Source organism: Bufo gargarizans, chromosome 3 (assembly GCF_014858855.1).
Source record: "Bufo gargarizans isolate SCDJY-AF-19 chromosome 3, ASM1485885v1, whole genome shotgun sequence".
In the NCBI taxonomy this organism is placed as follows: domain Eukaryota; kingdom Metazoa; phylum Chordata; class Amphibia; order Anura; family Bufonidae; genus Bufo; species Bufo gargarizans.
The window spans coordinates 589,475,266-589,547,354 of record NC_058082.1 but is presented as its reverse complement, the minus strand read 5'-3'; the positions used below and the strand labels follow the sequence as shown (position 1 = coordinate 589,547,354).

Below are 72,089 nucleotides of genomic sequence, written 5' to 3'. Positions count from 1 at the left end.
TGTCACCTTGTCTCCCAAAAAATGAATAAAAATGATCATAAAGTGGAGTTTACATAGAAGCAGTATCAAGTGAAGCTGCGGCTTGCTCTGCCAAAAAGCGTTATCAATGGAAAAATACTAAAGTTCTGCGTGTCAGCATATGGCGAGACACTACATTTTTTTTTAAAGGTTTCTTATTTTCTAAAAGTAGTAAATATAATAAAAACTGGTGTCGCTGCAGTCTTTTTTCACATTTAAACCCCACATCCCACAAAGAAAAAAAGCAACCGAAAAATAAATGTATGACTCTCAGAAGGCAGGGATGGCCTGCTTTAGTTGTAATCTTTCTAACCCTTCCTCATCAGATTGTTATATTGAAATGACATTGAATTAGCAGCCATTGATCCTCATCTATGCCTTGTGAGGGAAGGGCATCCACAGGGGCACCACACGCAGAATACACGCTACCACAAATTGGTGGCTGCATTTTGCTGATGAAGTTGCCGATCCCATTTTCTTATTTGTTTTATTGTACTTCCCATAACCAACAGTCTAGCCCCACTAGTAACTCACTCAGTAGGTGTGCACACCCTTTTAAAGGGGTTATCCATATAATGACCCCCCAATGCCTAAGCACCTCACATAGGTTATTCTTACCCCGGCACCCGCGTTGCTCCTGATCCCCGCCATCATTGCATCTCCCCATTGCGCGGATCAAAACATGTGGTGGCGGGGGGTGTTGATAAGCCAATACCAGGCCGTGCTGGGGAAGAGTCATTCCAGAATGGCGGGGAACGCTAGTTAGGCACATCCCTGATGTTATCTGCTGTTGGTCCCTGTTTCGATCCGCACAGCGTGGAGATGCATCAGCGGCCGTGCAGGCATCAGGAGCGATGCTGGTGCCAGGGAGCGCGGTAAGTATAACCTACAGGTGAAATTCGAAAAATTAGAATACCGTGCTAAAGTTAATTTATTTCAATAATGCAACTTAAAATTTGAATATTGTGAAAAGGTTCAATATTCTAGGCTCAAAGTGTCACACTCTAGTCAGCTAATTAATCCATACCCCCTGAGCAAAGGGGACCTGAGATTGTGACTTTGGGGTTTCATAAACTGTAAGCCATAATAATCCAAATTATAGCAAATAAAGGCTTGAAATATCTCGCTTTGCATGTAATGAGTCTATCCTATATGTTAGTTTCACCTTTTAAGTTTGCTTACTGAAATAAGTGAACTTTGCACAATATTCTAATTTTTCGAGGTTCACCTGTATATGAGGGGCCTGGACTTTAAGGGGGGGGGGGGGGTCATTACAGGGGTTGGATAACCCCTTTAACGTACATGGAGAAAAAGGAAGCATGTGATATGCAGCCGCTGCACTAAAATCACCAGCTAGGAAACAAATATGACACTTAAATGGAAAAAGCAAAACCCTGCACAAAGCAATTTTCTGAGTACAAACATCAAGATTAACGCCTATCCTCGTATTCGTCCCCCTCCTTGGTGTTTTTGTTACATTATAACCTGGAATTTAGATGGATTTCCATCTGGTTTGTACCGTCTGTCCTCCAGCATAGCTTTAGCCGTATGTCATTGTTCTTTTTACAGTTCTGAACTTACCAACTTCATCAAGTATTTCCGAGCTCGAAATAGTGGGACTTTGTCTGGTTTATCGCATGAGGATATAATCTGCAGTGTGACAGAATACATACTGGACTACCAGGCCAAGAGCCCTCCACCTCCAGCCTCTCCAGTAAGAAGAGTTCTGTCACAGACCATCCGAATCATTTAGCACTTTATTTATCCTATTGTCAGATAACATTTTCTGTTCTTTTTTTTCCCCACAGAACACAACTGGACTGAATGTGTCTAATCTAGCATCTGGTATAATCCAGCTTTCTTCACCCCAACCGAAGCAGCCATGGGGAGTGGTCACTGGAGGAGCCAAAATCAAGTGGCAGAATTCTAATGATGTAGAGGTGTGATCTTATCACTAGTTTGTAGATGCTCACACAGAGATGTATGGAGAGGACAGGTTGTGGATTGGAGATTACATGTGGAGAGGTATCAGGAGATTAGGTCAGAGATGTATGGAGAGGACAGGTTGTGGATTGGAGATTACATATGATGAGGTATCAGGAGATTAGGTCAGAGATGTATGGAGAGGACAGGTTGTGGACTGGAGATTACATGTGGAGAGGTATCAGGAGATTAGGTCAGAGATGTATGGAGAGGACAGGTTGTGGACTGGAGATTACATATGATGAGGTATCGGGAGATTAGGTCAGAGATGTATGGAGAGGACAGGTTGTGGACTGGAGATTACATATGATGAGGTATCAGGAGATTAGGTCAGAGATGTATGGAGAGGACAGGTTGTGGACTGGAGATTACATGTGGAGGGGTATCAGGAGATTAGGTCAGAGATGTATGGAAGAGGACAGGTTGTGGACTGGAGATTACATGTGAGGAGGTATCAGGAGATTAGGTCAGAGATGTATGGAGAGGACAGGTTGTGGACTGGAGATTACATGTGAGGAGGTATCAGGAGATTAGGTCAGAGATGTATGGAGAGGACAGGTTGTGGACTGGAGATTACATGTGGAGAGGTATCGGGAGATTAGGTCAGAGATGTATGGAGAGGACAGGTTGTGGACTGATTTGTGTGTCATTGTTAATTTTTTTGGAGTGAATTCTCTGGGCAGTGGGGAGCCTGTGAAGGGATTGGCAGTGGATGGGAGGGGAGGCCGCAGGGGTGGCTGTTGCAGTAGTCTTGAGACAGCCATCTGGGGGCTGATGGATATGATTTACTGACTGCTTATACGGTTGTTTTTTGTACAGTCCTTTGGTGAAGACCCCTGTATAATCTGCCACGATGAGCTGAAACAGTTCCCAGTACACAAGCTGGACTGCGGTCACTACTTCCACAAGCATGTGAGTATTGGGATGGTCTGCATTATGGTCGATCACTGACATTGTCTCCAGGTGTCTGCAGGCACGCGGTGACTACAGCACTTGCTCAGCTTCTGAGCGCATTAGCGCCATGTATGGCGGAGGTCCTTAAGAGATTAAAGGGGTTGTCCAGGGTAAGAAATGCCACCACACATGGGATGTTTGTTATTGTAGATCAGCCCTATTTACTTAAATGGGTTTTCTAGTACTTTGGATATGTGATAAGTCATGTATATCAGATCAGTGGGGGTCTGACAGCTGGTACCCCTACAAGTCCGCTGTTTCAGACAGCCAGTGAATGCCAGAAGCACTAACTTCCATGCGGGGTACTGCATCTTAGGTCCTCTTCAAGTGAATGGAAACTGATCTGTCGGATGACTGATACTACACGGTGGATAAAATGTTGTGCTTACGGCTCTGGCGGTTTCTGACACAGACTGCTGCCAAAACAGCTGATCGGTGGAGGAGCTGGGTTTCTGACCCCACTGATCTGATATTGATGAGGAAAACCCCTTTAAAAGGGGCTGAGCTGTAGTACCAGATACAACCTGTAGGAAAGAGTGGTGCTGTTTCTGGATAAAGGAACCCGGCAGCACGGTGGCTCAGTGGTTAGCACTGGTGCCTTGCAGCGCTGGGGTCCTAGGTTCGAATCCGACCAAGGGCAACATCTGCCTGGAGTTTGTATGTTCTCCCCGTGTTTGCGTGGGTTTCCTCCCACACTCCAAAGACATACTGATAGGGACCTTAGATTGTGAGCCCCATTGGGGACAGTTGGATGATAATGTTTGTAAAGCGCTGCGGAATTAGTAGCGCTATATAAGTGTGTATAATAATAATTTTATAACCCCGGCTCCAGCAGAAGCCAATGCTGGTCACGTGTTCAGTTTTTCAGCGCTGATGTTGCATCTTGATGTCTGTTTTTGCAGTGTATCAAGACCTGGCTCCACACTCAGAGCACCTGTCCAACCTGCCGAGAACACGCTCTCCTACCAGAAGACTTCCCTGTCCTCTCAGGAAGGATGAGAACTGCATGATGCTGATGCTCTCTTTAGACCTGAGTAGCTGTGAGAACGCCACCTGTTCACGCTCTGTTTTTAGCTTATGGCTCCTTTCCTCCCATGTACTTGCCTTGTGCCTTTCTGTTTTCTGTGTCATCGGTCTGCCCAGCTCCTGAGTTCTGATTGCTTTGACCTTGGTTGTCACAACCTGGACTCTGCAGGAATTTGCATATTTAAAGGGGTTTCTGTTTCAATAATTTTTGACCCCCCCAAGCCTCCTATGTATAGATATGGCTATTACATGCTAGTTAATGCTCCCTCTGCTGGCCTTTGAATTGCCTTTCAGAAAATCCCATTAATGTCTACTGCCGGTGAGCAGAGGTCTCTGCTAGTGCGCCGATTCTCATCGGTTGACCGCAAGGCGGCAGGAATGACTCTGTATACAAAGAGAATGGAGACAATGGGAATGAGCTACTGAGCATGTGTGACCATTGGCAATGGGGTGGATGTTATGAAAGGAATCAAAACACCTGGGGGTGCCATAACAAGTATGTAACGGCAGTATCTACACACAAGCACTGGGCTTGCTGCCCGAGTAAATGAAAGTTCAATGTTATTTTACTAAAAAAAAACAAAAACACAGAGCTGCTTTTATTGTGAACTACACAATGGATGGAGCTTAGTTCTGGTTTGTACTTTCGGCACCGTAGCGACGGAACAGCTGATCAGTGGGGGGTGCTGGGTGTCAGACCCCTGCCAATCAGATTTTGATGGCCTGTACTGAGGATGGGCCATAAATATAAAAATCCTGGAGTTATCCCACAAAAAATAGTATGCCTTCAATTGGGCATTTCAAATTATGGATTTTTGCAATACATTTTTATTATTTTAATGTAGCGCCCCCTGCTGTTTATCCTTCTGGTCCACTTTCTCCTGCATTCACTGTTGGATAGACATGCTCAGTAGCTTCCCTGCTTCTTTCCCCTTAACCTCATAGAGTAGCATCTGAAGCAGCTCAGGCACCATTTATTTATCTCTACTTCTAAATCCATAGAAATACATAGCCCTGTCTGAATCTAGACAGCGGAGAAGGAAATTGTGCAGGCTACATGTGGAGACCTGTCGTGCCCAGGATCGCAGAGTAACGATGATCCCATAGTAATGTATGGGTTTGCAGGATGAGTCGCAAAAAAATCCAGCAGTGTTGTATTTCTATGGGATCACCGCTACTCTGCGATTGCTGTTGCTCACTCAGTGTTGCCATACCCTTACATACCGTATGTATCTCTGGGGCTATATGTAAAAGGGAATATTTTCTTGTAGTATTTGCAGTGCTTCCCGGGATATGCAGGTCCTTAATTGTCTCATGTGATCTGCTGCCTGCCCACAGAAAGTTGAGAAAAGGGAGTAAAAAAAAAAGTTTGAACTTTGTGGGATAGGCCCTTTTAAAGGGGTTGTCCGGGCTTTTACTATTGATGACCTATCCTCAGGATAGGTCATCAATAACTGATAGGCAGGGGTTTGACACCTGGCACCCCCGCTGATCAGCTGTATGAGCAGATGGGGCACGCAGTGCACACGTGCCATCTCCAGTCTCTCTTCCTGTTCACCGCTGATGTCTATGGCAAAGACCATAGACTGCAGCAGTGGACAGGAAGGGAGACAGCACTGTGCGCGCCGTCTCCTTATACAGCTGATCGGCTCGGGTGTCAGCCCCCACCAATCTGATATTGATGACCTATCCTGAGAATAGGTCATTAATAGTAAAAGCCTGGAGAACCCGTTTAAGTGCCTCTTGCCCTATAACACCAGCCATTGCACTGTTTTGTTTTATTATAAGCTGTGGCTCCCACTGACGGTCAGCCTGCAGAAGCAGGTCACACTGTGCATTTTATTAGGGCTAGGGATGAGCGAATAGACTTCGGATGAAACATCCAAAGTCGATTCGCATAAAACTTAATTTCAATACTGTACAGAGCACTAGTATTAGAATGTATTAGCTCCGATGAGCCAAAGTTATTACTTCGCGAAATTGTTTATACTGTAAAAAACCATTTCCCGAACTCTGGTTCAGTTACAAGTTGGAATTGAACCAGAGTTCGGGAAATATATTTTTACAGTATAAATCTATTTCTAAAGTTATTATGCGAAGTCTCGCAAGACTTCACGAAGTAATAACTTCGGCTCATCGGAGCCAATACATTCTAATACTGTACGGAGCGCTCGCTCCATACGGTATTGAAACAAAGTTTTATGCAAATCGACTTTGGATGTTTCATCCCAAGTCGATTCGCTCATCCCTAATAAGGCCGCTTGTTTTTTATTATGTCCTCTGTATTTTTTTTATGTTGAGAGCTTTTTCTATTTTGCCTCTTTGCACCTTGTTATAGGGAGTGTTCACATTAAATTCACTGCAAGATGTTAGAGAGTTTGTCTATAGCTTTATTTTTGTAAAAGTTACACTTGATATTTAGCACGGCTTCCGATCTATATTTTCTCAAAACTACGCTGTACACTTATAGCCAAAACTTCCAAACTACCCGCCCAATATGACGTAGGTCCCCCTGGTGACGGCAGATACATGTGGAGGTGTGGACTCCACAACACCTCTGAAGGTGTCCTGTATTATCCAGCACCAGACATTAGCAGCAGATCTTTTAATGGGTCACTAACTTTTCAAAAAACTTTTTGATATACCGTAGAGACATATAAAAAGTTTAGATCTGTGGGGGTCTGAGTGCTGAGACCCCCATTGATCTATAGAATGAGGGGAGAGAAGTACGAGTACAGCGCATTCTTTCTCCTCTGTGCGCGAGACTCGAATTGTATGGCCCCGTCTCGTTCTCATCCCCCTACGTCAAGGAGACTGAGTGCAGTATTCGTGTGCTTTTCTCCCTTCATTTTAGAAATCAGCCCAGCACTCAGACCTCCACCAATCAAAACTTTTCATATGTCTCTGACATATATCAAAAGTTAGTGACCCTTTAAGTCATGTAAGTGTAGTGTGGACTCTGGGATGCTGTGACCCTGTCGACTTGACATCACTTTTTGGCCCTTGTCAAAGTCACTCAGGTCCTTCCACTCATCCTTTACCCATTTTTCCTGTTTCCAAAATATCAACTTCAACAACTAATTGTCCAATTGCTGCCAGTGACGCATTACCAGGAAGGCAGAACACACGAGTGCTATGGGGCCCGACCCTGACCACCACCTGCTTCCCAATGGCTTTTTCCTTCAATTGCCACTAGGGAATGCTTAGTTCAGAGATTGTTATGGCTGCCATTTAATTCTGTGTATATTATATGCACTTAGCTCCCCCTAGTGGTGGCTGCAGACATCCAGTTTTATCATTTATTTAAAGACATTAAGCTGTATGGGGGCACATTTATCAATGTATTCATGCCAGTTGGTGTAAAGACACTAAGGAATATGCTGTTCAGAAGGAGCACCATATTTGAACCACATGTTCCATTTTTTTATGGCATGGAGGTCAGGTAAAGTGGGTAAAGAACAGCTTAATTAAAAAAAAAAAAATAAATGTCAATTTTAAATTTCTCAGAAATCTCATTGGCAAGGACACCTACATTTTTCCATGGGCCCTGTACAGTATCTCACAAAAGTGAAAACATCCCTCACATATTTGTAAATCTTTTATTCTATCTTTTCCTGGGACAAAATTGAAGATCTGACACTTTGATGCAATGTACAGTGGTCGGTGTACAGCTTGTATAATGCCCTCAAAATAACACACAGTCCTTAATGTCTAAACCGCTGGCAACAAAAGTGAGTACACCCCCAAGTGAAAGTGGCCAAAGTGCCAATATTTTGTGTGGCCACCATTATTTCCCAGTACTGCCTTAAGGCTACATGCACACGACAGTGGGGAAAAAACCGGACACACTGACAGTTTTTCATGGCCATGTTGCATCAGTGTGTGCATCCCTTTTCTGGCTGTGTCAGTTTTTAATGTCTGTTTTGCATCAGTTTTTCGTGTCCGTTAAAAACAGACATAAAAAATAGATGAATTTGATTGGCAGTTATTTCTAGACCCACCCTTCTGAGAAAACAGGATTGTAGGCCCCCAGCTAAAATAATGTCCTCCATAGTGTCGTATTTTTTTTTTTTTTTTTTTTTTTTGCTGTCCCCAGTTTTAATAATGTCCCCTATTTAGGCCCCCTGGTAAAATAATGTCCCCCATGGTGTATTTTTTTTATTTATTTTTATCGCCCCCAGTAGGGCTGCACGATATATCGCTAATTAATCGAATCGCGATAATCGGCAAATGCGATATGGCGATTTGGCCGACCCGAAAATGCCGCGATTTATATATGAAGGGGCCCCGCGCACATAACTGGCTTTGTGTGTAAAGTATTTTACTAGTGTGTGAAACAATCTCTCTCCTATTGATAACAGGTCCAGCCTCTGTACTCATTGTCACGATAAATGCACTGCAGCGAGCTGGCCGGCCGGCGCGTGGCTGACGTCACTTAGTAACGCTCCTGCTTCCTGAAGTTGGAGGAGTGTTACTAAGTGACGTCAGTCACGCGCCGACTGGCCAACTCGCTGCAGTGCATTCATAGTGACAGCGAGTACAGAGGCCGGACCTGTTATCAATAGGAGAGAGCTTGTTTCACACAGTAGTAAAATACTTTAGACACAAAGCCAGTTAGGTGCGCAGTTTAGGACACATAGGGCCATGAGGGGGACCAGCATAAGATGCTATATGTGCGTCTTATGCTGGCCCCCCTCATGGCCCTATGTGTCATAAGCACACATCCCCTATAACAGTGCCATCCACAGATCCACCCTATAACAGTGCCATCCACAGATCCACCCTATAACAGTGCCATCCACAGATCCACCCTATAACAGTGCCATCCACAGATCCACCCTATAACAGTGCCATCCACAGATCCACCCTATAACAGTGCCATCCACAGATCCACCCTATAACAGTGCCATCCACAGATCCACCCTATAACAGTGCCATCCACAGATCCACCCTATAACAGTGTCCTCCACAGATCCCCCCACCCAATAACAGTGCGTCCTCCACAGATCCCCCCCCCCCCATAACAGTGCGTCCTCCACAGATCCCCCCCCATAACAGTGCGTCCTCCACAGATCCCCCCCATAACAGTGCGTCCTCCACAGATCCCCCCCATAACAGTGCGTCCTCCACAGATCCCCCCCATAACAGTGCGTCCTCCACAGATCCCCCCCATAACAGTGCGTCACCCACAGATCCCCCCCCATAACTGTGCGTCATCCACAGATCCCCCCCCCATAACTGTGCATCACCCACAGATCCCCCCCCATAACTGTGCATCACCCACAGATCCCCCCCATAACTGTGCATCACCCACAGATCCCCCCCATAACTGTGCATCACCCACAGATCCCCCCATAACTGTGCATCACCCACAGATCCCCCCCCATAACTGTGCATCACCCACAGATCCCCCCCCATAACTGTGCATCACCCACAGATCCCCCCCATAACTGTGCATCACCCACAGATCCCCCCATAACTGTGCATCACCCACAGATCCCCCCCATAACTGTGCATCACCCACAGATCCCCCCCATAACTGTGCATCACCCACAGATCCCCCCCATAACTGTGCATCACCCACAGATCCCCCCCCCCCATAACTGTGCATCACCCACAGATCCCCCCCCCCATAACTGTGCATCACCCACAGATCCCCCCCCATAACTGTGCATCACCCACAGATCCCCCCCCCATAACTGTGCATCACCCACAGATCCCCCCCCCCATAACTGTGCATCACCCACAGATCCCCCCCCCCATAACTGTGCATCACCCACAGATCCCCCCCCCATAACTGTGCATCACCCACAGATCCCCCCCCCATAACTGTGCATCACCCACAGATCCCCCCCCCATAAACTGTGCATCACCCACAGATCCCCCCCCCCATAACTGTGCATCACCCACAGATCCCCCCCCCCATAACTGTGCATCACCCACAGATCCCACCATAGGGCGTCACCACAATCCCCCATAACTGTGCATCACCCACAGATCCCCCCCCCATAACTGTGCATCACCCACAGATCCCCCCCCCCCATAACTGTGCATCACCCACAGATCCCCCCCCCCATAACTGTGCATCACCCACTGATCCTCCCCATAACTGTGCATCACCCACAGATCCCCCCCCCCCCCCCCCCCCCCCACAACTATCTCATACCCAGCCGCGTCAGCGGCTCATATGGGAAAATCCAAGCAAATAGACCTCTAGCACAATTCCCTTTAAAATATCGCATCGCATATCGTTATCGCAGTTTTTAGGGCCCTAATCGCAATCGCACAAAATTCCCATATCGTGCAGCCCTAGCCCCCAACTTTAATGATGCCCCCAATGTAGGGCCCCATCTTAAATCATTTCCCCAATGGTTTAAATAATGCCCCACCCTTATCCACTTGCTCGCACTGCAGCAGTCTCCTCTCTCTTCACTGAACAGGACCTGCCGAAGGTCCTGCGACGTGCGCAATGACATCACTGAGCACTCCCACGTGGTTATGTCACCGTGCATATCGCTTGTCCTGCTCAATGAAGAGACTGCCGCAGTGCGAGCAAGTGGATGAGGTGAGTTTTTTTTTTAACCCCTAAATAGCCATGTAAAGTGTACCCGTTTTTAACGGCCGTTAGACGGGTGCACTCCTGTCAATCGGCTGTTAAAAACTCTCCCATTGATTTCAGTGGGGTCAGTCTGTCCTATTTTTGGACGTACGCTATTCACTGGCCGTTAAAAGAAGGGCCATGTGAATAGCCCCATAGACTTTCATTGGTGCTTAAAATGGCCGTGTGACGGCCGTTACTTAAACAGCTGTCACACGGCCATTATTCGCTGTCATGTGCATGAGGCCTAACTCTCTTGGGCATGGAGGTCTCTAGAACTTCACAGGTGGCCACTGGAATCCTCTGCCCTCCTCCATGACGACATCACAGAGCTGGTGGATGTTAGAGACCTTGTGCTCCTCCACCTTCCATTTAAGGATGCCCCACAGATGCTCAATAGGGTTTAGGTCTGGAGACATGTTTGGCCAGTCTAAGGCCCCTTGCAGACGAGCGTGTCCGGATTAGGTCCAGATACGTCCCGGTGCATTGCAGCAAACCTGCGCGAGTAGGTATGCAATTGCAGTCAGTTTTGATTGCGTTCCGTTCAGTTTTTATTGCGTGGGTGCAATGCGCTTAGCACATGCGTGATAAAAAACTGAATGTGGTACCCAGACCCGAACTTCTTCACAGAAGTTCAGGTTTGGGTTCAAGGTTGTGTAGATTGTATTATTTTCCCTTTATAACATGGTTATAAGCGAAAATAATAGCATTCTGAATACAGAATGCCTAGTACAATAGCGCTGGAGGGGTTAAAACATTTTTTTTTTAACTCCCCTTAATCCATTTGTTCGCGCAGACGGCATCTCTTCTGTCTTCATCTGTGAGGAAAAGGACCTTTGACGTCACTAGGCTCATAACATGATCCATCACCATGGTGATGGATCATGTGACGGACCATGTGATGAGCGTAGTGACGTCATCAAAGGTCCTATTCCTCACAAAAGACAGAAGAGATGCCGGCTGTGCGATCAAGTGGATTAAGGTGAGTTAAATTTTTTAACCCCTCCAGCCCTATTGTACTATGCATTCTGTATTCAGAATGCTATTATTTTCCCTTATAACCATGTTATAAGGGAAAATAATAATGATCGCGTACCCATCCCTGGTGTCTCCTAGGAACCGCACCGCATCTGCACTTGCTTGCGATTTTCATGCAACCCCATTCATTTCTTTGGGGCCAGCGTTACCCCACAAAGAGGAGCATGCTGCGATTTTCACGCAACACACAAGTGATGCGTGAAAATCACCGCTCATGTGCACAGCCCCATAGAAATGAATGGGTCCGGATTCAGTGTGGGTGCAATGCGTTCACCTCACGCATTGCACCCACGTGGAAATCTCGCCCGTGTGAAAGGGGCCTAACACCTTTATCTTCAGTTTCTTTAGCAAGGCAGTGGTGGTCTTGGAGGTGTGTTTGGGGTCTTTATCATGTTGGAATGCTGCCCTGCAGCCCAGTTTCTGAAGGGAGGGGATCATGCTCTGCTTCAGTATGTCGCCGGACATGTAGGTATTCATGGTTCCCTCATTGTAGCTCCCCACAGCCGGCAGCCCCTAAACCAGGACACTCCCTCCACCATGCTTGACTGTAGGCAGGACACACTTGTCTTTGTGCTCCTCACCTGGTGGCCACCGCACACGCCTGACACCATCTGAATCAAATCAGTTTCTCTTGGTCTCATCAGACCACAGGACAGGGTTCCAATAATCCATGTCCTTAGTCTGCTTGTCTTCAGCAAACTGTTTGCTGGCTTCCTTCTGGGAGGACAGCCATGCAGACCAATGTGATGCAGTGTGCAGCGTATGGTCTGAGCACTGACGGGCGGACCCCCCACCTCTGTAACCTCTGCAGCAATGTTGGCAGCACTGATGCAACCTCTGGTGGTGACGCTGAGCACGTGCACTAAACTTTTGGTCGACCATGGCAAGGTCTGTTCTGAGAGGAACCCGTCTTCTTAAACCGCTGTATGGTCTTGGCCACCGCGCTGCAGCTCAGCTTCAGGGTGTTGGCGATCTTCTCACAGCCTCGGCCATCTTTTTTTCAGATCCTCAGAGTTCTTTGCCTTGAAGAACCATGTTGTACTTCCAGTGACCAGTATGAGAGAGTGCGAGAGCGATAACCCGAAATGTAACACACCTGAGACCCTGTAACACTAACGAGTCACATGACACCGGGGAGGGAAAATGGCTAATTGGGTACAATTTGGCCATTTTCACTTAGGGGTGTACTCACTTCTGTTGCCAGCGGTTTAGACATTAAGGACTGTGTGTTGAGTTATTTTGAGGACACACCAAATGTACACTGTTATACAACCTGTGCACCGACTACAGTACATTGTATCAAAGTGTCATCTCTTCAGTGTTGTCCCAGGAAAAGATAGAATAAAAGATTTACAAAAATGTGAGGGGTGGACTGACATTTGTGAGATACTGTGTGTACGCCCATGTTTGCTGCCTAATCTAGCCCATCCTTTGACAGGAGCCATTGTCATGATATGATCAATGCCATTTACTTCACCAGTTAGAAGTGGTTTTAATGTTGTGGTTGATCTGTGTATATCCTATTACAAAAATATGTATTTTTTAAATAAAATAATTTGATTTAAATGGAAATTCTTTAAAAGTTTGTTGTTAAAATGAGTTGGTCACCTAATTGCAGGGAAGAGTGTATAGACCTGATGTAATGCCAATTTTGACCATTTTTCTAACTTTTAGGCAAAATAAAATAGCCCTGGTTTTCTGAAGTTAATGTGAATCCCCCCCCCCCCCCAACTAATGTCCAGAATTCTGTGCTCATTCATTTATGATATTGGTAAAGTTGTCAGACTTGAGCTTTTCTGATACCGAGTTCCCAACACCTCCTGTATAACCATAGTTTAAAGGGGTTCTCTGGCCTATTTCTTTAAAAGGCTCAGAACGGCATAAAATTCACTCCATCGATCCCCAGTTGCGGCTACTCGCCAGGTTCCTGCTGGTCTCTGCTTCCTGGCGTTTCTGAACAGAGGAAATGCCCTCAGCCAATCACTGACCACAGCAGTGACCCGCCTCACCCAGTGATTGGCTGAGCAGCCATTTCCTGTGTGTCAAGAAGCAGAGACCAGCAGTAACCTGGTAAAGACTGGAACAGGAGCACTGGTGGAGTATCACCTCTGCCACTCAAAGGTGTTGTCCCACAAGAAATATTTTGCAGTTTTCAAACCAGCACCTGGATCTGAACCCCCTTTTTTTTTTTTTTTTTTTTTTTTTTTTTATTGTAAGTGGACACTCACACTCAGTTTCAGCCTTCAACTGTTTTCCAAGCTGTAATAGGGAGAGAGCTGCAGCAGAAAGGACACACCTCTGAGCTTCCAGCTTGATATAAATCTAGAAGAGTAATGAATGGTGAGATCTCTGGATCCATGTGAGGTACAGGGCTGGTTCTAGCTTTGTTAGAGATTGTAATGTACTAGATGTCTGATTTTAATTATTTGTGGGAGAACCCCTTTAAACCTGGAGCTGCCACCAGGGCGAGCTTAATGCATAGTTTGTGATTATTCAAAAGGGGGTTATCCAACCCGTCACACGGATTAAAACAGCTGGCGTCGACAGCCAATACCAGGTGGGGACTAGCAGATTTCCAACCTGCCCAGGCATATGGTTACATAGGGCATCCCGCTCCCTAACTCTGTGGTACACCCTTAGAAGCCGCAGCAATGAAGGACATTATACAGTAGTATGGACCAGTTTACATGAGATCTGCACTGGCGCATGCATGAGCTTCAGAGCAGCAAGGATGCCTGAGCCTGGCCCTGTCAGTCTCACGGAAGGGGACAGCGAGAGGTGGAGAAGTGCTCTCAGGGGCTAGGCCAGCCCCTTGCTGCTTCGAGCCCCTTGTTCATATATAACGAAGTAAGAAATTCTCTGCATCAGTAATACAGATTGCAGAGAAAAAGAATCAACCCTACCAGCTGGTATGCCTGATTTAATAGGATTGATGATTGTGAAGGATATCTGTGTAATGCTATTTGAAGAGTAAGTCTGTGTAGTAGCTGCTTGTATTCCCCATATGATGATAATTCTGGAGTATACGTTCATAAAACTAGTGTTCCATTCCTCTATCATTCATGATAGAGATTTATGTATGGTCTGCAGTGAAGGTCCATCTGGGTGTTATCAGTTGTGGGTGGGTAGTTCTTAGGGGCAACTACGCCAAAATTCTGTTGAATTTCTACTGGCAGATGCGTCCTTTCTGTCACCTATTCTTAAAAGGGAACCTGTCACCTCCAAAACACACACAAAACCGACATCATTACCTTACACTAGCCCCCAGTGTGTTCACAATGATGATTTCTCACACTTTTTTTTCATTGGGAGACACAGACCATGGGTATAGCTTAGAAGTATTAGTAGGAGGGACACTATGCAAATATAAAAGAGCTCCTCCTCCTCGGGCTATACCCCCCGGCTCCACCAGGAGGAAGTCAGTCTTTGCTTAGTGTCCGGTGAAGGAGAATGACACTCCTTTTTGTTATTTTCTTTTAGATGGGGACGCAGGTCGGCATGGCGCCTTCCTGGCCCCCCATGGAGTGCCCGCCGCCTGGCTGCCTCCATTACCCCCCCTCCTTTCTCCCTAGGGGGCCGCCTGGGTGAACAAAACTGGGGAATTGTGTGTATCTGTCTGGGGTGCTGGGGCAGGAGGACTCGCATCTGGAGGCACTTTAATACGGGCATCTTCCCTGCTGGGACCGGCTCCCCTTTTTTTTTTCCTCATATGCGGCATGTCTGTTCAGAGCGGCACTGGTATCTGCGCCGCTATCCACCATTCATCAGCAACAACCAGCGGCGGGGGCCTCCTCCGACACCACTGCAGGGGGTACCATCTACTCATTAACCCCCGCTTCGCCGCGTTCAGCGATGGGGGCCGTTTTTACATATAGCAGGCAGTGGAGCGCACACTTTTTTTCGCGCCTCTGACGTGTCCTGGGGGCGGAGCCTAGCGCTTTGCTCCGGCTCCTTCCACCTGCTGTAAAGCTCCTCACGCTGTGTGGCTGCTCCCTGCTCCTTCTCTGGTATTGTTCTCAGTGCCGTTGCCTAGGTGGTAGGAGTTTTCTCTTTTTATGTGGTTGCCATCATGCCAAAACCTAAGGCTACTTTCACACTAGCGTTCGATCGGATCCGTTCTGAACGGATCCGCTCATATTAATGCAGACGGTGGCTCCGTTCAGAACGGATCCGTCTGCATTATAACTTAGAAAAATTTTCTAAGTGTGAAAGTAGCCTGAGCGGATCCGTTCAGACTTTACATTGAAATTAAATGGGGGATGGATCCGCTTGAAGATTGAGCCATATGGTGTCATCTTCAAGCGGATCCGCCCCCATTGACTTACATTGTAAGTCGGAACAGATCTGCTCGCCTCCGCACGGCCAGGCGGACACCCGAACGCTGCTTGCTGGCTGAGCGCTGGCAGGCGGATGCATTCTCAGTGGATCCGCCTCCACTGAGAATGCATTAGGGCCAGACGGCTGCGTTCAGGGCCGCTTGTGAGCCCCTTTAAACGGAGCTCACGAGCGGACACCTGAACGCAGGTGTGAAAGGAGCCTAAGTCTGCTAAGACCTCTTCTCAAACCCCAAAGTACCACTTTGTTTCTGGTACCTGTGTCTCCTGCCCTGCCCCTAGACAGGATCTCCTTTCTCCCCCTGTTCTTGCCCAGCCCCCCCCCCCCCTGTTCTTGCCTCTTTTGGTGTGGTTGCAGCGCCATCACCAAGACCTGGCGGAACAGGATGCGTCTGCTGACACACTGGATTTGGTTCTCCAGATGTCTCAGGCTTCTAAGTTCCTCTGTGAGCCTTCATGGACATCGGTTCCCTCTTTGCCCGCATTTCAGTCCTCTAGGTCATTCAGCGCAGAGAGGTCTGGTTGAAGGTTTGGGACACCGACGCTTCTTCCAAGCGTTCTCTGGCTAACCTTCCCTTTGAAGGTTCCAGACTTTTTGGGGCTCAACTTGATGAGTTTATCTCTGCCGCTACTGGGGGCAAGAGTACTCATCTCCCACAACCTAGGACCAAACGCCCCTTTCAGACCAGGTCTTCCGGTTCCAGTCCTTTCGACGCTTATCTTCTAGCAGGACGTCGTCTGCTTCCTCCGCTGGGGGGGGTCACAAGACTCCCGCAAGAAGCTCTCCTTCAAGCCCCAGCCTTCCTGGTGCCTGAGGGTGCAGTCGGCCCGCCCTGCTGCTCCCGAACAGTCTTCTGCATGAAGGGACTCCCCCACCCCTCGTGGTGGGGGGCCGCCTGCTCTTTTATCAGCAGGTTTGGAGGGCTCATGTTCAGGATGCTTGGGCTCTGGAAATTGTAACATCGGGTTACAAGATAGTTTGCGTCCAGGCCGCCGGAACGTTTTTCCCCTTCTCACGGTCCGGGGGATCCGACCTGAGCCTCGGACCTCCTGAGGGCAGTTTCCTCTCTTCTGGACCGGGGTGTTATTAACCCAGTTCCCCCAGGGGAACAGGGCACAGGTTTCTATTCAAACCTGTTCGTGGTCCCAAAGAAGGAAGGGTTGGTGCGTCCGATCCTGGACCTAAAACTGCTCAACAAGTTTTTGCGGGTGCGGAGGTTTAGAATGGAATCCCTCCGCTCCGTTATTGTTTCTCCTCTTCCAGGGGAGTTCTTCGCGTCCATGGACATCCAGGACGCCTATCTGAATGTCCCGATTGCAGAATCTGACCAACGATTCCTGCGCTTCGCCATAGGTGGTCGAGACTATCAGTTTGTCGCCCTTCCGTTCGGGTAAGCGACCACCCCTCGGGTCTTTACCAAGATCCTGGCACTGCTCATGGCGCTTCTTCGTACCAGGGGCATTCCTTTGCTGCCCTATCTGGATGATATCCTAATAAAGGCCCCCCTCTCTTCCGCAGGCCAAGAACAGCGTCAGAATCACTGTTCAGACTCTGGAACAGTTCGGCTGGCTGATAAATTTCCCAAAGTCCTCTCTCCTTCCGTCCCAGAAGCTCTCCTTCCCGGGGATGATTTTGGACACCTCATCCGCGAGAGTATTCCTGCCAGTCTCCAAGTCCTCCCAGATCCAGGGGGCAGTGTCGCATCTGCTGCACTCCCCGTGCCTCTCCATACGGGAGTGCATGCGGGTCCTGGGTCTTATGGTAGCCTCTTTCGAGGCTGTTCCATATGCCCAGTTTCACACTCGTTTGTTGCAACAGGAGATCCTTTCCCTCTGGGACAAGACCTCTCTGGGTCTGGACGATCGCATCCGCTTGTCTCAGCGGGTTCGGGCAGCTCTCCCTTGGTGGCTGTCCCCAATGAACCTGAGGTCGGGAAGATCCTTCCTCCCGTTCTCCTGGACGATTGTCACCACCGATGGAGAGGAGTAGGGAAAAAAAAATAAAAAATTCACCAAATGGCGCCAACTGCTGATACCATGTAGTCAACGCTATGGTATAGGGTATCTCAAAATATGGCAGAAGAAACACTATTAGATATATTGATTAAAAGCCCCTATGGGGTCACGAGGAGTAACTGATATAAAGAATGTAGAGTAAAAAGGTGAATAACACCGAAACTCACTTCACCAGGGAGGGGTGTAGAGGGATAAAGCACAAGACACCCAATACAGCCGCCTCCCTCGCCTGGTTCGTGTGTAGAGTGGTAGGAAAATACGGCAGTCCACACCAAGGGTCTTCAGGTATAATCCCTTTAATTGATGAATAAATCAGGTCACCACCGATGCCAGTCTCCTGGGTTAGGGCGGCGTTCTCCAGTCTCGCGCGGTTCCAGGGGGTTTGGTCGGCGGCGGCGGAATCTTGCCTTCCGATCAACATTCTGGAGCTGAGGGCGATTTTCCACTCCCTCTCCCATTGGACTCCTCTCCTTGCAGGCCTCCCAGTGAGGATTCAATCTGACAATGCCACGGCTGTGGTTTCATCAACCATCCGGGCGGGACCCGCAGCCGGATGGTGATGCAGGAGGTGACGAGAATTCTGACGTGGGCGGAGTCGCATGTTCCGGTGTTGTCAGCAGTTTACATTCCAGGAGTGGACAACTGGACAGCGGACTTTCTAAGCCGCAACAAGGTGGATCCAGGCGAGTGGTCTCTGATTCCAGATGTATTCGAAGAAATCTTCCACAGATGGGGCCGTCTGGATGTGGACTTGATGGCGTCCAGGCTCAATAACAAGCTCCCGGTGTTCCTGGCTCGCGCCCGGGATCCGAAGGCGTACGGGGTGGACGCGCTGGTGTCTCCATGGCAGGACTTCAGCCTCCTCTGTCTTACCTCTGCTTCCTCTACTACCGAAGGTTCTACGAAAGATCGAGGCGGAAGGGATTCCGACCGTTCTCATCGCCCCAGAGTGGCCTCGCCGCGCATGGTTCTCAGACGTGGCTCGGATGCTGGCGGACGCCCCATGGCCTCTTCCCAACAGAAAGGATCTACTGTCTCAGGGCCCGCTCTTCCACCAGAATTTGCGGTCTCTTCGTTTAACGGCGTGGCTGTTGAAACCGCCATCCTGAAGAAGAGGGGGTTCTTGAATTCAGTGATTAGAACCATGATCAGTGCGAGGAATCCGGTTCCCTCCCCTTCGTTTTTCCATCCCGATGGTGCTGTCGTTGAGTTCCCTGAAAGGTCAGGTTTCGGCGCTGGCCGTCTTTTTTCAGAAGTCCCTTGATCTTTTGGGTCCTGTGAAGTCTTTTCTTCAGGGGGTGGCACATTCGGTTCCCCCTTTGCCTCCTTGGGATCTCAATTTGGTCCTGCGTGCTCTGCAGTCGGCCCCCTTCGAGCCTCTGAGCGAGGTCTCCCTAACTTGTCTCACCTGGAAAGTGGTCTTCCTTCTGGCCATAACTTCCATCAGACGGGTGTCGGAGCTGGCCGCTCTTTCCTGCCAGGAGCCTTTTCTGTTTTTTCACCAGAATAAGGTTGTGCTCCGTCCGGTTCCCTCCTTTTTGCCCAAGGTGGTCTCTCCCTTCCACCTTAACGAGGATCTTGTCCTGCCCTCCTTTTGCCCTTATCCAGGGAATGTAGAGTGCATTCCTTGGGGTTTGCCGGAGGTCGTACGAGCCCTGAAGGTATATCTCGCGGCTACCGCTTCCGTCCGCCGTTCAGATTCCCTCTTTGTGATTCCCGAGGGACCTCGTAAGAGTGTGGCGCGATGGATCTGCTCGGCTATTTCCGCGGCTTATCGCGCTCGTGGTTACCGCTCACTCCACTAGGGCAGTGGGGGCTTCCTGGGCAAGGCGCAATCGTGCCTCTGCGTCTCAGCTGTGTAAGGCAGACACCTGGTCGTCCTTGCATACCTTTACGAAGTTTTATCAGTTGCATTCACTGGCTTCGGCTGATGCTGTCTTTGGCCGCAGGGTTTTACAGGCTGTGGTCCCTGTTTGACAGTTGGACGTTCCTCCTGGCGGTGATATTTTTTCCCACCCCATGGACTGCTTTAGGACATCCCATGGTCTGTGTCCCCCAATGGAAAAAAGTACGAGAAAAAGTTTTTTTGTGAAACTCACCTGTAAAAATTTTTTCTCGACTTTTCTATTGGGGGGGGGGGGGGACACAGCTCCCACCCATTCTGCCTGTTGCACGAGGGGTTTTCAGTTCAGTTTCTGTTTGTGGTTGGACCTCATGGGCTTTGGTCCGATGGCTTCCATTACTTTTTCTTGTATCCTTCTCCTACTGCTTTTGCAACGCCTGAGTTTCTCCTGCTGGAGTCGGGGGGTATAGCCCGAGGAGGAGCTCTTTTGTATTTGCATAATGTCCCTCCTACTAATACCTCTAAGCTATACCCATGGTCTGTGTCCCCCAATGGAAAAGTCAAGAAAAAGATTTTACAGGTGAGTTTCACAAAAAATTTCAGTTTTGTATCGGCTGCTACATACTGTAAAAAAAAAAAAAGCATTTTTAAATCACCCTTCCCACTATCTTCAGAGTCATCTTGAAGTCAAGGAGGCAACGGCCTCCTTGCTTCAAGTAAAAATAAGCCCTCCCCTTACCCGTCCTCTTCACTTTGACATCCTGCCTAGCGGCTGGGATCGCGCAAGTCTCACGCATGTCTGGTGCGCTCCATGTTACTGCGCGATTCCTCTCATGCAGTCAGCCGGCAGCTTTGTTCTCACTGCACATGCGCTAGCCATTTAAAGTGTGCGCGCACCCCCAGCGTTTCTTGGCTGCAGCGTCATCCCTGGCTTCAGGTGCAGGAGAACGAATGCCAGTGGTCACGCTTCGCCCCCGACATCACCAGCATCAGATATTACACTATTTTAGGTACATTACCCAGGGGCACAAATATTATATTACCTCAAAAGAAATGCCGGGCGCGCACACTTGAAATGGCCGGCACATGCGCCGTGAGAACAAAGCTGCCGGAGACTAGATTGCGCAGTAACATGGAGCGCATCGGGCATGCGTGAGAAGAACCAACACATTAAATGTAAAGGAGGTCTCACGTCTGTACCAGGGGGTAAATGCATTAAGGTTCACCAATTTTCTTCTGTAGAAGAGCCATAAATTTTGACGCAAAGAGGGACTTCCCCCTATTTCTCTCTAAGAGACATTTTCCACCCCAAAAATGGGGGGAAATGGCAGTATGTCTTATAAAGTGAATAGTGATAAGCACTTATTAGCACAGTAGGAACTGTGAGTATAGCGCCGGTATTACTCACCGCTCCCTGGTCTTCTCCGAGCACCACGCTGTTCTGGGTCCTGGAAGTGTACAGTGTCAGGACATAGTGCTTAGGCTACTTTCACACTAGCGTTCGTCGGTCCGCTCGTGAGCTCAGTTTGAAGGGGCTCACGAGCGGACCCGAACGCTTCCGTCCAGCCCTGATGCAGTCTGAATGGATGCGGATCCGCTCAGACTGCATCAGTCTGGCGGCGTTCAGCCTCCGCTCCGCTCGCCTCCGCACGGACAGGCGGACAGCTGAACGCTGCTTGCAGCGTTCGGGTGTCCGCCTGGCCGTGCGGATCCGTCCAGACTTACAATGTAAGTCAATGGGGACGGATCCGTTTGAAGATGCCACAATATGGCTCAATCTTCAAGCGGATCCGTCCCCCATTGACTTTACATTGAAAGTCTGGACGGATCCGTCCGAGGCTATTTTCACACTTAGCTTTTATATGCCAAAATAATGCAGACGGATCCGTTCTGAACGGAGCCTCCGTCTGCATTATTATGATTGGATCCGTTCAGAACGGATCCGATCGAACGCTAGTGTGAAAGTAGCCTTACTATGACTGTGCCATGTCAGGTCACAGTGCAGGAAGAGCGCGCCGGATCTCCTGAGTGGCGGTACAGTCTAGAGCAAGAGAGGTTAGTTATTTATTTAAAAAAAAAAAAAAAAAAAAACACACACACACACACACACACACACACACACACACTAAGTCCTCGCCATTGTAACCAAACCATTACTAGGTATAGCGTCACAAATTCAAATCAAAATACCAAAAAACGCTATATTTATTTCCTAAAAATTATTTTATTTAAAATCTAATAAAATCCTACAATAAGTAAAGATAACTGCAAGATCCAGCATAGAATAGAATTGATCTTGTAGTTACCTATACTTGTTGTGGGATTTTTTAATAAAATTATTTTATGGGAATAAATAAAAAAATTTGGGTATTTTGTTTTGGATTTATTTATTTATTCAGTCTCCGAGGTCTGAAGAATTTATATAATTTTTTTTCTTTCTCTAAAACCTCAGTGCGTCTTATCAGTTGCATCTTATACAGCAAAAAACAAGGCATCTCTGATGTAAGGTGGGTGTCAAGGGTTAAACTATAAGACAACCAGGAGTAGAAAAGACATGTTTATTACTACTGTCTGGGGGTATCGCACTGGAACACATGGATTGTGTGTTAATAGTCAGGAGGCAGCAACAAGTCTCTTAATGGTCGGCGGTACTAAGACTGGGATGAAACGTTCTCCATAGTAAGTGCTTCTGATACTGAACGTGGAGCACAGACGTCCAATATCAACCGCTTTGGGGGTCAGTCCATTGGTCTCTGCTTCCAACACACAGCACCGGAGGCAGCGCGGTTATATTCTATATAACTTGAGCGGGAAGTTTTCTGTGATGAGATGATCATCCTGAAGAACCACCACGATATTGACTTCAAACTCTGCAGAGGGCAAAGACATTTCTCAGTCTCATCTCCTTAAATCTGCCATCCTGAATCAACAATGTTTATGTGGGAAATGAGAAAACCTACCTATTTTAAAGTTGGTAGTTTCCAAAGTGGGACAGGTGAACAGCCTGGGAAAAACCATGTAGATGGGAATAGGGAGACCACGGCACACATCTCCCTCTGCTATCTGAATATTCTGTATTTCAGTAGCGTCTCTGGCATAGCCTTCTGCACAACCTTAAAAACACAAGGAAAACATCACTTGAGGCTTTCGTCCATGTTATACTTCTGGCGGATAACAGTTTCATGTTAGTGAAAAGGATTTTATTATTGAAGGCCTGTCCTCCGGAGACAACAATCATATCTGATCAGCTATTCTGATTTAGCTCCGGCCCCAGAGGCTGAGCTGGTGACTGCAGCATGCACTTCAATGGGACCAGCTCCATCCACTACACAAATGGTCAGAGCTGTGTAGCTTCAGTGTCTAAGCTACTTGTGATGAGTTGAGTTGGAGGTTGTTGGGGACCCCCCCCCCCAGATCAGATATTGATGACCTATCCTGAGGCTAGACAATATTAAAATCCTGAAATACTCCTTTAAAGTGGTTTTCCAAATATGTGATCAATGTGTGTCTGAAGTAATATAGTTAAATAAAGGGCAGTTCTTAGAGGGGTTTAACTCACCACAGGTCTCGACTCTGACCAGCTGCAGCTCAATACTTTTGATGGCAACTTCTGACGTCTCAACCAGCAGCTCCCCTGTTAGAGGCTGAGTGATGACACAGTTGGTGGAGTCCAGATGTCCTCTGATGAGAAACCGAGGCAGGGACGCTCTCTGCAAGACACACAGATCACTTTCATTCACATTAGGAATGATAGAGATAGATATATCTAATGGAGTGGCCAGTCAGTCCACACCAAGAACCCATGGCCTGAGGTAATATCATCTCAGGCCAGTTGGGATCATTAGTGGGGAATAAAGCAACCTCAGTGTCTCATTCTGGGGGAGAGCAGGAAGCCTGAGAGGTGTTGTGTGGTCATAGCCAGAAGGTCTGTTGGACTGTAAAGCCTAATTCACACGTCAGATTGTGATCCAAAACCAGGACTGGAGCCGCCACAGACATAAGGGAAAGATCTGCTCCTGTTCTGTTTAGAGCCGCACCTGGCTTTGGCGCTCAATCACTGAAGGTGGCATAAGGCTGAGAAAAGCCTGAATTTGGGGGTGGCCCAGGGAAGCCTGGAGAGAGGCATCATACGGTCACAGTCAGGAGAACTGTTAGACCGTGATCACCCCAATGTGTCGTGTTGGACACAGCCAAGGGGCTGGTGGACCATATGGCTGTGTGAAGCCGAATTCCCGAATATGAACAGTGACCTATAGGCGACTGCGGTGTATTAGTGAGAGCCTAGACGGGCAAGGTTTATTTATTTTTGTGGTGTGATGCAAAACTTTATTGCAGATGAGTATATTTGAAATATTTACAGCTTCTGGCCCAGTACAGATGTGACATGGAGGAGCCCTCTGAAGTGATTGTCCATCACTGGGTTTTATTAATCAAACAAATTAAGAGTTTATTTCTAAATAGTTATTTTTAATAATGTTCACCTCTTTGTGATATGAACAGAGATAAAATTGTAAAATTCTTGTACCCGCAGCCACCACTAGAGGTGATTGTATTCTGCATAAACGTTGATTTTACCAATAAGCTGCGTGCAGTAGGCTTCTCCCTGGTGGCTGCAGACAGGAAAAAGAAAAAAAAAAAAAACCCACACACACAGGCTTTGGAATTTCTGTATTACAATGCACCAACCGATAGAGATTACATGAAATCTGATCTAAAAAAAAAAAAAATGGTACGGAAAATCACTTTAATGTCTCATTCACACATTCAGTGTTTTGGTTCTGATCCAGTGAATAAACGGGGCTCAGTCATCACCTCCTCATCAGATGGAACCGAGTCCTGTGCATAGGCTGTGAATGTCTGAGGGCCCTTTAACCCCTTAGTGACCACCCATACGTGTTTTTACGGCGGTCACTAAGGGGCCTTAGGCTGGGCTGCCGCGTTTTTACGGCGGCCCGGTCTAAGTGCTGCACGGCTCCCCCGTGCAGCGGGGAGCACGGACCCGGCTCTCACATGAGAGCCGGGACCCTGCTCTAACAGCCCGGACCGGCAGGAGTGCCGATCCGGGCTGTTTAACCCTTTACATGCCGGGCGCAATGGCGCCCGCTGCATGTAAAGTGGTGACAGAGGGAGCGGACTCCCTCTGTCTCCCATCAGCACCCCGAAAATAAGATCGCGGGGTGCTGATGTGTTCGGAAGCTTACCTCACTTCCGATCAGGGCCCCGAGCCTGTCTTCAGTTATTTCCAGCAGGCCGTGCCTCTCTGGCGCCACCTGCTGGTCAAGTTTTGAATAGCATCCCTATTGAAATGCTATTGAAATGTAATGCCTTATAGAGATAATGCATTACATTTTAAAAGCAATCAAAATACTGTAATTATAGTCCCCTTGTGGGACTTTTAAGTAGTAAAAAAATAAATAAATACACATTTATTAAATAAAAAAAATTCCATAAAATAAAAAAATATGCTTTTTTTTCATTGAAAATACGCTTTTCAATGAAAAAAATTGCAAAAAGAAAATATCCCCCATATGTTTGGTATTGCCGCGTCCGTAACGACCCGGACTACATAAATATTACATAAATTATCCCCTATGGTGAACGCCGTAAAAAATAAAAATAAAAAAAAGAAAGAATTTCTAATTTATTCTTAGTTTCCACCGAAAAAAAACGTAATAACAAGCGATCAAAAAGCGCCATTTACTCCAAAATGATACCAATGAAAAATACAAGTTGTCCCTCAAAAATCAAGCCCTCACACAACTCCATAGAAAAAGAAAAAAAAAAGTTAGGGGTCTTGTGAAGTGGCAATGCAAAATCATTTTTTTGGTTAATAAAAGGGGTTTTATTGGAAAAAAAAGTAGTAAAACGTTAAAAAAATTATAAGTATTTAGTATCACTGTAATCGTACTGACCCAGAGAATAAAGATATTATGTTATTTGTACCGAAAAATGAACGCCGTAAAATTTATAATGTAAAAACGCAGTGGCAGTATTGCTATTTTCCCCCATCTCCCTCCCAGAAAGAGTTAATAAAAGTTAATCAGAAAGTTATGTGTACCCAAAAATGGTTCCATTAAAAACTACAACTTGTCCCGTAAAAAACAAGCCCTCATAAAGCTATATATACGAAAAAAATAAAAAAGTTATAGCTCTTGGAACGCGACGATGAAAAAAGGAAGAAAAACGCTTGGTCATAAAGGCCCAAACAGGCTTGGTCACTAAGGGGTTAAAGGGAACCTGTCACCGGGATTTTGTGTATAGAGCTGAGGACATGGGTTGCTAGATGGCCGCTAGCACATCCGCAATACCCAGTCCCCATAGCTCTGGGTGCTTTTATTGTATAAAAAAAAAATATAACGATTTGATACATATGCAAATTAACCTGAGATGAGTCAGAGCTTGAGAATGTGACTCTTCTCTGGTCACACAAGTAAGATATGACTTATGCAAATTAACATATGTTTAAAATTGATTTTTTTTTTTACACAATAAAAGCACACAGAACTATGGGGACTGGGTATTGCAGATGTGCTAGCGGTGATCTAGCAACCCATGTCCTCAGCTCTATACCCAAAATCCCGGTGACAGGTTCCCTTTAACCACCTCCAGACCGCCTAACGCACATGTGCGTTCCGGAGGTGGCAGGCTGGCGCACAGTAACGCATATATGCGTCATCTCGCGAGACGCGAGATTTCCTGTGAACGCGCGCACACAGGCGCGCGCGCGCTCACAGGAACGGAAGGTAAGCGAGTGGATCTCCAGCATGCCAGCGGCGATCGTTCGCTGGCAGGCTGGAGATCCGAATTTTTTAATCCCTAACAGGTATATTAGACGCTGTTTTCATAACAGCGTCTAATATACCTCCTACCTGGTCCTCTGGTGGTCCCTTTTGTTAGGATCGACCACCAGAGGACTCAGGTAGGTCAGTACAGTCGCACCAAACACCACACCACACTACACTACACCCCCCACCCAGTCACTTATTAACCCCTGATCACCCCCCTGTCATTGATCACCCCCCTGTCATTGATCACCCCCCTGTCATTGATCACCGCCCTGTCATTGATCACCGCCCTGTCATTGATCACCGCCCTGTCATGCTCCGTTCAGACGTCCGTATGATTTTTACGGATCCACGGATACATGGATCGGATCCGCAAAAAGCATACGGACGTCTGAATGGAGCCTTACAGGGGGTGATCAATGACAGGCGGGTGATCACCCATATACACTCCCTGATCACCCCCCTGTCATTGATAACCCCCCTGTAAGGCTCCATTCAGACGTCCGCATGCGTTTTGTGGATCCGATCCATGTATCCATGGATCCGTAAAAAATCATGCGGATGTCTGAATGGAGCCTTACAGGGGGGGTGATCAGTGACAGGGGGGTGATCACCCTGATCACCCCCTGTCATTGATAACCCCCCTGTAAGGCTCCATTCAGACGTCCGCATGCGTTCTGTGGATCCGATACATGTATCCATGGATCCGTAAAAAATCATGCGGATGTCTGAATGGAGCCTTACAGGGGGGGTGATCAGTGACAGGGGGGTGATCACCCTGATTACCCTGATCACCCTCTGTCATTGATAACCCCCCTGTAAGGCTCCATTCAGACGTCCGCATGCGTTCTGTGGATCCGATACATGTATCCATGGATCCGTAAAAAATCATGCGGATGTCTGAATGGAGCCTTACAGGGGGGGTGATCAGTGACAGGGGGGTGATCACCCTGATTACCCTGATCACCCCCTGTCATTGATAACCCCCCTGTAAGGCTCCATTCAGACGTCCGCATGTGTTTTGTGGATCCGATCCATGTATCCATGGATCCGTAAAAAATTATGCGGATGTCTGAATGGAGCCTTACAGGGGGGGTGATCAATGACAGGGGGGTGATCAGGGAGTCTATATGGGTGATCACCCCCCTGTCATTGATCACCCCCCCTGTAAGGCTCCATTCAGACATCCGCATAATTTTGCCCTCCTAAAAGGAATTTGGGCCCCTTTGCGCATCTAGGCTGCAAAAAAGTGTCACACATGTGGTATCGCCGTACTCAGGAGAAGTTGGGGAATGTGTTTTGGGGTGTCATTTTACATATACCCATGCTGGGTGAGAAAAATATCTTGGTCAAATGCCAACTTTGTATAAAAAAATGGGAAAAGTTGTCTTTTGCCAAGATATTTTTCTCACCCAGCATGGGTATATGTAAAATGACACCCCAAAACACATTGCCCAACTTCTCCTGAGTACGGCGATACCACATGTGTGACACTTTTTTGCAGCCAAGGTGGGCAAAGGGGCACATATTCCAAAGAGCACCTTTCGGATTTCACAGGCCATTTTTTACACATTTTGATTGCAAGGTACTTCTTACACATTTGGGCCCCTAAATTGCCAGGGCAGTATAACTACGCCACAAGTGACCCCATTTTGGAAAGAAGACACCCCAAGGTATTCCGTGAGGGGCACGGCGAGTTCCTAGAATTTTTAATTTTTTGTCACAAGTTAGCGGAAAATGATGATTTTTCTTTTTTTTTTCTTTTTTCCTTACAAAGTCTCATATTCCACTAACTTGCGACAAAAAATAAAAAATTCTAGGAACTCGCCATGCCCCTCACGGAATACCTTGGGGTGTCTTCTTTCCAAAATGGGGTCACTTGTGGCGTAGTTATACTGCCCTGGCAATTTAGGGGCCCAAATGTGTGAGAAGAAGTTTGCAATCAAAATGTGTAAAAAATGCCCTGCAAAATCCGAAAGGTGCTCTTTGGAATATGTGCCCCTTTGCCCACCTTGGCAGCAAAAAAGTGTCACACATCTGGTATCGCCGTACTCAGGAGAAGTTGGGGAATGTGTTTTGGGGTGTCATTTTACATATACCCATGCTGGGTGAGAAAAATATCTTGGTCAAATGCCAACTTTGTATAAAAAAAAAATGGGAAAAGTTGTCTTTTGCCAAGATATTTCTCTCACCCAGCATGGGTATATGTAAAATCACACCCCAAAACACATTCCCCAACTTCTCCTGAGTACGGCGATACCAGATGTGTGACACTTTTTTGATGCCAAGGTGGGCAAAGGGGCACATATTCCAAAGTGCACCTTTCGGATTTCACCGGTCATTTTTTTACACATTTTGATTGCAAAGTTCTTCTCACACATTTGGGCCCCTAAATTGCCAGGGCAGTATAACTACGCCACAAGTGACCCCATTTTGGAAAGAAGACACCCCAAGGTATTCTGTGAGGGGCATGGCGAGTTCCTAGAATTTTTTATTTTTTGTCGCAAGTTAGTGGAATATGAGACTTTGTAAGGAAAAAAGAGAAAAAAAAAAAAATCATCATTTTCCGCTAACTTGTGACAAAAAATAAAAAATTCTAGGAACTCGCCATGCCCCTCACGGAATACCTTGGGGTGTCTTCTTTCCAAAATGGGGTCACTTGTGGCGTAGTTATACTGCCCTGGCAATTTAGGGGCCCAAATGTGTGAGAAGTACCTTGCAATCAAAATGTGTAAAAAATGGCCTGCAAAATCTGAAAGGTGCACTTTGGAATATGTGCCCCTTTGCCCACCTTGGCAGCAAAAAAGTGTGACACATCTGGTATCGCCGTACTCAGGAGAAGTTGGGGAATGTGTTTTGGGGTGCCATTTTACATATAACCATGCTGGGTGAGAAAAATATCTTGGCAAAAGACAACTTTTCCAATTTTTTTATACAAAGTTGGCATTTGACCAAGATATTTTTCTCACCCAGCATGGGTATATGTAAAATGACACCCCAAAACACATTCCCCAACTTCTCCTGAGTACGGCGATACCAGATGTGTGACACTTTTTTGCTGCCAAGGTGGGCAAAGGGGCACATATTCCAAAGTGCACCTTTTGGATTTCACCGGTCATTTTTTTACACATTTTGATTGCAAAGTTCTTCTCACACATTTGGGCCCCTAAATTGCCAGGGCAGTATAACTACGCCACAAGTGACCCCATTTTGGAAAGAAGACACCCCAAGGTATTCCGTGAGGGGCATGGCGAGTTCCTAGAATTTTTTATTTTTTGTCGCAAGTTAGTGGAATATGAGACTTTGTAAGAAAAAAAAATAAAAAAAAAATCATCATCATTTTCCGCTAACTTGTGACAAAAAATAAAAAGTTCTATGAACTCACTATGCCCATCAGCGAATACCTTAGGGTGTCTACTTTCCGAAATGGGGTCATTTGTGGGGGTTTTCTACTGTTTGGGCATTGTAGAACCTCAGGAATCATGACAGGTGCTCAGAAAGTCAGAGCTGTTTCAAAAAGCGGAAATTCACATTTTTGTACCATAGTTTGTAAATGCTATAACTTTTACCCAAACCATTTTTTTTTTTGCCCAAACATTTTTTTTTTATCAAAGACATGTAGAACAATAAATTTGGCGAAAAATTTATATATGGATGTCGTTTTTTTTGCAAAATTTTACAGCTGAAAGTGAAAAATGTCATTTTTTTGCAAAAAAATCGTTACATTTTGATTAATAACAAAAAAAGTAAAAATGTCAGCAGCAATAAAATACCACCAAATGAAAGCTCCATTAGTGAGAAGAAAAGGAGGTAAAATTCATTTGGGTGGTAAGTTGCATGACCGAGCGATAAACGGTGAAAGTAGTGTAGTGCCGAAGTGTAAAAAGTGCTCTGGTCATGAAGGGGGTTTCACCTAGCGGGGCTGAAGTGGTTAAAGGGGTTATCCCATCATAATGATCACTGTTAAATCTGTTAATGATTTGACAGTGATCATTTTTGTAAATATACTTTATTAACAAATCCCCACCAATTAGAATAAAATTCATACCCACTTACCTGATTGTTGTGACTCGGTCTCCCCTGGTTACGACCATTGTTCTTCTCCAAAAGCCGGAAGGTCGCGCTTGCCCAGAAGACGACTCCTTTTCTCCCGGCCGGTCCGCTCGCTGTTCTGAACGCGCACGCTGCCGCGCATGCGCGACAGTGACTTCTTTCAAATCAGAATAGTACAGAGCTGTGAACACGCACGCCGGCTCTGTAGGAATAAGTCACCATTGCGCATGCGCGGCGGCGTGCGCATTCAGTCCAGCGCGCGGCGCGGCCGGGAGAAGACTTCAATCAAGATGAAGCCCGCCCCCAGCCAGAATCCAGGAAGTGAACGCGCGGTGGCAGCAGGTAAGTATGAAAACGCTTAGTGGGATAACCCCTTTAAATCCAAGTTTACCATAATAATCATATTACTCTATTTTCCTGCTCAGCCACTGCAATACTCCGTACCGCTTGTTTTTAATCACAGGAACATGATAGAACTTAGAATTTAAGTGTTTGGCCCCTGTGTATCTCCCAATAACTTGGAAGGTCTGTCCTGTACCGTCCTGCAGGCTCGGGGAATACATTATATTCCTGGCTATGCCAGCCTATGATGAATGAGCATCGACTGGTTCCTTCTCTCCAATATAAGACCATGAGCAGCTGCACTGGAGGAAGCGTTCAGGTGAGCGATGTGCAGCAAAATGCTGGCTATAAACCACTCATGGACCCAGCAAAACACAAACTGGATTTCTAGGTTCAGTCCGGCATAAAATAATGATTTATTAATTTTTTTTAAATAATTTTTATCAAATTACCTGCAGACTGGTAATAATTGCTGCAGTTTTAGGCTACTTTCACACTGGCGTTTCTGGGTCCGCTTGTGAGATCCGTTTCAGGGCTCTCACAAGCGTCCCAAAACGGATCAGTTCAGCCCCAATGCATAAGGATCCACTCAGAATGCATCAATTTGGCTGCTTTTGGTCTCCTTTGAGTTTTTTAGACTGTCAATAAAACGCAGTTTGCAGCGTTTTGGTGACAGTCTGACTATGCAGAGTCAAACGGATCAGTCCCGACTTACAATGTAAGTCAATGGAGACTGATCCGTTTTTCACTTACACAATATGGTGCAATTAAAAACGGATCCGTCCCCCGTTGACTTTCAATGTAAGTCAGGATGGATCCGTTTTGACTTAGATTTTATTTTGAATGAATAATGCAAACGGATCAGTTATTAACGGATACAAGCGTTTGCATTATTGGTGCAGATCAGTCTGTGCAGATACAAGACGGATCCGCACCGAACGCGAGTGTGAAAGCCTTACCCATAACCATATATCCTCACATTAACCTTGCTGTTAAAGGGGTTGTCAGGGATTAGAAAAACATGGCTGCTTTATTCAAAAACAGCCCCACACTGGTCCATGGGTTGTGTCTGGTACTGCAGCTCAACTCCATTTGAACTGAAAGGGGCTGAACGGTAATATCGCACACAACCCAGGGACAGGTGTCCTGGACAACCTCTTTGAAAATATTAGGGCTGTGCATTCCTTAGCTTGACCAGCAGATGGCAGCATTCTTCAGCACTGGTTTTCTATGGTAATTTTACAAAGCAGACCATTAGGGTGGAGGCGCAACGCATCACAAGATCCCCCAGCAAGCAAAGTAGGGGGAGAAACTGAAAATGTGCTAAGCTTAATCAGAGGCGTGTACCTTTTAATACATTTAGTGCCACTGACTAATTCAATGCTCATATTTATTACACTAGCATATGAAATGCCAGTCTTAATAAACCTGCCCCTAAGGGTTCAGCCAAATGCTGCAGATTTTCTCAAATCTCATCCACAGCAGAAATGAACTCGAGGTGTTGAGCTGGAATCTGCAGAATGTCGATTTATGTTGCACCCCGTAAAATGCACAGGGGTGCAGCATATGAATGTTTAAATGTATTGTAGGACATTACCGAGCAGGACAGCCCCTTCGTTTTGGGAGTTTGACGTGCCCTTTATAGCAGAAGAGCTTTCCCACAGATGGACTATCCCAAACATGAGAGGTAAATGAGTGATCAGTGCAGTTGGGCCCCCACCAATGACACACGATTGCAGAGAGCAGTCTAAAAAGTGACAACCACATAAAGAATACAAAATGGAGTGCAGGCGGTGCTGACTAGTGCTGAGCGAAGGAAGCTTCAGATCCGTTATCCGAAGTCGCTGCGTTCAAAACTTCGGAATAATACTGTATGGAGATACGTCTCTGCACAGTATTTGAATGTATGGGCTCCGATGAGCCGAAGTAAGTTATTCACGAAGTCACGCGTGACTTTGTTAAATAACTTCAATAGTTGATTTTTAAAGTGGAAAACCACCTAAAAACTTGTAACCAAACTCGGCTTTGGTTCAGACTAGTACCTCAGCTTAGTGCAGCTCATACATTCTAAGGCCTCATGCACACGACAGTTGTTTTGGTCCACATCAGAGCCGCACTTCAATGGGCCGCATCCGTCCTATTCTTGTCCATTTTGCAGACAAGAATAGGCAGTTATATCAATGCCTGTCCGTGCCATTCCGCAAATTGCGGAGCGCACACGGACGCCATCTGTCGACAACGGTCATGTGCATGAGGCCTAATACTGTACAGAGAAGGATCTCCGTATAGTATTATTTCGGAGTTTTGAATGAAGCATCCGAAGCTTGCTTCACCCAACACTTCTGCTGACACTCTTAATTTTCTTATGCTTTAAAGTGCTGGAGATGCATCCCTCCCACTGATGTGCAGTTAAGGGGTTAAAAAATATTCACTTAAAGCGAAGAATTCTTATATTACTCTGGAGTTATGCTTGTGACCGCTTCTCCCTTTTGCAGTCATTTTTCAGCACCATGGAGCTATCCATAGTCACCCAGGCTTCACATACAGTCAGGTCCATAAATATTGGGACATGGACACAATTCTAACATTTTTGGCTCTATACACCACCGCAATAGATTTAAAATGAAACGAACAGGATGTGCTTTACCTGCAGACTGTCAGCTTTAATTTGAGGGGATTTACATCCAAATCAGGTGAACGGTGCAGGAATTACAGCAGTTTGCATCTGTGCCTCCCACTTGTTAAGGGACAGAATAATAATCATAAATCAAACTTTCACTTTTTAATACTTGGTTGCAAATCCTTTGCAGTCAATTACAGCCTGAAGTCTGGAACGCATAGACATCACCAGACGCTGGGTTTCATCCCTGGTGATGCTCTGCCAGGCCTCTACTGCAACTGTCTTCAGTTCCTGCTTGTTCTTGGGGCATTTTCCCTTCAGTTTTGTCTTCAGCAAGTGAAATGCAGCTCAATCGGATTCAGGTCAGGTGATTGACTTGGCCATTGCATAACATTCCACTTCTTTCCCTTAAAAAACTCTTTGGTTGCTTTTGCAGTATGCTTTGGGTCATTGTCCATCTGCACTGTGAAGCGCCGTCCAATGAGTTCTGAAGCATTTGGCTGAATATGAGCAGATAATATTGCCCGAAACACTTCAGAATTCATCCTGCTGCTTTTGTCAGCAGTCACATCATCAATAAATACAAGAGAACCAGTTCCATTGGCAGCCATACATGCCCACGCCATGACACTACCACCACCATGCTTCACTGATGAGGTGGTATGCTTAGGATCATGAGCAGTTCCTTTCCTTCTCCATACTCTTCTCTTCCCATCACTCTGGTACAAGTTGATCTTGGTCTCATCTGTCCATAGGATGTTGTTCCAGAACTGTGAAGGCTTTTTTAGATGTCGTTTGGCAAACTCTAATCTGGCCTTCCTGTTTTTGAGGCTCACCAATGGTTTACATCTTGTGGTGAACCCTCTGTATTCACTCTGGTGAAGTCTTCTCTTGATTGTTGACTTTGACACACATACACCTACCTCCTGGAGAGTGTTCTTGATCTGGCCAACTGTTGTGAAGGGTGTTTTCTTCACCAGGGAAAGAATTCTTCGGTCATCCACCACAGTTGTTTTCCGTGGTCTTCGGGTCTTTTGGTGTTGCTGAGCTCACCGGTGCGTTCCTTCTTTTAAGAATGTTCCAAACAGTTGTTTTGGCCACGCCTAATGTTTTTGCTATCTCTCTGATGGGTTTGTTGTGTTTTTTCAGCCTAATGATGGCTTGCTTCACTGATAGTGACAGCTCTTTGGATCTCATCTTGAGAGTTGACAGCAACAGATTCCAAATGCAAATAGCAGACTGGAAATGACCTCTGGACCTTTTATCTGCTCATTGTAATTGGGATAATGAGGGAATAACACACACCTGGCCATGGAACAGCTGAGAAGCCAATTGTCCCATTACTTTTGGTCCCTTAACAAGTGGGAGGCACATATGCAAACTGTTGTAATTCCTGCACCGTTCACCTGATTTGGATGTAAATACCCTCAAATTAAAGCTGACAGTCTGCAGGTAAAGCACATCTTGTTTGTTTCATTTCAAATCCATTGTGGTGGTGTATAGAGCCAAAAATGTTAGAATTGTGTCGATGTCCCAATATTTATAGACCTGACTGTACATGGCCTCTCTCCTCCCCTAGGATTTGTAAATCTGACCTATTACAGCATAGACACTGTCCGCTACAAAAAACAGGTAAAAACATTTTTTTCTTACCAGTGTCCTGAGGAATGTCTGCAGGTGCAGTTTTATCATAGGATTGAAAGAGCTAATGTGAGATTTTGAAGGAATTGTCCCTTTACAACAACTCATCACCTCTCCACATGATTTGGTCTGATCAGCAGGGCGTCCTACTGCTGGGGTCTTCGCCGATCACAAGAACAGGGACCTGCGTTTCCCCTTAGAATGGAGTTGCAGACATGCATGCGCATCCGCCACTCCATTTAACTCTATGGGGCCGCCAGAGATAACAGAGTACAAGCGCTCAGTTATTTTTCGGCAGCTCCATAGAGCAGCACTATGCATGTGTGTTCCGTTCAAGGGGGAAAATGTTCTTGTGACTGGTAGGGGCCCCAGCAGTTGAACCCCCGCCGACCACACCTACCCTCCATCCTAAGGATAGGAGATAAGTTGTTGTGTAGGGGATCCACAAAAAAAAAAAGAAAAAAGTTGCACTTACTTCTTTGACATTCTGTAAAGTCTCTGGCGTTATCGTGAAGTTGACCGGGCTCGGCGCCTGCTTTCCCTTCTGTGGCTGAAATACAGCATATAAATGGTGGATTAACAACATGAATGGAAGAAAGAAGCCTGGGATAATCCATGTATTATATGTCAGATTACAGGGGAAAGTCTTTTCTTATTTTATTAGCACACAATATAAAAAGTTCTACATTGTCCTAATGTACTTAGTCTGTTCATCACAACTGCAAGATCACTGCTTGCTCTGAACGAGAAGATCTTATTCACATCCAGGGCTGAAAACCTCACAGTGACATAATACTTCTCACAGCAGAGGTTTTGCTACAAAGTCTGGGCAATCCTCTGGGAGCCAAATACATTAACAACACAAACCGTACTGCTGTCTGTGTTACAATGTGAGAGGTATTACGGTTCCACACCATTCAGACGGTCGTATGAACTGGTGTGGACCCATTCATTTCAATGGGGCCGCAAAAGATGCGGACAGCACACAGTGTGCTGTCCGCAGCCATAGTTCCGCTAAAGGATAGAACATGTCCTATTCTTGTCTGCAATGGGGGGCAAAAGTAGGCATTTTATGTCATGGTTGCGGCCATGTGCGGATCCGCAAAACACTACAGCTGTCTAAAAGAGGCCTTAGATGGATAGATACCCATTCACCGACCACAATAAGATCTTGAAGAAGTTAAACACAAAGTATGTGAAAGTTTTAGACAGTCCCATGAGACATGTGAACGCTGTACAGGTGACTCGGACTACACAAGTATTGTGGGAGCGGGCTGAGAATAGATCGCATTCAGACGCACAGCACCATGACAGGACACGGGCTGCAGGTTTGCTGTCCCTTTAGTTTTTGGTTTTGTGTGAATGTATTTACTCTCATTGTGCATTTTAAGTTCACAAATCCTCCTCCAATTCCACATTCACTTCAGGTCCTTGCTCCCCTAGTGGTAATGTATAGACGGCCATTTAACAGGGTGAAGTATGACATGTCCCCCGGCGTGAGGATGCCTCGGACTCGGCAGAATGTGTTCTTTTCTATTGCTCTCGCAGGACTAGAGGCACACACTATGCCGGCAGTTTTATGAGTACAGCCTGCAAAGTCCTAGAACCACAGCAGCAGACGATGAAGGAGCAGCGAGAGAAGACTCCGTGCCCGGGAAAGTGATTTTGCTCGTACATATTTTAACATCACTGCCAATCATTCACTTTACTGCCCTGGATGAGACAAGCGCACAGCTTGTATGAATCCTGTCCACAGAGCAGTGGGCCGCAACCTGTGGTCCTTAGCAGCTGCAAAACTACAACTCCCATCATGCCCTGACAACCTAATTAACAAATATTTACTTTAGCCTACAAAGATCGGTATCTGGTCACATCTTAAAGGGGCTTTCCAACATCATACAACAGCGCCCTAGCGTCACCAGCGATGCTAGGGAGACTCGTCCCCCCCCCCCCCCTTCCTGACGCCGGATGTTTTCATCTGTGTACAGGGAGGAGAAGCAGCGGCGGTGCGGGGACCAGGAGCGGAGTGAGGTAAGTATATTCAATGTGATGGGCTGGGCCCCTCACATCGACAAGTCTTCCTAGCACTGCTGGTGACGCTAGGGAGGCCGTCACCAGCACATCACATAGCCGTCACCCAGCCTCTATGACAGGAAGCTGCGATCAGCGACAATTGGCTTCCTTTCATAGAGGCTGGGCGACGGCCATGTGATTCTGCACCCAGCCTCCTGTATTTGTATTAAACTTTAATAATTGGTAGCGCAGTGCGCCCTCCTCTCCTCCGCCCCTCTCTCTCCTCATTGGTGGCAGCGGCGACACAGGGGGAGGGAGAGAGTGACTCCTTCTCCCCTGTGCTGCTGAGGGAACATGGCGCGCGCTGATAGCAGCGCGCTCCACGCTCTGTGATACTAGACTGCACAGTAGCACATTTTAGTATCGAAAAATATCAAATCCCGGTACCGGAGGTCGATACCGGACAAAAGTATCGACTGGGTATTGAAAATTCGATACCCGAAACAACCCTAGATTGCAGATTTATTTATTCTATTTCCTGTACAGGATTATGGGGGCGGCCATATTTCCTCAGCTGTTCTCAACGGCATTTAGAAAGCATTAAGAAAACGGCTCTACGGCAGCCGCAAGGTCCATAGACACAATGGTCAGGAGGGGACCTTCTATGGGACAGTTTTCTCGGCATGCTCTGTGACCTGAGCAGAGGACATTGTACAAGGAAAGAACAGATAAGCTCTGACAATCACCTACTGTGAATGGAGGATCCCGTCTTATCTACACAGGCAGGTGGTATCATTACAGGCAGGATTAGAATGACATAAGCGAGTAACTGCAGTAACGTGATCTGTAGAGACCAAGAAGTGGCGCCTATTATTTGGCTTCGGCTCTTTCACACTTGCGTTGTCCGGATCCGTCGTGTACTCCATTTGCTGGAATTACACGCCGGATCACGTCATCCATGCGCGTGGGGCGCCCTGACGTCACTCTGAAGCGCCCCGGGAGCCGCACGGACGGTAAGTATACTGCTCCCCCGCTCCCCACTACACTTTACCATGGCAAACAGGACTTTAGCGTCCCGGCAGCCATGGTAACCATTCAGAAAAAGCTAAATGTCGGATCCGGCAATGCGCCGAAACGACGTTTAGTTTAAGGCCGGATCCGGATTAATGCCTTTCAATGGGCATTTAATGGGCCGGATCCGGCCTTGCGGCAAGTGTTCAGGATTTTTGGCCAGAGCAAAAAGCGCAGCATGCTGCAGTATTTTCTCCGGCCAAAAAAACGTTCCGGTCCTGAACTGAAGACATCCTGATGCATCCTGAACGGATTTCTCTATCAGAATGCATTGGGATAATCCTGATCAGGATTCTTCCGGCATAGAGCCCCGACATCAGAACTCTGTAGGATTTTATGGTTTTTGTTAAGGTGTAGATAGTGACATGGAAAATTAAAAGTATCAAAAATTCTTTAAAAATACGTTAAACATAAAACATGGTTTAAACAATAGGTTATTTTCTGATGACACATTCCCTCTAAGTTACAGCCCTTTTATAAGGATGTGTGGCTCCCTGTTCAGCTATCGGTTGGCATGTTCCCTGCACTCACGAGACCTACCTGGGAATGAATGATGAACTCGCAGTTCTTGGTCAGGTCCTTTGCCAGCAGAGATCTCTTCATATCACAGCGGAGAGTATACTGCAAACAAATACAGCCCATGAAATACCATTTAATTATCAGACCCAATATTACAACACAAACCCCTGCCACAATGCGACAGTCCAGAGTCCAGGCTGCTTAGCTCATAATGGATTATCTAGACTGGATGCAGCTGTAGCAAACTCTCAGCTGTGAGAAGTATTAGGTCTTTGGGGACGCTGTGGTCTCATGCAGTTTTACTCCTCCTATATATGTCCCCTACTTCATGCTACAAACAATAGACAGATCACACAAGGTTTCGCGGCTGGCTATAACCATGGCGCAGCATTGGTCTGCATAGGAGCTGCATACACAAAACAGATATTCTTCATCAACTGTTTTTGAAGAATTTTTCTTTGTTACATACACCGGATACACCCTTGGCACGGCCGATGCCCTCACCTGAATGTTCACAAACACCCCGTGGTACGTCTCGTACAGAACCTTATTGCTCTTCATCACAAGTGGGAACTCAAAAGGGATTTCTGTCTTCCCGCTGGGGAGTTTCCCGGCTTTCACCATTTCCACCGTGTTGCTAATGATTTGGATTGGCTGCAATAAATCAATAAGAATCCTTTCAATGACATTGCTGTAAAATCCCATCCCAGCCAGAGAGGGATCCACCCCTGTACAATCACATGCTAGATTATGGGGGTCACCTCACCTACAAAAATATATAGATAAAATGGAACGAGTGCAGAGGTGGGCTACACAAATGGTGGAGGGTCGGAAGCATAAAACTTATCAGGAGAGACATAAAGGGGTATTCCCATCTTGGACATGTCTGATAGGTGCCGGTCTCACCTTTGGGACCCGCACCTATCCTTAGGCCGGAGCCCACAAAGTGATGGAGGGCGCATTGCGCATGCATGGCTACCCTCCATTCATTTTTATGGGAGTACTGAAAATAGCGATCGGCTATTTACGGAAGTCCCATTGAAATGAATGGGAAGCGAACCCACCGCTCCATTAACGTCTATGGGGCCTACGGAAATGGCAGAGCCAGCGCTGGTCTATTTTCGGCAGTCCCACAGAAATGAATGGAGAGCGGCCACGCATGCCGGTGTGTCGTCAGTCACTTTGCAGGCTCTTTTCTAAGGATAGGTGCGGGGGTCCCAGAGGTGGAGCATTATGCCCCCAATGTCCAAGATGGGACAACACACTTTTACCTGCTCACCCCAGGTCTATAGAAGTGGGCTTGGCGTGGGCGGGGAAGGTGATGGACCGGAAGTCTAAATGTAAGACAGCAAGGACAAGGAACTGTAGCAAGTAGAAAAGATCGGCACTCGACAAGAGCGAACTCCAAATTAGTATAAAAGAAATCCCAGCGGACCACGGCTTCTGCAATCAATATTCTTGATATTTATTGCATAGATAAGTACAGTAAGGACGCGTTTCGGCCCGTCCAGCCTTCGTCCGCAAGCATCTTGCTGACGAAGGCTGGACAGGCTGAAACGCGTCCTTACTGTACTTATCTATGCAATAAATATCAAGAATATTGATTGCAGAAGCCGTGGTCCGCTGGGATTTCTATTACATTTAGAACTGGCGGAGGATCCGCCGAAGTTATGAAGAGGCCGAGTTAAAAATTGGATTTTTTGTACTCACCGTAAAATCCTTTTCTCGTAGTAGGCATTGGGGGACACAGCACCATGGGTATATGTCCAACTACCACTAGGAGGCACCAGACACAAAAAGTGTTGGCTCCTCCCAGGTGGGCTATACCCTCTCCACAGGCACGAGGCTATTCAGTTTGTACCAAAAGCAGTAGGAGAGAGAAGAAAAGCAAGGAACCAACAACTCCCGTACCGGGAAAGATCAAGAGACCAGCCCGGAGAAGCGGAAGAAAAAACATAGGGAGGGATCTGTGTCCCCCAATGCCTACTACGAGAAAAGGATTTTACGGTGAGTACAAAAAATCCAATTTTCTCGTGCATGGCATTGGGGGACACAGCACCATGGGACGTCCCAAAGCAGTCCCTGAGGGAGGGAAAAGAAGAGACGCGCCACCGGTTGGGCATACAGGTGCAGGAGAACCATGTGACCCAACGGGAAAAAACACGAGATGGGCAAGAGGTTCCATAACAAGGAAGAAACCTCAGAAGAAGCAGGGAAGACTGCCAGCACCCCAGGACAAATGACTGGAAGAAAATCCCAAATGCAAGAAGGTGGCAAAAGGAAACAGAGCGCAGCCAAGGGCTGGAGAAAAAATTAGGACAGCACCGCGTGGTGAAACTACCCAACGCTCTACATTGTTCCAGACCCAAAAAAACCTGTGGCCATCCCCTGAAAGGCCAGGGGAGAAAAGAAACAGGGAAGCACTGAAAACCAAACGAGTGGGGGAGCCATAGCAAGGCTCACATGTGAAGGGAGGGGACTCCCCTCACCGCAAGGCCAGGAAAGAAGCTAAGCGCCCCATGTAAAGGTGAAAACCCAAGGCTGCTAGAGGAAACCGCCAACCCTGGAGAAGGAGGGGGTTGTAGGTAAAAAACCAGGAAAAGAACGATAGCTCCTGCGTCCCCAAAAACAGGAGACGAGGCGCAAGCCTCCGAAAACAAGATATCACCGTGAAGCGTAAGACCAGAGGAAACACTGGGCATGTGAAGTAGCATGGAAAAAAGAAGCCAGATACAGGCCAGGCAACCTCGGCAGGACACACTGGACTGAGAGACATGGGAGTAGAAGGAGAGCACTCCAAAAAACCTAAAGAGGAAAGGTCCTACAACAGGAGGAGGTCCCTCCCGAAGGAGACCATACGGTGGAACTGCAAACCGCAGCACTAAACCACTCAATACCAGGTACTTGACGTGGGAGGCTGGAAAAAGAGACACAAATCCCAAGAGGACCTCAAATGAACAGGGACAGGGACTCCAGAAAGGAGTACCCAGTATGGGCTCACAAGGAACCAGAAGCTGAACCACCAGAAGACAACGCAAGCCAGAATATCCAGGAAAGGCGAAAAGAAACCACCATAGGGGAAGGGGCATAGGCCATGGACAACTAGCCGTACCAAGAATATTGACCAGCAAACCTTAAACATTGTCCCAGAGAGGGCAAGTACAGCAGCTCGGGATGTACCACAAAACGACAGACATCCATATGCATAAGGAATGCAGAAGTCGCCATGAAAAAACCGGGGTAGCCTACATAGAAATGTAGAAACCAGCTGCGACCGGCATACAGAAAACTTCCAGGGGGGAGAAAGCACCAGACAGGTGCAGACGACGGCAAGGTCCAAGAGGACTGCCCCTCCGCCATGTAGCACAACTAAGCAGAAAATACAAGGGAATACCGAAAACACCTGGACCCAAAAGGAACTACGGGGCCCTGTCCGATACCAGAGCAAGCAGCTGAAAATTCAGACAGGTGTGTGTGGCGCTCAGAGGTCCTGTCCTTGACCCATCAGGGAGGACGTCCAGCAATGATAAAAGCCGTGGACCCAGAAGGATTCCGTGTGGCGGACATCCAGCGATGACAGAAAACCGCAGCCGCGGCCGATGCCACCAGCTACGTGTCCAAACAAGGTAGAAGATCCAGTGGAGATCCTTGTACTTCACCAGGAATGGGCCGCTCAGCAATTAGGAAACAACGCGAGTACTCCCCTATAACATGGGGTAACGCGGAGCACAGCATACCGTAGTACCGTAAAGAGAAGGCAAGAGCAACTACAGCACGAAGGCCAACAACCACCTGGCCACGGAGTAGGGAGCGTGGTTGAATGAGGACCACCCGCCGGATCAGACAGATCAGTCATATACTGGAGCTACCAGAAGTAGCAGTAGACCGACAAGGTGGGGGTTGGGCTGGCCCACACCTGCCAGACATGGAAACCATGCACACGCTGAACGAAGGGGGCCTGGTGCAGACAGTGCCTTGAGAGGTAGAAGGAGACCAATGAGCGCGACAGTAAAGGAGTGGCAGACGTATGGAAGAACCAAATGGATGGAACCAACATCCGCAGCACAGATTAGAACCCGTGGGCAGAAAACACCCAGTGATACAGAAACTGTCTGAGCTACAGACCGCACCACAGGGCCCAGCGCTTGGGGTACTACAAACACACGCCTAAAATATGGGCAAAGTGGCTGCATGTTGCCAACTAAGGAGAGTGGAAACATAGCCACAGCATCTGGGAATGAGACAGCATACGGAGGGTACAGGTACACAACCTGTAAGGTAGAAATATGGCTGTGTTAGAGGAACTACATTTAAGATCGAAGCAATGTGGCCGCATGGTGCACCCTAGACCCAGAGAGGTGCAACAGCAACCGCGTTAACAATGGAACCCAGTAGGGCCGCACGGTACCACAAAGAACAAGACAGGTGCACACCACAATCAGGTAGGTGCAATGGCAACAGAAACAGGGCCGCATAGCACACCCTAGAAGCCAGACAGGTTGAACGGCTGCAGCATCGGAGACTGTTCAGGGACTCTACCCATGAAGGGAGTAAGATGGCCGTTTGGTGCACACTATGATGAGGTAGGTGCAATGGCCACGGCAATAGGAGGAGGCCTCAATATCTCGTCCTGTAAGGAGAGAAAATGCCACATGGAACACCATAAAGCCGGACAGGAGGAACGGCTACCGCATCCGGAGATGGCTCAGGTACTCCACCTGTTAAGGGATCAAGGCGGCAGGGAACAGACAGGTAACTGAACCGGACAGGGGCAATTCTACGGCAATTGAAAGTGGCCTCTATATTCCGCCCGTAGGGAGAAATGTTGCCGCATGGAACACAACAGAGCCCGCCAGAGGTATCGGCTACAACACCGGTGATGGCGTAGGTACTCTACCTGTGAAGGAAGCAAATTGGCTGGGAACAGACAGGCGCAATTGCAGCGGCAATTAAAGGCAGCCTGTATATCTCGCCAGGAAGGGAGAAATAGTGTCGCATGGAACACCATAGCGCCAAGCCAGGGGAATCGGCTACAGCATCAGGAGATGGTGTAGGTACTCCACCTATGACAGGAGCAAAGTGGCTGGGAACAGACAGGTGCAATTGCAACGGCAATTGAAGCGACCTGTATATCTCACCCGGAAGGGAGAAATAGTGCTGTATGGAACACCATAGAGCCAGCCAGGAGTAATGGCTCCTGTAGGTACACTACCTAAGAAAAGGGGCAAGGCGGCTGTACAATTGCTCTGAACTCACCAACCTACAGGAGGCGATAGCCGAGCTAACCGCTTGCCCAGAACAGGAACTCCCTGTAATGAGGTAGAGTGGCGAACACCAACACCAGGATGGGAACCCCACGGAAACACTCTCAAATGTGTAGAGGATAACCCCTGGTATAGGGGAACCAGGAAGGCTTGTCAGGGACAGCCTATGGCAGTGGTGCAGGAACCCCCCTGTTAAGGAGAAGGCGTACGTATCAGACACCGGGTAGGTGACTCAGTATGCTAAACACGGGGACGGCTGCCTTACCTGTGCGGTTGAATACCTGTGCGGTCAGGGGAGCACCATCCGAAAATCCACTAGAGGGGATACCAACCCTGTTTAGGTAGGAGAGGTTCCTCCGTGCACGTAGTCTTGACCTCCCAGAGGGCTTCTATATGGAGGAAGACCGCCTGATGCTCTGTTCCGAGGGAATCGGTGCAGAGGTGTCCCCAGAGGCAACGGATGGGGTGACAGGAAGGATTCGTCACCAGCCTCAGGCCTGTCCTGGGGGGGATCCGAGGATGCCGAGGAGGGGTGGGACCCCGTTGAGACCACCCGAGGGTGTACTGTGAGCTACCCCTCGCCGAACCCGGGTGCAGGTACCCCTAACTGAGCATGCCCCATCTGCAGGGAGGACCCTGGGAGGGCAGAGGTGGCCGCAATTTGGGTTGGTAGCGTTCCAGCGACACTGCCAGGGAGAGTCGGCCAAGGTTCCCATGGCATTGACACGGAGGGACCCATTCATGGGGAACCTACACAAAAAGATTGTTCAGGGAAAACAATGGGATCTGGGAAGAGGTACTGCACACCAGCAGGGACAGGATGACCACATGGCAGCCATTGTAGACAGCGGACGCACGTGAAAACACGTGGCGACCGAGGAGCTGTTGGGAGAAGAGATGCTCAAAAAGCAGCCAGCAGAGGCTGTCTATCCTGACCCGGACGCAGTGTTCCCCCAAAGAGGTGCAGCAGCAGCTGTTCCCCAAAAAAGAGGTGGTCAGTAGGGCTGCAGGGGACATGAAGCAATCGAGGGGTTAACCACCCCCTCCAACAGAAAAAACATGTTAGCCCAGGAAAGGGTGAGGAGATAGCTCCTCCCGAGGGCCGGGCGGGGCTCAGAAAAGCCCGGGAAGCAAGGGGGAGGGGCCGGGAAGATTGCGGCCTAGCAGGCCCAAAAGCCGGGGCCTCGATTTATGAGGTGGCCGGGAATGGAGCAAGGGGGGCGGGGCGAACCGCGGCCGACAGAGGGCCCACCGAACCATAAAAATAGGTGAGTAGGGTAGGGGGGGAGAAGCGACACCTGGGGATAGGCAGATCAGGGCAAACAGAGCACCTGGGAGCCGGGGACAGGCCATAGAAGATGAGGCCTAGTCCCGGCAGAAGCCGGGGACTAAAGTAGCGGGGAAGCCAGGGAGAGACTGTGGCCAGGGAGGAGAGAAAAGACCAACCGAGGGGGAAAAGAAGGGAGGAAAAAAATGAATATAACCCCCCCAGGAGGGGGAGGGGGTTGGCTAGGAGGAACGAAGAGGCTCCCCAGGACCCCCAGCTAAGGTGGATCCCATCCCCCTGGCCACAGAAGGGAACCTAACCCTGGGGCAGGGACACAGGGACAGGGGAGTATACTCACCATCCGATATACTCACCATCCGATGTCTTCGGGCGCAGCACGGTCACCCCTTCGGCAGACTCAACACGGGAACCGTGGGAATGCCGGCAAGCCACTGCGGATGCAGTCCGTGGGGACTGGGTGACCGGCGATGGTACCGAAGTACGCGCCCGCAGGGGGGGCAACTAAAGTGGAACACGATGGAGCCCCAGCCTGCAGCAGGTATAACGGTGGAAAAAAAAAAAAAACGACCTGCGGAAGAGAGAAAAAAAGAATAAAAATAAACAGCAGAACCTGCAAAAAAGCAGGACAGGTCTGCCTCCTACGGACACTAGACTAAAACTGAATAGCCTCGTGCCTGTGGAGAGGGTATAGCCCACCTGGGAGGAGCCAACACTTTTTGTGTCTGGTGCCTCCTAGTGGTAGTTGGACATATACCCATGGTGCTGTGTCCCCCAATGCCATGCACGAGAAAGAGTAGTTTAGCCTGGGAACAATCTACCGGCAGATGTGGTTGGGAAATCTACAGTCCGTGTAGTTAAATCTGCCTGGGATAAACACACAAATAGTAATAATAGTGCAGACTGGCTGGACCAGGGAGGCTTTCTCTGCTGTCAATCTTCTATGTTTCCCTTAGCGCCCTCTAGTGGTGGCTGCTCATAGACAAAGGGCTACAATGCTGGGGATTTGGAACTCTGTATCAGCATGAGATTTCAAAATCATTTAGATAAAATAGTGTTTAATGGTGGACATTCACTTTATGTACAAAGTCTTAGTTTTTTGGGCAGGGGGTTTGTACGGGACTTAAAATCTGAACTGGTTCCTTTATGAGCAGGAAAATGCACTTCTGAGCACCCTGTGCAGCCAGTCAGCAGTAACAAGTGATTTCAGGCCAGCCTGCATCTCCTGAACCGTAAGCAGTCTGTATTCTGCAGACAGCCTTGACATACAGTGGAGCAAGTTTGTCCCATACTGCCATCAAAGGGGTTCTGTGCCTTGTACCGACTCCTAGACCTCTGAGAGCAGCGCCCTTTGTCAGCAGAATCTAATTCAATACAATAGGACAGCACGCATTGCAGTGAATGGACTCGGGAACCTAAAGGTATCTGTGTCAGAGACGAAAGGAGACAGTGATCAGGAGAGCCATGCTGTGCCCCACTATCTCCACCATAGAGGAGAATGACGTGGTGGTCACACATGCACACTAAGGTCCCTTTCACACGAGCGAGTTTTCCATGCGGGTGTAATGCGTGACGTGAACGCATTGCACCCGCACTGAATCCGGACCCATTCCTTTCAATAGGTCTGTGTACATGAGCGTTGTTTTTCACGCATCAGTTCTGCGTTGCGTGAAAATCGCAGCATGTTCTATATTCTGCTTTTTTCACGCAGCCCTGGCCCCATAGAAGTGAATGGGGCTGCGTGAAAAACGCATTGCATCCGCATGCAAGTGCGGGTGCGATGCGTTTTTCACTGATGGTTGCTAAGAGATGTTGTTTGTAAACGTTCAGTTTTTTATCACGCGCGTGAAAAACGCATTGCACCCGCACGGAAAAAACTGAACAACTAAACGCAATCGTAGACAAAACTGGCTGAACTTGCTTGCAAAATAGTGCGAGTTTCACTGAACGCATCCAGCCCCAATCCGCAACGCCCGTGTGAAACCAGCCTAACACTCCATTCACACAGGCGACTCATGATCGGTAGTAGTCCCAGGATTTTACTCTCATTAATCTAGTTTTCCGTGGATAGTGGAGACACTGTTCATGGGATAAATGATCTCATATACATGTTAGAGGACAGGTGACGGACAACACCATTTTCTAGATAAAACCCCTTTGGTACTGCTCAGAGATTTCTTACATCCCACAACATTCTAACCAATGACAGGTGCTGTAGGTGGTTTTCGATTTTCAGCAACAAGTCTCCGAGCAGTGCCAAAGGGGTTTATGCCCTCTATAAAACTCCTTCGTTCAGTGGTGTCCGAGATCACAGACTTCACCAATGTCATCTTCTCAGGTATCCAGGTTCTAACCATAATGTCCTGCAGTCCTCTTACCTTCACTGAATTATAGAAAGCCTCAAACACGCCGACACTCTTAGCGCTGAGCTGCAGATTGACGGAGCCCTCCATGGTCAGCAAGATCCCTTGATGCTGAACGGTATCTTTGCTCACCACAACTACTACTCCGGATAAGACCTCCTATAGGCAAGAAGAGAATGGCAGGCAACTACATAAATAGCAACTCCTTACAGCAGAACTAGCAGATATACTTAGTTTAAAGGGGTATTCCGAGAACTGTGGCCTTCTTGCAGCTTCGCCTTGGTCATGTGAAGTCATGTTCATCGGTCACATGGCCTAGGCAGAGCTCAGCCCCATTTAGGTGAATGGAGCAGAGCTGCGATACCAAGCACAGCCACTATACAACGTACGGCGCTGTGCTTGGCGAGCTGAGAGAAGGCAGTGACGCTACTGCGAGCACTGCCTTCTCAAACAGTTGAACGTGGGGGTCCCGAGTGTCCAGGGGATAGGTCATCGGTAGAAAAGTCTCAGAAAACCCCTTTGCTCACATTGTCATCTGAGACATTGGTGGCATATCGCTATGATAGCCCCACCAATATCAGGTAGGTGCGGGTCAAACCTCTGGGACCCACACCTACCTCTAGAATGAGGTCGCCAAAGTGAATGAGAGCACACTGCGCATACGCCATGTGTTATCCATTCACTCCTGTGGGAGTTCCGAAATTGCAGAGTGCTGGCTCGGCTATTTCCGGCAGTCTTATAGAGGTGAATAAAGAGCTGGCTGCGCATTCGCCGTGCGCCCTCTGCTCATTTTTTTGGGAGCTCTGGAAATTAGCCGACCCAGCACTCTGCTGTTCTCAAAACTCCCAGATAAGTGAACGGACAGAACATAGTGCCTGTGCGGTGCGCTCTCATTCACTTTGGAAGCCCAGTTCTAGACAGGTGCGGCCTGCACTGACCCAACATTGGTGGCATATCCTAGCAATGAGACAACCCCTTTAAGATCTCTGTGTCACTAATTGGAAACAGACTTCTTTATATCCTTAGGGTAGAAAGAAACCCATTGAGGGTAAATACTTTTCACTGTTGAAGATTTGCCACAATGGTTTCCAGTCAGGACAGAGATTTGTGAGGATGATGTGTGGAGCTCACGGCAGATTATCTAGACTGGATCCAATTGTACAAAGTATATTAGAAAGTTGTAGACGTTTTCACCATGCAGTGATTAGAAGGGTATTCCCATGTTGTGAAGCGATGGCATTTCTAGGTTAGGCCATCACTTTATGATCGGTGGGGGGCCAATCTCTGGGACCACCACCAATCCCAAGAATGAAAGGGCTGCAGCACTGGTATAGTCTTCTATAAAGTTGGTCTTCAATTGTAAACCCTTAAAGGCCACAATTAATAGCGACCAAGGCATCTTAGGGGTTTGACATCTTGAAAATGAGGCTCTCTCTGTCAGCCCATCGGCCCCCTGCAACGCAGTTGAGGGGGGAGATACTCTACTGTGACTAGAGGCCTAACAATGGCCCCAGGTCTGCCTTAAAAAGCTGTGAATTATTAGATCACGCCTGAACGCTGACTGCCTATAATGCTTTTAAATAACGTTATTGAGGCAAACGGTCCCTGCTTTACCCTAAGTTCACACCTGAGCGTTTTACAGCGCGTTCAAACGCGCTGTAAAACGCTCAACACATGAAAACCAATGCTTCCCTATGGGAATGGTTCTCATCTGGGCGTTTTACAGCGCGTACGATCGCGCTGTAAAACGCCCGACGCATAATCAAGTACTTGAGCTTCTTTGGGGCGTTTTGACGCGCGTTTGTGGCCATAGGACACTGCAGTCAAACGCGCGTTTACTATTACAAAAAACGCGCATAAAAACGCGCGACAAAAACGCGCGTTTGAGAAACGCTCAGGTGTGAAAGCAGGGTTAAGGGCCCCAGGAGGGAAAGAAAAGTAAATTGAAGAGTATAAATCACTGATCAGTAAGGGGGGGGTCAGACCGCTGTGACCCCCAACCGATGCAGAGAACCAGGGTCCCCTTTCCCTTGTTCTAAGAGAGTGAGAGGTGGTATGGGTGCCCTGCTGAGCGCTGTACTCTGCAATCTCCAGCAGCCCCATAGAGAATGAATGGAGCGGCAGGGCACATGCTTGACTTACCGCTCTATTAGGGTGAGACCCCGACCAATCAGTTATCCTCTCTCCCGGATAACATGCACAGTTTATATCTACCATAATAATACCAATACATACTTCACCTGTCCCCCCCCCCCCCCCCCAAAAAAAACAAGCCCTTAGGTGGCTACATTAATTGGGGGGGGAAGAGTTATGGCTCTTGAAATGCAGATATGAAACATGCAAAAAATAATAATAGTGCATTGTTCCAAATCATGTGCGGCATTAAAGGGCATCTGTCAGCAGTTCTGTACCTACAACACTGGCTGACCTGTTACATGTGCACTTGGCAGCTGAAGGCATCTGTGTTGGTCCCATGTTCATATGTGCCCGTATTATTGAGAAAAATGATGTTCTAATATATGCAAATGAGCCTTAGGAGCAATGGGGGCGTTACCATTACACCTAGAGACTCTGCTCTCTCTGCAGAAGCCACCGCCCCTGTACTTTGATAGACAGGGATGATGATGTCACTGCCTGGTGCAGTCATTCGCTTCCCACGCTGCTTTGCCATTGTCGGCGCTCCCATAGAAATGAAAGGAGGGCAGCCGCACATGCTCGGTCCCACTCTCCCTCACTTTGCGGGCTCCGTTCTAAAGACAGGTGCTCCGTTCTAAAGACAGGTGCTGGTCCCAGAGGTGTGACCTGTGCTTATCAGAATGTATGAGATGGGCCAAACCCTTTATTATATCCCCTGGTAAATCCCTCTAGCTTTGAGATATAGAGGACCTATCTTCAGGGTGGGCCATTAATATCAGACTGGTGGGGGTCCGAGACTCAACACCAATCAGCTGTTCTCAGCAGAAGATGCCAAAAACGCAACAGCGAACAAGCGGGAGGCGAAGCCTCCATCCACTGTGAAGTGTCCATGTCTCAAAACCTCAGTCTAGGCCCCATTCAACTTGAATGGAAGGTGTCCCAGTACAACTGAAGTGAATGGGAGCGGAGCTGCGGTACCCAGTACCCCGGGGATGGAGCCGTCTGTAAACTGTTCAGTTTCCACAGCCGGTCTATACTGAGAACGGCCGACTGGTTCAGGTACCGGATGTCGGACCACCACCGACCGGTCATCGGTATCTAAAAGCTGGAACCTCCCTTGTGAAGGGGTTGTCGACTGTTACAAGAGCTGGCCGCCGCAGCATTCACTTCCATGGGAGCAGCACTGTAGTAACCAACTTCATCCACTGCACAATGGGGGGGGGGCTACACTGAAACAGCCAGAAGATAGGCTATCACTTGTAACACTGCTGACAACCCCTTTAAGCCTCATTTACATAAAATCTGACAACCCCTTTAGTCAAAAATCCCTCAGACCAATTGCCTCCGACTAACGGCTCTGACATTGCAAGACTACAAGTCCTAGCATGCACAGAACTCGATAGGAGTTGTAGTTCTGCAAAAAAAAAAATATTAAAAAAAATGTCCTGCAGCATCTATTAAACTGCTGACAACCGTCTTTATGGCCCAGAGTCTGTGACATGGGGAGGGGGCTCCACTGCTCTTACCCCCTCCCTGTAGACCTTATTCGCCCGCTTGATCTTGATGTCCAGCACGGTCCCCATGTTGTCTCCTCCAGCGGCGCACCTCCTAAGGAAGAGGAAAGTCACATGACTAGCTGCACACATGATCACCTAGCGTCACATGACCATTAGACGTCCCTTTTTTTTCTTTTTGCTCTCAACAAACTTTATTGACTACGCTACAGGCATAAACATCCTGTAGCTCGCCTCCCCCTCCGCGAGTTGTCATGCCAACGGATAGGCGGTGACGTCACGCTGGTGGCGCAGTTAAATTAGAAATGCGCGGGAGATGCCGTTGCCGTGCACTGCGCTGACTCATGATTACCACACGCTGGGACTCGGAGCAGCAGCCCCTGGTTTTCAATGAGCTGGCTGGGGGGGGGGGGGTTTATTTTTTTTATAACGTGTGACGACTGTAACGTCCATTCTGCTCAGTGGTTTCCATAACTTCCCCTCCTTTCGTATTCGAGGCACATACATAGTAAATAATACGTTGGCTGCTGATTGACGTAGTAAGCGGCTCCGTGACGCAGGTTTATTATTCCCCAGACTTTACACTGAGGTAAACAAAAGCGCCTTGCTGCGTGTGAGGCACTGGGAAGGCTGAGGTATAGCCTCAGGTGTCGCGTTTACCTGTCAACCAACCGGCGGACAGACTTTATTGGCCGATGACATCTGAGCGACGATGCTGATTGGCTCGCTGACGTGGAGGTGGGCGTGGCTCGCCAATCTCTTTCCGCCTTGTTGTACAGCGCGCTTTGGACAGATTAACTGCTTGGCTGCCGGAGGGAAGTGAACGTAGCGCTTCCATTTTGCCCAGTAACTGGTGCTTCTGCCCATAGGCATTGCGGGTTCATTTCACGTTCATGATTATTTCTCAGGCGAAAGGGTACGTGACCCTCAGTTTAGTGAGATTTCTCCTTAATAATAATATGTCACACATGGCTGTTAGACCTTAAGCTGCCTCTTCTGTCAGGTGAAATGTTATAAGCCTCAGTTCTATCTGTGCTTTGGAAAGTAGAGTAACAGTCATCATGGCCGCCATTACTGACCCCCCCTCCCCCTTTAGAATGCCACTAGTCCCAATTTTCATGCAGCTGTCCCTCCAACCCAACCTCAAAGGCCACCATTTTCGCTTTCTTCCACGCCGCCTCACAAAACGGGGCTAAAAATGGGTGGGTTTTATGCAAAAGTGGCATTTCGGAGTGCATCGATGAGGGGGGTGGGTGATGTGCCCTGCTAATGTTGAAAGTTATGGTTTTTGGGTTAAGGGGAGCATATTATTGGCACATCTGGAAAAAGAAATTGTGCGCTGAAAAAACTGATGTGGAATCTGCTTCTGGATTCCATGTGGGTTTTTAGTCCAGCGCAGTTTTGGCGAGTTTTTTAGATGCAGTTTTTGATCCTGCCCCCTTCAATGGGAAGTTTGTATGTGGATGCAAAGCAGAATCTGCACCAAGACTGAACGTGTCGCTTCTTTTTTTCCACGCTGCGGTTTTTAAAACAAGTGGAGGGGAAAAAAACCTGTGCTGTGTAAATTAATAAGCTGTTTTCCCATTGAAATCAATAGAGATCATTTGCAAGCGTTTTTTTTTTTTTTTTGGGTGTGAAATCCGTGCCCAAATCCACAAAGCAAAAAAATATATGTGAACATATCCTTAAAGGTCCCCCCCCATCTGGGCATATCTCATATTGATAGTGTAGGCCAGTGATGGTGAACCTTTGAGACAGAGTGCCCAAACTTCCACCCAAAATGCACATATCGCAAAGTGCCAACATTTAGCTATAATACCCTGGGCACATTCAGTGCGCCGCCTGTGCTGTTCATAGTGCGCCCTGTGCTGAAAAATGGCAGGAAAAGTCTGAGACATATTGGTACACCTTAGACTTTTTCCAGGGTGCGGGTGCCCACAGAGAGGGCTCTGAGTGCCACCTCTGGCACCCGTGCCATAGGTTCGCCACCACTGGTGTAGGCCATACATGACCGATAAGTGCAGGTCCTTCCTTTGAGACCTGCGTATCTCATAAATTGGGCCCTGTGATGAATGGAGAGAATGCTCTATTCACTGCTATAGGACTTAAAATAACCGAGTGCTGTCTCTGCTATTTTTGAAAGTCCCATAGCAGTGATTTGAGAGGACAGCATGCTCTTCATTCATGGTGGGACCCGCACCTTTTGGACATCTATGACACATCCTTTCATCATGGTATAAATGTCCAGATGGGACAACCCCCTTCAAGGCATTTTCCAGTACGTACAAGCTATCACCTGTCCACTGAAATGGGAAAGACTGGGAGATTGGGAAGGGTCCGACAACTGAGACCCTTACTTATCGCCAGAACCAGGGGTTTTCCATAGCTGCAGGATCGATGTGGTCAGGCATGCCCACTACGACTATTCACCATGACGCACTACCACAATGGTACTGATGAAGACGACAATTGCAGCACTTTGCTATCTCCGGCATAGAATTTAAATGGAGCGACGATGGGCATGCTCAACCACCACTCCATTTAACTGCTCCTGGCCACGGTCTTGCAGCAGGGGAGAACAGAGGACATAGGACCCCTTTTCTGGTGAACTGTGGGGAGCTCAGCAGTTGCCCTCCACCGATCTAGCAGCTATCCCCTATCTGATAGTTAGGGAGCAACCTATAATTACCAGAATACTCCTTGAAGATATTCCACAATTTGAGATTTTGTTGGTGAGGGTGTATACAGGGAGTGCAGAATTATTAGGCAAATGAGTATTTTGACTACATCATCCTCTTTATGCATGTTGTCTTACTCCAAGCTGTATAGGCTCGAAAGCCTACTACCAATTAAGCATATTAGGTGATGTGCATCTCTGTAATGAGAAGGGGTGTGGTCTAATGACATCAACACCCTATATCAGGTGTGCATAATTATTAGGCAACTTCCTTTCCTTTGGCAAAATGGGTCAAAAGAAGGACTTGACAGGCTCAGAAAAGTCAAAAATAGTGAGATATCTTGCAGAGGGATGCAGCACTCTTAAAATTGCAAAGCTTCTGAAGCGTGATCATCGAACAATCAAGCGTTTCATTCAAAATAGTCAACAGGGTCGCAAGAAGCGTGTGGAAAAACCAAGGCGCAAAATAACTGCCCATGAACTGAGAAAAGTCAAGCGTGCAGCTGCCAAGATGCCACTTGCCACCAGTTTGGCCATATTTCAGAGCTGCAACATCACTGGAGTGCCCAAAAGCACAAGGTGTGCAATACTCAGAGACATGGCCAAGGTAAGAAAGGCTGAAAGACGACCACCACTGAACAAGACACACAAGCTGAAACGTCAAGACTGGGCCAAGAAATATCTCAAGACTGATTTTTCTAAGGTTTTATGGACTGATGAAATGAGAGTGAGTCTTGATGGGCCAGATGGATGGGCCCGTGGCTGGATTGGTAAAGGGCAGAGAGCTCCAGTCCGACTCAGACGCCAGCAAGGTGGAGGTGGAGTACTGGTTTGGGCTGGTATCATCAAAGATGAGCTTGTGGGGCCTTTTCGGGTTGAGGATGGAGTCAAGCTCAACTCCCAGTCCTACTGCCAGTTTCTGGAAGACACCTTCTTCAAGCAGTGGTACAGGAAGAAGTCTGCATCCTTCAAGAAAAACATGATTTTCATGCAGGACAATGCTCCATCACACGCATCCAAGTACTCCACAGCGTGGCTGGCAAGAAAGGGTATAAAAGAAGAAAATCTAATGACATGGCCTCCTTGTTCACCTGATCTGAACCCCATTGAGAACCTGTGGTCCATCATCAAATGTGAGATTTACAAGGAGGGAAAACAGTACACCTCTCTGAACAGTGTCTGGGAGGCTGTGGTTGCTGCTGCACGCAATGTTGATGGTGAACAGATCAAAACACTGACAGAATCCATGGATGGCAGGCTTTTGAGTGTCCTTGCAAAGAAAGGTGGCTATATTGGTCACTGATTTGTTGTTTTTGAATGTCAGAAATGTATATTTGTGAATGTTGAGATGTTATATTGGTTTCACTGGTAAAAATAAATAATTGAAATGGGTATATATTAGTTTTTTGTTAAGTTGCCTAATAATTTTGCACAGTAATAGTCACCTGCACACACAGATATCCCCCTAAAATAGCTACAACTTAAAACAAACTAAAAACTACTTCCAAAAATATTCAGCTTTGATATTAATTAGTTTTTTGGGTTCATTGAGAACATGGTTGTTGTTCAATAATAAAATTAATCCTCAAAAATACAACTTGCCTAATAATTCTGCACTCCCTGTATGTTTATATACCTTTAGCACACCTCCCAACCTTACTGTTTTTTAGCAGGATTAGGGCTTATGCACACGACTATGTATTTTGCGGTCCACAAAACACAGATCCCCGAAAAATACGGATCTGTGTTCATTCCGTATTTTACGGAACAGCTGGCCCCCTAATAGAACAGTCCTATCCTTGTCCGTAATGCAGACAATAATAGGACATGTTCTATATTTTTACGGAATGCACACGGAGTAGCTTTGTTTTTGTTTTTTTGCAGACTGCATACTGTTCGCAAAAAAACCCCGGAACAGACGCAGAAAGAAATCACGTTCATGTGCACGAGCCTTTACAATGCTGTTGTCACCACCAGACATCTGAGAAGCTCTGACAGACATTTTTCAGAACCTCCTCCTTGAGGTTCCTTTTGTTTTGCTTTCATTTTCTCATCTCGTTAACCTCTCTCAGCTGTCATGTAGTTGCACTGATTGCATCCCTTTAAATCCCTTCCCATACTGCATCACTTTGCGGTTTATACAACTTCCTGGAGTGTATGCATGCTGGATGCTACTACTGAGTCTTCTACAGATAAGTTTTGTTCATTCATTTGTATTTTCCTGTTTGCTGGATCCCAGATGACCCTGACTCCCTCCGTATCAAGTGTAGGGAGCCGGTGGTCGTGTCCCCTCACTAATATAGGGTGTTCAGGTGTTATACAGTCGAGGATATGCGATCATCTACCATTGAGATTTTTGCATAGGCTGAGCAGTTAGGGAGAGAGCCAGGTCTGTTGCAGGGCTATCCCTTTGGTTCCTTAGTTTTGGATCCAGTCAGTCGGATCTTCATTTTGTGTCTTCTAGTTCAGGGCTCGACAAATCCCAGGTCGCCATGGCGACCAGGAATTTAGTCCTGGCGCTTGGGTATGGGCGATGGGTGCGGAGCGCCGTTCTGTCCGGAAGCAGCACAGGAGTGGAGATGAGCGGAGAGCTGTGTGACGGTGCCTTAGGTTCCCTATACCCAGCTGCTCTTTGGACACGCTCCCCGCCCATGGCTGAGCGTACGCCGCGGAAGTCCACTGTGGCGGAGCTTGGTTCGCGCTGGTGGCGGCCCCGGGGTGTGATGAGGAGAAGCTCCGTCCTGCCCCCCAGCGGGCTCGGGCCTCCCATCTGCTTTATAAGCGGAATGCAGAGTCCGGCCTGGCAGCACATTAAGCGGCTCCTGTGTCTGATGGGCCGGAGGCCTGGCCTGCTGTGCGGGGCCATAGCGCTGACCTGCGCCCTCCTGGTGGCTTTTAGGTTCACCTGCAGGTAACTACCCCCAGTGCACATTACTACTACTCTCATCCAAGTGAGGCAGGAGCTTGAGGTGTCAGCACATGTACACTGTATGCCATAGTCCTATATACTGTACATATATCATGGTCCTGTATACTGCGTATGTAACATGGTATACAGCACGTACACTGAATGTCATAGTCCTATATACTGCATATATACCACGGTATACAGCCTTGTACACTGGATATGTACCATGGTATACAGCACATGTACACTGCATATGTACCACGGTATGCAGCACATGTACACTGCATATGTACCACGGTATACAGCACATGTACACTGCATATGTACCACGGTATACAGCACATGTACACTGCACATGTACCACGGTATACAGCACATGTACACTGCATATGTACCACGGTATACAGCATTATTGGGGGGGGCGGGGAGCACTATGGGGGCATCTACTGGGGGCTTTATGACGCGGCTCCGCCTGGCTCCTAACTTTTTTAGCTGGCTCCTAGATTCCAAGGAAATTTGTCAAGCCCTGTTCTAGTTTTCTGTACACCTTCCGTGACATTATAAACCGCCAAAACCGTCTTAAGCATGAATCCGATTTCAACCTTGATTGACCGCATGCAGGGTCTTTCACTGGAGGTAGAAGATCTCCGGGAAACTGTCTCTCAGTTTGAGGTGACCGTTTCTGCTTGCGTTCATGGAATTTGTTCTGAGCCTAAAATCTCGCTTCCGAATACGTTCTCCGGGGGTAGTGAGAATTTTGTTCGTTTTAGAGAGGCTTGCAAACTCCATTTTCGCCTACTTCCCCATTCCTCTGGTGATGAGGAGCGGAGGGTGGGGATCATCATCTCGCTGCTCAGGGATAACGCTCAGTCTTGGGCCTTTTCGCTGCCGGTGGGGGCACGACCCCTCCGTTCAGTGGATGATTTTTTTTTAGCCCTGGGTCAGATATATGATGATCCGGATCGTATTGCTCTGGCTGAGTCTAGACTACGTCTTTTATGTCAGGGTAAACAATCCGCAGAGATATACTGCTCAGAATTTCGGAGATGGGCAGCTGATACTGGTTGGAATGATGCTGCACTCCGAAGTCAATTTTGCCATGGTCTTTCAGAGGGATTGAAAGATGCATTTGCCTTTCATGAGAGACCTACCTCCTTGGACTCTGCCATGTCTCGGGCCGTTCGTATTGATAGGCGTCTTAGAGAGAGAGGAGAGATCACTCCTTCCTGTCATACTCAGTCCAAGGACAGTTCGGCGGTCTCATTCAGTGCACAGGGGTCTCATTCGCTCTCAATCCCTTCTGAGCAGGGGCCCATGCAGCTGGGTTTGCTTGCCTCTAACAATAGATGATTCAGCTCTCATAGGAAGGTTTGTTTCTGTTGTGGAGGTATAAATCATTTGGCAAATGTTTGTCCCTCTAGGAGATTCAGGCAGTTTTTTGAGCGTAATAAAGAAACAGAAAGAAAAAAATCCTCTAAAAACGTTCCATCTGTTACTATTGGCAAGGTTGTAGTTCCCGTTTTGTCCTACCTGCCAGGGTGGCGCTAGAGAGCAATAATATTTTTTGTGAGATTTTTGTAGATAGTGGAGCAGCTGTCAATCTCATTGATAGTCAATTTGCTATAACTCATGGTTTCCGGGTATGCACTTTGGGAAAAGATATACCTGTTTTTGCTATTGATTCCGTTCCACTTTCTCAGAAATCGTTAAAGGGCATAGTTCACAATATCCGTTTGATTGTGAGTGATACTCATGTTGAGGATGTGTCATGTTTCGTCCTAAGCGGGTTGCCTACTCCTCTAGTGTTGGGGCTATCCTGGCTCACTAAACATAACCCCACCATTGATTGGCAAGCGAAGCAAATAAATGGTTGGAGTGACTTTTGCAGAGAGAATTGCCTCACGACATCTGTTTCTGAGGTTTCTACTAAGACTGTACCATCTTTTCTCTCTGAATTTTCGGATGTGTTTTCTGAGAGTGGTGTTCAGGACTTGCCCCCTCCCAGGGAGTACGATTGCCCTATTAATCTCACCCCAGGCGCCAAGCTGCCTAAATCTCGTTTATACAATCTCTCCCAACCTGAAAGAGTCGATATGGGTGCTTATATCTCTGAGAGTCTGAGAAAGGGACACATACGACCCTCGAAGTCACCTGTTGCCGTGGGTTTTTTCTTTGTTAAGAAAAAAGATGGTTCTTTAAGACCATGTCTGGATTTCAGGGAGCTGAACAGTATCACAATTCGTGACCCTTATCCGCTTCCTCTGATCCCGGACCTGTTTAACCAGATTGTTGGGGCTAAAGTTTTTTCTAAGTTGGATCTAAGAGGGGCATACAACCTGGTCAGGGTCAGAGAAGGAGACGAATGGAAGACGGCCTTCAATACCCCTGAGGGCCATTTTGAGAATTTGGTTATGCCTTTTGGTTTGATGAATGCTCCAGCCGTCTTTCAGCATTTTGTGAACAGCATTTTTTATCATTTAATGGGGAAATTTGTATTAGTGTATCTAGATGACATTTTGATTTTTTCTCCTGATTTCAAAACTCATAAGGAACACTTACGTCAGGTCTTGCTCATCCTGCGGGAGAATAAATTGTATGCTAAACTGTAAAAATGTGTGTTTGCAGTTCCAGAAATTCAATTTCTGGGGTTCCTTCTCTCCGCTTCTGGTTTTCGCATGGACCCCGAGAAGGTCCGCGCTGTGCTTGAGTGGGAGCTTCCTGAGAATCAGAAGGCGCTGATGCGTTTTTTGGGTTTTGCCAATTATTACAGGAAGTTTATTTTGAATTATTCCTCTGTTGTTAAACCACTCACTGATATGACTAGAAAGGGGGTAGATTTTTCCTCCTGGTCGGTAGAGGCGCGTAAGGCCTTTTCTAATATCAAGGAGAGTTTTGCTTCCGCTCCCATCTTGGTACAACCTGATATTTCTCTACCCTTCATAGTTGAGGTTGATGCTTCTGAGGTGGGTGTGGGTGCGGTCTTGTCTCAGGGTCCCTCTCCTGCCAAATGGCGACCGTGTGCCTTTTTCTCGAAGAAACTCTCCTCCGCAGAGAGAAATTACGATGTGGGAGATAGGGAGTTGTTGGCCATCAAGTTAGCTTTTGAGGAATGGCGCCATTGGCTAGAGGGAGCCAGACATCCTATTACTGTGTTTACTGACCATAAGAATCTGGCCTACTTGGAGTCAGCCAAGTGTCTGAACCCGAGACAGGCCAGATGGTCTTTGTTCTTTTCAAGGTTTAATTTTGTTGTCACGTTCCGCCCTGGGGTTAAGAATGTGAAGGCGGATGCCCTGTCACGTTGTTTTCCGGGAGGTGGGAATTTTGAAGACCCGGGTCCCATTTTGGCTGAAGGTGTGGTGGTCTCTGCTCTTTATCCTGAATTGGAGGCAGAGGTGCAGGTAGCCCAGTCAGAGGCTCCTGATCTTTGTCCTCCTGGGAGGTTGTTTGTGCCTCTCGCTTTAAGACACAAGATTTTTAAGGAGCACCACGATACTGTCCTTGCTGGGCACCCGGGAACAAGAGCCACAGTGGATCCCATCGCTCGGAGATTCTGGTGGCCGGTGCTTCGTAAGTCGGTTGAGGGTTTTGTGGCAGCCTGCGAGACCTGCGCTCGTGCCAAAGTCCCTCATTCACGGCCATCAGGTCCTCTTCCGTTACCCATTCCTTCCTGTCCTTGGACACATCTGTCCATGGACTTTATTACAGACCTGCCTCATTCCTCGGGGAAGACTGTGATTCTGGTGGTGGTGGACCGTTTTAGCAAAATGGTGCATTTCATTCCTTTTCCTGGCTTGCCCAATGCTAAGACGCTGGCGCAGGCATTTATTGATCACATTGTCAAATTGCATGGTATTCCTTCGGACATAGTCTCTGAGTTTGTTTCCAGATTCTGGAAGGCTTTCTGTTCTCGCTTGGGGGTTCGGTTGTCATTCTCTTCTGCTTTCCACCCGCAGTCGAATGGCCAGACAGAGCGCGTCAATCAGAATCTGGAGACATACAGTTGCAAGAAAAAGTATGTGAACCCTTTGGAATGATATGGATTTCTGCACAAATTGGTCATAAAATGTGATCTGATCTTCATCCAAGTCACAACAATAGACACTCACAGTCTGCTTAAACTAATAACACACAAAGAATTTAATGTTGCCATGTTTTTATTGAACACACCATGTAAACATTCACAGTGTAGGTGGAAAAAGTATGTGAACCCCTAGACTAATGACATTTCCAAGAGCTAATTGGAGTGAGGTGTCAGCCAACTGGAGTCCAATCAATGAGATGAGATTGGAGGTGTTGGTTACAGCTGCCCTGCCCTATAAAAAGCACACACCAGTTCTGGGTTTGCTTTTCACAAGAACCATTGCCTGATGTGAATGATGCTTTGCACAAAAGAGCTCTCAGAAGACCTACGATTAAGAATTGTTGACTTGCATAAAGCTGGAAAGGGTTATAAAAGTATATCCAAAAGCCTTGCTGTTCATCAGTCCACGGTAAGACAAATTGTCTATAAGTGGAGAAAGTTCAGCACTGCTGCTACTCTCCCTAGGAGTGGCCGTCCTGTAAAGATGACTGCAAGAGCACAGCGCAGACTGCTCAATGAGGTGAAGAAGAATCCTAGAGTGTCAGTTAAAGACTTACAAAAGTCTCTGGCATATGCTAATATCCCTGTTAGCGAATCTACAATACGTAAAACACTAAACAAGAATGGATTTCATGGGAGGATACCACAGAGGTACCACTGCTGTCCAAACAAACATTGCTGCACGTTTACAGTTTGCACAAGAACACCTGGACGTTCCACAGCAGTACTGGCAAAATATTCTGTGGACAGATGAAACCAAAGTTGAGTTGTTTGGAAGAAACACACAACACTATGTGGGGAGAAAAAGAGGCACAGCACACCAACATCAAAACCTCATCCCAACTGTGAAGTATGGTGGTGGGGGCATCATGGTTTGGGGCTGCTTTGCTGCGTCAGGGCCTGGACGGATTGCTATCATCGAAGGAAAAGATGAATTCCCAAGTTTATCAAGACATTTTGCAGGAGAACTTAAGGCTATCTGTCCACCAGCTGAAGCTCAACAGAAGATGGGTGTTGCAACAGGACAACGACCCAAAGCATAGAAGTAAATCAACAACAGAATGGCTTAAACAGAAGGAAATACGCCTTCTGGAGTGGCCCAGTCAGAGTCCTGACCTCAACCCGATTGAGATGCTGTGGCATGACCTCAAGAAAGCGATTCACACCAGACATCCCAAGAATATTGCTGAACTGAAACAGTTCTGTAAAGAGGAATGGTCAAGAATTACTCCTGACCGTTGTGCACGTCTGATCTGCAACTACAGGAAACGTTTGGTTGAAGTTATTGCTGCCAAAGGAGGTTCAACCAGTTATTAAATCCAAGGGTTCACATACTTTTTCCACCTGCACTGTGAATGTTTACATGGTGTGTTCAATAAAAACATGGTGACATTTAATTCTGTGTGTGCTATTAGTTTAAGCAGACTGTGATTGTCTATTGTTGTGACTTAGATGAAGATCAGATCACATTTTATGACCAATTTGTGCAGAAATCCATATCATTCCAAAGAGTACACATACTTTTTCTTGCAACTGTATCAGCGCTGTTTTGTGGCGGAGAATCAGGAGGATTGGTGTTCTTTTTTGTCCCTTGCTGAGTTTGCTTTAAATAACCGTCATCAGGAGTCCTCTGATAAGTCACCATTTTTTGGTGCATATGGGTTTCATCCGCAGTTTGGGACATTTTCTGGAGAGGGGTTTTCTGGTTTACCTGATGAGCACAGATTCTCCTCGTCTTTGTCATCTATTTGGCAAAAGACTCAGGATAATCTAAAGAGCACGAGTGAGAGATATAAGCGTGTGGCGGATAAGAGACGTGTGCCTGGTCCGGACCTGAATGTTGGTGATCTGGTGTGGTTGTCTACTAAGAATATCAAATTGAAGGTTCCCTCCTGGAAGTTGGGTCCTAAGTTTATTGGGCCTTACAAAATCTTGTCCGTCATCAATCCTGTTGCCTACCGTCTTGATCTTCCTCAGACTTGGAAGATCCATAATGTTTTTCATAAGTCCTTATTAAAAACCTTATGTCCAACCCATTGTACCCTCGTCTTTGCCTCCTCCTCCGATTGTGGTTGATGGTAATCTTGAATTTCAGGTCTCTAGGATTGTGGATTCTCGTGTTGTCCGCGGTTCTCTCCAGTACCTCGTTCATTGGGAGGGATGTGGGTCCCAGTGACGGACATTAAGGCCACTCGTCTCATCAGGGCTTTCCATAGGTCCCATCCTGAGAAGGTGGTAGGGCTGTCGAATATAATCGATGCAGCGATGCATCGCGATTCGACCCCCGGCGATTCTGCATCGATGCGGTTGCTTTAAATAATCGATGCATGTTAATGACGTTAGCGACGCGTCCGCCGTGCAGCCGAGTCGGAAAAAAGTTTTTGGGCGCCTTCTTTCCCGCCTCCCGCTGACGTGTCAGAGGGGGTGGCCACAACATTGAGTGAGCCGGGTCTGACTGAGTGAGGAGGAGCCGGAGGCGTGGTTTCCGCGCATCTCCGGCCCCCAGTCAGACACTCAGAAGCAGGCGGCAGTGCGGACGTGCGGTGGCTGGCGGCGAGGTGAGTTATCTACCTCCAAAGCGCCTGCCACCTACACAGCATATACACCTACCGCCTGCCACCTACACAGCTCATATTGCCGCTTCTCATACCTTTGCCGCCCGCGCCATGTTTCTTCTTTATTTTTCCGGTTGTGTATCTTCTTATTCTTCCCCTCCGTCTACAGTGGACGGAACTTTAGGTTCCGGGTCTATGAAAGGCGGTCAAACAGCGGCCCCTAGTGGCCAGTCTGGGAATGTCTACATTTATCTCACACTATTCAGGAGATTGCTCCCAGCAGGAGGTGATCCACACTGACAACTCTCAGCTAAGGGCAGGGATCTGAAACTGCTGGGGTGTCAGATTTACTGACAGTTACTGATCCTGCACCATCAGAGCCCCTTCACACGTGTATCAGTCCCTACTGAGAGGATGGTGATTGTGGATACACAGGATCTATCAACCTGAAACCTCCAGGACTAAGGCTACTTTCACACTAGCGCTTGATCGGATCCGTTCTGAACGGATCCGATCATATTAATGCAGACGGAGGCTCCGTTCAGTACGGTTCCGTCTGCATTAATAACTTAGAAAATTTTCTAAGTGCGCAAGATGCCTGAGCGGATCCGTCCAGACTTTCAATGTAAAGTCAATGGGGGACGGATCCGCTTGAAGATTGAGCCATATGGTGACATCTTCAAGCGGATCCGTTCCCATTGACTTACATTGTAAGTCTGGACGGATCCGCTCGCCTCCGCACGGCCAGGCGGACACCCGAACGCTGCAAGCAGCGTTCAGCTGTCCGCCTGTCCGTGCGGAGGCGAGCGGAGCGGAGGCTGAACGCCGCCAGACTGATGCAGTCTGAGCGGATCCGCTCCATTCAGACTGCATCAGGGCTGGACGGAGGCGTTCGGGTCCGCTCGTGAGCCCCTTCAAACGGAGCTCACGAACGGACCGACGAACGCTAGTGTGAAACTAGCCTAATACTGATGGTCTCTCAGGTTCTTTCACACTTGCGTTTTTCTTTTCCGGCGCTGAGTTCCGCCCTAGGAGCTCAATACCGGAAAAGAACTGACCAGTTTTATCCTAATGCATTCTGAATGGAGAGCAATCCGTTCAGGAGGCATCAGTTCAGTCCCTCTTACGTTTTTTGACCGGAGAGAATACCGCAGCATGCAGCAGTTTTCTCTCCGGCCAAAAATCCTGAACACTTGCCGGATCCAGCTTTAAACTTATATTGAAATGTATTAGTGCCAGATCCGGCATTAAAATTGCTGCATTGACGGATCCGTTCTTCCGATCTGCGCAGACCTTTAAATCTGTGAAAAAAATAAACACCGGATCCGTTTTTCCAGATGACACCGGAGAGACAGATCCGGTATTTCAATGCATTTGTCAGACGGATCCGCCTGACAATAGATACAAATAAATATTTTTGTGCAATTTCTGACTGATTGAATTAATTTTTTGATGTAAAATTGAAAAACAAGGGGACTTGGGTAATAATCTTGATGCATCGTGATGCATCGCCGAATCGAATCGAATCGTGGACTTGATAATCGTAATCGCATCGAATCGTGAGACGAGTGAAGATGCGCAGCCCTAGAAGGTGGGCTCTGAGTGTCCGGAGTCCACTCGTAGAAGGAGGGGTACTGTCACCACCAGACATCTGAGAAGCTCTGACAGACATTTTTCAGAACCTCCTCCTTGAGGTTCCTTTTGTTTTGCTTTCATTTTCTCATCTTGTTAGCCTCTCTCAGCTGTCATGTAGTTGCACTGATTGCATTCCTTTAAATCCCTTCCCATACTGCATCACTTTGCGGTTTATACAACTTCCTAGAGTGTATGCATGCTGGATGCTACTACTGAGTCTTCTACAGATAAGTTTTGTTCATTCATTTGTATTTTCCTGTTTGCTGGATCCCAGGTGACCCTGACTCCCTCCGTATCAAGTGTAGGGAGCCGGTGGTCATGTCCCCTCACTATTATAGGGTGTTCAGGTGTAATACAGTCGAGGAACGAGGATATGCGATCATCTACCATTGAGATTTTTGCATAGGCTGAGCAGTTAGGGAGAGAGCCAGGTCTGTTGCAGGGCTATCCCTTTGGTTCCTTAGTTTTGGATCCAGTCAGTCGGATCTTCATTTTGTGTCTTCTAGTTTTCTGTACACCTTCCTTGACAGCTGTTCTAACACCTCTCCCAAGGCAGTTTAATCCCACCTAATAGTTTCAGTCACGCAGATGCAATCAACAATCTACCCCGATGAGGTCCTTGATCTCGTGTTGATTATGGCGAACAAATTATGCTGACTGAAGCACGATTCATAACTATTTAATGCCAAAGATTCCTTGTACAAGTCATTCTTAAGAAAGCCAACCGGATGACTTGCAAGATGTCTTTAACCCCTTCCCACCTTTGACGTACTGTTACGAACCACTGAGTTCCCGCAATTTGACGTAATAGTACGTCATAGTGATCGCACGGGCACCGGAGCGGTGCGCGCGCGATCACTGCAGGGGCCTGGCAGTACGTGGTAGCTGTAAAAGCCGATGCCGGCGGATTAACCCCTTCTATGCCGTGGTCCGCGCTGACCGCGACATAGAAGAGGTTTGTGTCGGGTGAGGGAGAGCATCGAGTCCCCGTGCTGCTGTGGTGGGGACCCGATGTGACACAAGGCAGCCCGATGCCGTGCAGAGGCTGCCCAATACCTTGCACGGCATCGGGAACTGCCTTCTACGGGAGCCGAGGAGATCCAGCCTCAGGCTGGGTCTCCTAGGCAACCTGTTAGTGTATGACTCAGTGTCATACACTAACAGGCAATGCATTACAATACAGATGTATTGTAATGCATTGCAGAGGGGATCAGACCCACAAAAGTGAATGTCATAAATAAAGAAAAGTTAAAAAAAAGTGTTTTTAATAAAATTGATAAAGTAATAAAATTAATAAAGTAAAAAAGAAAAAAAACGCCCCTTTCCCCTTATTTTATAATAAAAAACTGAAAAAAACAAAACCCACACATATTAGGTATTGCCGCATCCGTAATGACCGGCTGTATAAATATATCACATGATCCACCCTGTCCGATAAACACCATAAAAAAAAACCTGTAAAGAAAAAGCTATTTTTGTCACCTTACATCACAAAAATTGCAACACCAAGCGATCAAAAAGGCCTATGCCCTCCAAAATGGTATCAATTAAACCGTCACCTCATCCCGCAAAAAATGAGCCCCTACCTTAGATAATCGCCCAAAAATTAAAAAAAAATATAGCTCTCAGAACATGGAGACACTAAAACATCTATTTTTTTGTGTCAAAACTGCTATTATTGTGCTAAAGTGAAAAAAAAAAAAAGTATACATATTAGGTATCACCACGTCCGTAACAAATAGCTCTATAAAAATATCACATGACCTAACCACTCATGTGAACACTGTAAAAAAAAAAAAAATGTGTAAAAAAAAAGCCATTTTTGTCACATTACATCACAAAAATTGCAACAGCAAGTGATCAAAAAGGCGTATGCCCCCCAAAATAGTACCAATCAGACCGTCACCTCATCCCGCAAAAAATGAGACCCTACCTGAGAAAATCGGTCAAAAAATAAAAAAGCTATGGCTCTCAGACTATGAGACACTAAAATATAATAATTTTTTGCTTTAAAACTGCTATTATTGTGCTAAAGTGAAAAAAATAAAAAAAAAGTATACATATTAGGTATTGCAACGTGCGTAACGATCTGCTCTATAAAAAAGTCACATGACCTAATCCCTCGGTTAAACGCTGTAAAAATAAAAAAAAAAGGTGCCAAAACATCCATTTTTTTGTTACCTTGCCTCACAAAAAAACATAATATAGAGCAATAAAAAATCATATGTACCCCAAAATAGTACCAATAAAACTGGCACCTTATCCCGTAGTTTCCAAAATGTGGTCACTTTTTTGAGTTTCTACTGTAGGGGTGCATCAGGGGGGCTTCAAATGGGACATGGCATCTAAAAACCAGTGCAGCTAAATTTGCCTTCCAAAAACCATATGGCGTTCCTTTCCTTCTGCCCCCTGCCATGTGCCCGTACAGCAGTTTACGATCACATGTGGGGTGTTTCTGTAAACCGCAGAATCAGGGTAATAAATATTGAGTTTTATATTGCTGTTAACCCTTGCTTTGCTACTGGAAAAAAATGGATTAAAATGTAAAACCTGCCAAAAAAGTGAAATTCTGAAATTTCATCTCCATTTTCCATCAATTCTTGTGGAACACCTAAAGCAGGGGTGTCAAACTCAAATTCATCGGGGGCCGCATCTGCAGTTTGGTCACCCTCAAAGGGCCGGGGGCCGGGGGCCGGCATCTGCTCTTATAATGACAGCGGGGCCCGTGCAGTGACTGTATTCTACTACACGGGCCCCGCTCACTGTATAATCGTATCTCTAATAGTTAATGGTTACCGTATGTATATAATCGCATAAGGAGCGCTGTGTATTACCGGTACTTACAATCGCTCGCCGAGAGGAGGCAGGAGGCAGGCCGTGAGGACAGGCGCTGGCAGCGTGAGTCATACGTCATGCGCCCACGCCGCCTGCTTCATTCATAAAGTGAGCGGCGCAGGCGCGTGACGTATGACTCACACACTGCCAGCGCCCGTCCTCCCAGCATGCCTCCTCCCTCCTCTCGGCGAGCGTTTGTAGTTGTAAGTACTCCGCTCATTATGCGATTATGTACATAACTATTTACTATTAGACATACGATTATACAGTGAGCGGGGCCCGTGTAGTAGAATAGTCACTGCACGGGCCCTGCTGTCATTATAAAAGCAGACGCCGGCCCCCAGCCCCTCCTCCCTCACAGCTGAAACACCCGCCGCGCGGCATCGCGGCGGGTGTATCATTAAAAATCGCAAAATAATTTGCGCAAAAAATTCGCGCAAAAATTCGCAAATCGCAAAATAAGCTGCATTCGCCTTATAAGACGCACTGCTATTTCCCCCCCACTTTTGGGGGGGGAAAAGTGCGTCTTAGGCCCCATGCACACGGCCGTTGTTCACAGCCGTGTGCGGGCCGTGGAACCGCGGCCTGGATCCCTCCTGAGAGCAGGAGCGCACGGCGTCACTGGTTGCTATGACGCTGTGCGCTCCCTGCTGCCGGCACAGTACAGTAATACACTGGTACGATCTATACCAGTGTATTACTGTACTGTGCAGGCAGCAGGGGGCGCACGGCGTCATAGCAACCAGTGACGCCGTGCGCTCCTGCTCTCAGGAGGGATCCAGGCCGCGGTTCCACGGCCCGCACACGGCTGTGAACAACGGCCGTGTGCATGGGGCCTTATACGGCGAAAAATACGGGTATGTTTTTAGGAGAATCTACTGAACCAAAATGATATATAACATTATTGATAAATCGCAGTTAAGGATTATAAGTAGCCCAAAAAAAAATATAAAAGACTTTAGTGGGGTGACACTGTTACAATACACTTGAAATGTTTTATATTTATACCTTTTTAGAAAAAACACTGCTGCACTGTCTGCAGGCAGGCCACAGTGGGCACTGGGCTGGGCACTACTTGGGCGCTGGAGCTGGACTGGAGAGGAGAAGAATGATTTCAATTCTCCCTCCCTGCCTCTCTCTCTGATGTCACTTCCTGTATGGACCTGACTTCCTTATCAGAGAGGAGGAGGGAGGGACTAGTCTGGGAGGAGCGAGGAGGAGCAAAGACTGGAGACCGGAGACTGAACACAGTGAGTGAGCAGCTGCGCTGCCTGGAATCATTCACTGTGTAGTGACTGTGTAGACTAGAGGAAGGGAGGGAGGGGAGGGAGGGACTCGGGGAGGCTTGGGAGGAGCGCTGGCTGCGCTCAGCTGACACCCGGCCCCAGCTGCCGCAGTGAGTGACGGCGGCTAGCTTATTTTGTGTAGACTAGAGGAGGGAGGGGAGGGACTCGGGGAGGCTTGGGAGGAGCGCTGGCTGCGCTCAGCTGATCACCCGGCCCGGCTGCCGCAGTGAGTGACAGCAGCTAAGCTTAGGTCGGACAAACACTGTCTGCTACGCGGGCCACATGACGAGGTCTGGCGGGCCGGATTCGGCCCGCGGGCCTTGTGTTTGACACCCGTGACCTAAAGGGTTAAGAAAGTTTGTAAAATCTGTTTTGTATAGCTTGAGGGGGTGTAGTTTCTAAAATGGGGTCATTTTTGGGTGGTTTCTATTATGTAAGCCTCACAAAGTGACTTCAGACTTGAACTGGTCCTTAAAAAGTGGGTTTTGGAAATGTTCCAAAAAATTTCAAGATTTGCTTCCATACTTCTAAGCCTTCTACCGTCCCCAAAAAATAAAATGTGAAGTAGACATATGGGGAATGTAAAGTAATTACTATTTTTGAAGGTATTACTATCTATTATAAAAGTAGAAAAATTGAAATTTGCTAAAAAAAAATTGTTGTAAATTTGGTATTTTTTATGAATAAAAATGTTTTTTTTTTACTTATTTTTACCACTGTCATGAAGTACAATATGTGACGAGAAAACAATCTCAGAATGGCCTGTATAAGTAAGGCCTCATGCACACGACAGTTTTTTTTCACGGTCCGCAAAAACGGGGTCCGTGGGTCCGTGATCCGTGACCGTTTTTTCGTCCGTGGGTCTTCCTTGATTTTTGGAGGATCCACGGACATGAAAAAAAAGTCGTTTTGGTGTCCGCCTGGCCGTGCGGAGCCAAACGGATCCGTCCTGAATTACAATGCAAGTCAATGGGGACGGATCCGTTTGATGTTGACACAATATGGTGCCATTTCAAACGGATCCGTCCCCATTGACTTTCAATGTAAAGTCTGGAGTTCTTTTATACCATCGGATTGGAGTTTTCTCCAATCCGATGGTATATTTTAACTTGAAGCGTCCCCATCACCATGGGAACGCCTCTATGTTAGAATATACTGTCGGATATGAGCTACTTCGTGAACCTCAGATCCGACAGTATATTCTAACACAGAGGCGTTCCCATGGTGATGGGGACGCTTCAGGTTAGAATACACTACAAACTTTGTACAAGACTGCCCCCTGCTGCCTGGCAGCACCCGATCTCTTACTGGGGGATATGATAGCACAATTAACCCCTTTAGGTGCGGCACCTAAAGGGGTTAATTGTACTATCATATTCCCCTGTAAGAGATCAGGGCTGCCAGGCAGCAGGGGGCAGCCCCCCCCCTCCCCAGTTTGAATATCGTTGGTGGCACAGTGTGCCCCCACCATCGCCCCCCCCTCCCTCCCTCTATTGTATTAAATCGTTGGTGGCACAGTGTGCCAACCACCATCGGCCCCCCTCCCTCCCTCTATTGTATTAAATCGTTGGTGGCACAGTGTGCCAACCACCATCGGCCCCCCTCCCTCCCTCTATTGTATTAAATCGTTGGTGGCACAGTGTGCCAACCACCATCGCCCCCCCCCCCCTCCCTCTATAGCAGTAACATTGGTGGCAGTGTGCGGTCTCAACAGTAGAAGATTCATACTTACCTGCTTGCTGCTGCGATGTCTGTGTCCGGCCGGGAGCTCCTCCTACTGGTAAGTGAAAGGTCTGTGCGGCGCATTGCTAAAGAACTGTCACTTACCAGTAGGAGGAGCTCCCGGCCGTTCACAGACATCGCAGCAGCAAGCAGGTAAGTATGAATCTTCTACTGTTGAGACCGCACACTGCCACCAATGTTACTGCTATAGAGGGAGGGGGGGGGGGCGATGGTGGTTGGCACACTGTGCCACCAACGATTTAATACAATAGAGGGAGGGAGGGGGGCCGATGGTGGTTGGCACACTGTGCCACCAACGATTTAATACAATAGAGGGAGGGAGGGGGGCCGATGGTGGTTGGCACACTGTGCCACCAACGATTTAATACAATAGAGGGAGGGAGGGGGGGGCGATGGTGGAGGCACACTGTGCCACCAACGATATTCAAACTGGGGAGGGGGGGGTCTGCCCCCTGCTGCCTGGCAGCCCTGATCTCTTACAGGGGAATATGATAGTACAATTAACCCCTTTAGGTGCCGCACCTGAAGGGGTTAATTGTGCTATCATATCCCCCTGTAAGAGATCGGGTGCTGCCAGGCAGCAGGGGGCAGTCTTGTACAAAGTTTGCAGTGTATTCTAACTAGAAGCGTCCCCATCACCATGGGAACGCTTCTGTGTTAGAATATACTGTCGGAAATGAGTTTTCACGAAGTGAAAACTTAGATCAGAAAAAGCTTTTATGCAGACGGATCTTCGGATCCGTCTGTATGAAAGCAACCTACGGCCACGGATCACGGACACGGATGCCAATCTTGTGTGCATCCGTGTTCTTTCACGGACCCATTGACTTGAATGGGTCCGTGAACCGTTGTCCGTCAAAAAAATAGGACAGGTCATATTTTTTTGACGGACAGGATACACGGATCACGGCCTCGGCTGCAAAACGGTGCATTTTCCGATTTTTCCACGG

The 72,089-nt window shown here is 47.5% G+C and overlaps 2 protein-coding genes across 6 annotated transcripts in view; one reads left to right on the top strand and one right to left on the bottom strand.

Moving 5' to 3' along the window:
- TTC3 (tetratricopeptide repeat domain 3) overlaps positions 1-4,442 on the top strand; it is a 188,632-nt gene extending 184,190 nt beyond the window's left edge. For all 5 annotated transcript variants that reach the window (XM_044284379.1, XM_044284380.1, XM_044284383.1 and 2 more), the window contains 4 exons: positions 1,588-1,732; positions 1,827-1,958; positions 2,821-2,913; positions 3,858-4,442. In XM_044284379.1, the coding sequence (XP_044140314.1) occupies positions 1,588-1,732; positions 1,827-1,958; positions 2,821-2,913; positions 3,858-3,965 (478 nt within the window). In that variant the 3' untranslated portion in view covers positions 3,966-4,442. The remainder of the gene's footprint in view (positions 1-1,587; positions 1,733-1,826; positions 1,959-2,820; positions 2,914-3,857) is intronic.
- A 17,910-nt stretch (positions 4,443-22,352) lies between these two features.
- VPS26C (VPS26 endosomal protein sorting factor C) lies at positions 22,353-51,548 on the bottom strand. Its single transcript, XM_044287657.1, has 8 exons — positions 51,429-51,548; positions 47,782-47,925; positions 39,359-39,508; positions 38,876-38,956; positions 35,727-35,801; positions 23,370-23,520; positions 22,771-22,923; positions 22,353-22,680 (listed from the first exon to the last, which is right to left on the bottom strand). Exons 1-8 carry the CDS (start codon positions 51,546-51,548, stop codon positions 22,598-22,600), a joined length of 957 nt encoding a protein of 318 aa, XP_044143592.1. The 3' UTR covers positions 22,353-22,597.
- Between the last annotated feature and the right edge of the window lie 20,541 nt (positions 51,549-72,089).

Bases quoted from the DNA above. Each gene is read 5' to 3' on its own strand.
- VPS26C (XM_044287657.1), bottom strand. From the start codon at position 51,548: ATGTGTGCAGCTAGTCATGTGACTTTCCTCTTCCTTAGGAGGTGCGCC. The intron at 35,802-38,875 runs GTAGGTCTCGTG...GCTGTATTTCAG, and splicing joins AGTTCATCATTCATTCCCAG to CCACAGAAGGGAAAGCAGGC. The intron at 22,924-23,369 runs GTGAGTTAAACC...TGTGTTTTTAAG, and splicing joins GGTCAGAGTCGAGACCTGTG to GTTGTGCAGAAGGCTATGCC.